Source organism: Pinus tabuliformis, chromosome X (genome assembly GCF_031772625.1).
Source record: "Pinus tabuliformis cultivar Carrire ecotype Pingquan chromosome X, CPIR1, whole genome shotgun sequence".
Classification (NCBI taxonomy): Eukaryota; Viridiplantae; Streptophyta; class Pinopsida; order Pinales; family Pinaceae; genus Pinus; species Pinus tabuliformis.
The window spans coordinates 163,871,356-163,943,444 of record NC_142308.1 but is presented as its reverse complement, the minus strand read 5'-3'; the positions used below and the strand labels follow the sequence as shown (position 1 = coordinate 163,943,444).

The window sequence follows — 72,089 nt, the reverse complement described above, 5'->3', positions numbered from 1 at the left end:
AGCAAAGGGATTTCCTTCCAAGAGGAGAATCCAACATGAAATACCATTGCAACAAAAGTGTCTTCTTTCAAACATTGACATGCACAGGATGTTAAGAATGGAAAGTGCACAACTAACAAAACAAATCCAAGGATTGTTGAATAAAAGGATTATTTGACCTTCTCCTTTACCATGTGGTGCACCTCCTGTTTTGATGCCCAAGAAGAATGGTAAGTATTTCATTGAATGGGATTCAAGAACTGGTTTTCATCAAAGTAGAGTTGTTGAAGGAGACATATGGAAGACGACATTCAAAACCAATCAAGGTTTGTTTAAATCGTTTGTTATGCTTTTTGGTCTTTGCCATGCTCCTACTACTTTCATGCATATGAAGTGAGATGTATCGCAACCATTTCTAGACATGATAGTCTACTTGGATGACATTTTCATTTTCAGGAAATTTCATTATGAACATGTCGTGTATGAGAAAGAAATACTTGATGTCTGATGTCAAGAACATTTGTTATTTAAGATGTCAAAGTATATGTTGAATAAAACTTCTTTGATGTACTTGGGCCATGATATTGGAGAAGATGAGCCGAAGTTAGACCTCACCAAAATTGATGCCATTATGTATTGGTTAATGCTCTAGATAGTCATTTGGATAAGAGGTTTTTTGGGAGTAGCCCAATGTTGGAGGAGAGATTTTGTTAATTTTTCTTCTATTGTAGCTCATTTGCATTCTTTGGCAGTTGTGCAAAAGGTCTTTCAAGGGGGAGGCAAACAACAAGAGGCATTTGATGCTTTGAGACAAAAGATCAGTTCAACCTTTATACTTGTTCTTTTAAACTTGAAAAATTCATTTGAGGTTTAGGTTGATGAATGCAATTATGCCATGGGTGCAATCTTTATGCAATGTTGTAAGCCCATTTCTTTTCATTCATAAATTTTCAATGGTGAAGTGTTTAAGTTGCAGCGACAAAGGCACTTCCATTAGATGGGTTTTCTTCTACTATTCCACTCGGTCAAAAGGTATAAGAAAGGTATAAGCGACAAGTTTGTTGACATACTTTCTAGGCCTATAGTTTGTATAACTACTTTCCTCAAGCATCATGTTGTTTTACATGAAAGTTATGTTAAGAAAAATACCTACTTTCAAGATGTATATTCAAGCTTGAGTCGAAGGAATCAAGTAGAGGAATTTGTTTACCATTTGAATCATCATGTATTGTATCATCTTGGTAAGAAGGATGTTGCTACTGATAGTAACATGGACAAAGCCAAAGAGTTCATTGAACGACTCCAAATGGTACATCAAACAGTGCAAGATCAACTTGAAAAGGGCAAAGGCAAGTACAAAGCAAGGCACAACAAGCATCGTGTAGATCACAAGTTCCAAGTCAGTGATAAATGGATCGAGATTGGAAAGGTGACGAAACTATACCCTCACCTGCTGGACAATTGAAAGTGATCTTTTGGGGTCCAAAAGGCTTCTAGTGGGGAGGAGTGATCAGGTGCTCAAAATTATGCTCAAAAATCAAAGTTGTCAGAATGGTGTGGAACCTGAATGAACGCATAGTGCTCGTCATCCTACATCTGACACAACTTGTTTCACACGAAATGAACATCGTATGGCTTCAGAAACGCGTTTTGTTCACTTTGGAAAACAGGTAAATTTTTGGAAAAAAAAAGGGGGACAACCCAGTCAGCAGTACCAGTCCATACTGCTGACTAGGCTACCTAATTGGCACTAACTATGCAGCTGAGGTGGCACCATAATATCATCAACGAATGGTTGAGTTCCATGTGGCACGTTCATACAAGGATGAGTTGGCAGGATGCCATTGGTTGAAGGCTATACAGGTGGACCAATGAGAGGGTGACACGTGGCAAACCCAGAGCCTGCCACGTGCCCTCTCAAAGGTCGAATAAAATTTTATGTGGGGAGGTCGGGGTCGAACACGCAACCTCACCCACAACAACACCAAGCTTTACCACCACGCTCGTAGGTTGGTTCTTAACTAACATATCGCAAGCAGGTCGTCGTTAAAGAATCATCCCCAGAACAGGCCAAGGTACGATGCGATGAATCGGCCCCCAGCATACCTGGGTTGCGATGCAATAATCGCACATCGTAGAAGTGCAGAGTCTCGTATGGCTTTTACCCCCCTGACACCATTGATTGCGAATTGTGATGGATCGCAGATGCAATAATATTATGGGTTCCAGTTTATAGTTCTATCAGGTTTGTCGTATCACAATCGCACATCGCCTCGCTGCGTTCATAGACCATAAGATCATCGGTTATCCACCGATTGCGATTTGTGATGGAGTTGCTAGAATTGTCACCTTAACCATCAGACCTAACCACCTTGCATGAAACCACTCGGACTTAACCACAAGATAGGCAGGGAAGTTGGCGAGACTGCCAATTTCGCCAAAACTGCTAGAATTAACTCCAGATAATGAATTTAACTGGTAGTTAGCCAAATTTGGAGGAGGAAATTATGGAAAGACTAGTAGAAGTCATAACTAAGGCATTGTTCGACCAAATGAGGAGAAAAAAGAGGCTAGGGTACCATTTTTGAGTATTATGGACTCATTGGAGCAGGTTTCAGAAGAATTTTAGCATTGTAAACACATCTTTTTACACTTTTGAGCATAATAGAGAGGCCCAAGTTATTGGAAGTTGGACCAAGCAGACATAGCCCAGGAGGGGTGAACTCCTTTATCATGTTCCTCTTGTAATGTGTTTTTGATGATGCTCTGTACATGTTTATACTGTTGTTCAGTCTCTTATTTATGTTGAATTTCTCATAAAATTAACATAAAAACTCATCATTTCACTTGCAAAAATTCATGAATCCTTAAGCATAGTGAAAGAATTTTGTTTCTAATATGAGGAGGATCTTAGCACAACAATCTAATAGTCTAAATCATATCAACATCATTGATGAGAAAGGTGTACTTGTGGACCTAGCCAAGATACAAGTTATTCGGGATCTTCAAGTTTGTGTTGGGTTTCTCTCATATTACTTGGCCTTTGAGTTAAGTCACCAAGGGCAAAGCAAAGGAAAAGTTATTTTGGTCTGAATCCCAACAAAAGGCATTTGATAAGTTGAAGCATTACCTTTACTCTGCACCAATTCTCACATTATCATTCTTGCAACAACCATTTGAGATTGAGATAGATGCCTCTGACTATGTTATTGGTGTAATTTTTACTCGGCAGGGGCATCTGGTGGCATATCATAGTGAGACACTTTCAGACATAGTCTGAAAGTATCCCACCTATGACATAGAGATGTATTCCAGTGTGCACGTATGTCGATAATGGAATCATTACATTATGGAGAAGGAAATAATCATCCACACAAACCACTGACCCCTACAGTTCATACAAACATAAGGAAAGTTGCAGAACGATCGCCATTAAAATTGGTCCACATACTTGCAATTGTTCCATTTTAACATTAAGTATAAGAAAGGCAACATCAATAATGTTGCAGATTGCCTCAGTCGACTGTTGGTCATGGCGATAACCACTCTGCTCAACTCTTATGGACACGAGACTTCAGAATGGCCACATCTTTACAAGAGTGATCCATAATTTAGCACCACATACCAGATGCTCCTAGAAGGTAAGCCAGTTCCAAACTTTCACCTCCAGGACACACTATTATGCCACTTGAGACATATTTGTGTTCCCTCAAGCGAGTGTGCCAAGATAATTTGGGAGGCGCACTATAATCATGTCATTGGACATTTTGGGGTAGAGAAGATAGTGGTAGTGTTGCAAAAGTATTTTTATTGGCCGAACCTTCGACGGGATGTTGGGAAGTACATCAGATCCTACATTTCCTATGTCATTGCCAAAGCTACAATCAAGAAGCAAGGATTATATACTCCTTTGCCTACTCCTAGTCGACCCTGGGAATCCATCTCCATGGATTACATGTCGGGCCTTCCTTCTACTAAGCATGGCAACGACCGTGTTTTCATGATTGTCGACAGATTCTCTAAGATGGTCATTATGGCGGCTTGCAAGAAGAGTATCACATCAAAAGCCACTGCCAAACTCTTATTTGAACGAATATGAGTACACTTTGGGATCCCATAGTCCATTATCTCAGATCGAGACAACCAGTTCCTAAGTACGTTTTGGTCAAGCCTTTGGTCGTTGTTGGATACCAAGCTCATTAAGTCCACGACCTTTCACCCCCAAACTGATGGCCAAACAAAGGTCGTTAACAAGATGGTCATGCACATCCTGCGCATGTACAATTCAAATCACCCACGCAGCTACAAAATGGCTCTCCACAACTCAATTGGACACAACCCCTTTCAAGTGGGACTGGGATTCCAACCACTATGCCCCATTGATGTTGCCATACCATTGGCAACTACTGTTGGGTATGGAGCTTGATTATCTTTTGTATTCAAAGGTATCGCCGCATTGGACCCCAGTTCGCATTGTCGCCCATAAAATATTTGCTGTAGGGGGGGCGACACCTTTGGGAGCCCCCCCCCTGGCGGGGGGATTGGGGGCAGCGCCCCGAAGTTAAGAATAGATGCAAAATTGCCTTGTAAAATGTTGTAATTTCGTAGTCAATCTGGGTCGTTCATTAGGCAGAGATCTGACGATAGAAGTTATGTTTAATTTAGGGTTTTTTGCCCTAGAAGCCAACCCCTCGCTATATATGAGGGAATTGCATTGCGTCTATGCATATCTGTATTCTGAGTGAGGAAGAGAGAAGAGATTGAGAGCGAAGAGGGAATTACAGCGAATCTGTTGTAGGTTGTATCTCTTCAATTTGTTGGATAATATAAAAGGAAGGACTAGTTGTTTCTCCATGGACGTAGCCCAAACTGGGTGAACCACGTATATTTGTGTCTCTCTTGTTTTATGCATTTTCTGTGTTTATTATTTATGCAATATTTTATTTGTTCCATTGCTTTGTAATATATAATTCTCTAACAGCTACTTAAGCATATTCATCTCATGTCTAGTCCGAAGTTGACAAGGCTAACAACTTCATTGAGCGCACTCAGTACATCTGCCAATAGATCCATGACATATTAGACATAGAAAATTCTAAGTACAAGTAGCGTCATGATCAACATCAGGTAACACACCAGTTCTAGGTGGGTGACAAATTTTGGTTACATTTGCAGAAGGAGCGCCTCTTTGGGCCCCAGTGCAAGCTTCGCCTGCTCCGATATGGGCCTTACACCCAAAGTTACATTGTTCCTTGGGCTGCACCCAGTATTCAATGTAGACCCACTGCGGCCATACTTCCCCACATTGTTGGACACATCCAACATTGTTGAGCAACTGAAACCAACCAAGCTTAACCCAAGTTGTGTCGAACGTGCCACCACTGATAGGATCATGGACACACAGATCAAGAACATTCATGAGCAGAGGATCCAACTATATCGAGTTGTCAAAGTAGGCCAACTCCTTCACGAGTGCAAGTGGCTCACTAGGGACCAAGTTCAACAAAAAATCCCTCACCTCATGGAGGCTCTGCACGTAATGGGGACCATTGTTTCCTAAGGGGGGAGGACAAATATAGGTGGATATTGGTGGCCACCCACCTATTCCACCTAGACCTCCATTCAATTTCATCAGTTTCCTTGGTTATAGTAGCACTCACTACTTTTAGCAATTTTTTGGGTCCTGAACTTTTGGAATTGTTTTGACCTCCTAAATGATGTTTTTTTACGTTCGTAGTAGGTCTATAGCTCTGGGGCTGTTGCAAATCCTATAGCACTTAGAGAGATGTTTCTAACAAGGTATCGCACATGCCAAATAAAAATCATATGACCAAGTTACGACCGTGAAAATTTCACTGCCCAACTAACCCCAACAGGGTCCATAAACTCTTGGCGTTCCATCTCTTAGGGTTAGGGTTTTGGTTGTTTAGGGTTTCCCCTTGTTGTTTAGTAATAAAAAATCCCTTAAGCCTCATTGTAACACAGTTCAAAGGCATGTAGCCACCGCATCTCTTCTCAAATATAAGCTACCATCGCCAGAGCTAGTCTATTTCCATTTTGTATGTAAGCATATTTTAGTTCTTTGATATTAATGAAATGAAGTTTAATTTCTGCTGCATCTCTGTGTTCATGTTTATATCTATATTCTGTTACGTTCTAGCATAAGCCCGGATCAATTATCCCCATCCCGCCTGACCCTCCGGTTATGAGTGCGTATTTCATATATCTATCCTCTTCGTTCTTCAAACCATACAACATTATTCCCAATCCGACTCACCCTTAAGTCGTGATTACGTAATAAATCTCTCTCTAGATATAACCCCAATCCTTGCAATAATTAGTTGATGTAAGCCTAATGTGGCCATCCCAGGCTTCCCTCTCCATGCAAGCATGTTAGTTATTACTTCCCTGCGATGAAACATCCCATGAGCCATCTCGGGTACCAAATTTTATGGTTTCTCCTCCTCATATCGCTTCATATTGATTCCACTAAGAAGGCATACGTAATGCATTAATTTTGAGAAGATGGCCTAACTGCAATCTCAATGGAGCAAGAAGAATAAATTGAGTTATGGACACCCTAGATCAATTGCAATTTTCGAGTGGCACCAATCTGTTTCTAAGTGGTCTCAGTGGAATTGGGTGTGGGTTTCCCCTATCAGCAGGGTCGTGTGTTGTCGTTGGCATATTTGGAAGCTCAACAATGAGCTTCGTGCCTAGTTTAAGGCTCTTCTTGGCCAGACAATTTTGGTGGGAGCTCCACATCATTGCAGCTGGGTTTGGTGGCGCTTTGGCCTTTCGAGTTCTAACATAAGCCTCTTCCTTTATCTTTGGTGGATAATTCTCAGGGAAAGTAATTATGGGCTTTTTACTATCAACCTTTCCCTCGTTTTGGTGGTTCCTTGAGTTGTTGGTTGCATAGATTATGTGTACTTCAATTATAATCCTCTTGTCAAACGTCTTTGGGTAGAATTGGGCGAGGTATCCTCTTGTAGTGTGCGCCTCCTGGAAAGGCCTAAGAAGACTCTCCTTTGCAATTTTGATTTGGTAATCCTCTATGTTTGGTGTGAAAATTCTTCTATCTTAGTAATGGATTTTGAATCCTATGAATCCCTCTCATCGGCTTCCACTATATGTGATCATTGCCAGAAGGGGCACAAAGAAATCAATGTGGAAATTTATGATTTGAACGTGAGGATGTATCAACAATAAAAAGATGAGTGTGAAAGGGTGGACAAAATCATGGCACTTCAACAAGCAATGTCCAGGCTCTAGGATAAAATAAATGCACACAGAAGCATCATAATGGACCTCCAGTTACAGGTGTCTCCTTTGGTGAGAGCTTCTTTAGAGACAACCCATGAAATCGACGTCAACAAGCCCTTTGACCAGGAAGATTGAGTTGCATGGTGTCATTGCTATAGTGGTTTTAGATGTAAATGTTTTTTATATAAATTTTGTTGAATTTACACATCTCAGCAAATAAGAGTATCAGTAGGATGGAGTTTTTTGCAGATATCTGAAATTGGGTTATGAGAAGAAACTTGGAAATCGAGATACTTTTGGAAAATTTAAGAATGTAATTCTCCTAGGTATTTATTGTGACATGGCACATATTTAATGAAATCCAGTACTCATTATTGTTAAAAAAATAATAATAAAAAATCATACACATGATGATTCATATTTGTCTTATATATATATATATATATATATATATATATATATATATATATATATATCTTAACTCATGAAGTAGATGCTTTGCAACTATAATTCTTATGATTCAATAAAAAAAACTAAAAATAAACACCCAACCATAATAGTTCATACTTTTATATACAATGAATATAGACTTATATCCAAAACCATATACATTGGTAAATGAATATAGACCTATCCCATAAACATACAATGACTTAATATATTATCATATTTAATTATTCCATATTAAAGATAAATGAAAAATTAAATAAAAATAAGAATACTTGCAATTGCACCGAGAGGTGCAAAGGAACGCTGAAGGGAGGAGTCGGGGAATTTGGAAGTTCATAACATACCTCGTAAATGGATGAATCATGCCTCTGAGGACCAGGGTTTTTGAATTCTCTACCTAGAATGCATTCTTGAATGTCGTCATTTCCAGTGTTGACTCTCCGAGCTAAGCGAAGTTCGTAGATCTATGTGTCCTCATGTTCCCACATGATTCCTAGTAATAAATGGTTTTAACGTCGGGCAAGTCCCACAAAACCTCGTAGATGTTGAGCACTCCGAAGAGAGTTTCACTTGACTTTTTGCTCACGACCACAGATTCCCCAAAGGCCAGAAGCTTCATTGCAGGCCCCTTCATGACCTTGGTGAAACAAGAGTCCCAAATGTTATTAAGCCCTGAAAAAAATCTCATCACGTAGCCATTTCTCTCTGGCGACTAAAATCCTCACTGCAATTCTCACAGAGCATATCCAATTCTTGATCTTGAAGTCGAGATTCCCACTCCATCTTCTGCACCTCACTCATACTAAGTCGTTCGACACTGATTCTGTTGAGACAACCTTTGATTACAAACTTTCTGGTCTTCTCGTAGATTTGAACACACTCACTCTCATACCCATTGGAAACCATGCGTTTCGCTACGTTGCGAAGGTCCAACACAACGTCCAACGACATCATGTCGATTTCACAAATCTCATTAGTGTTTGAACTCTGACCCCAACGGTGCCCGTTGATGCTCCCATCTCCATCCATTAACAACTCATCCAATGAGTTGTGGCTCGAGTTGTCATCATCTGGTGCCATGGTTTTTTTGAAATTAGCTGACAGAATTTGGTGAAACTCCTCCAGACAGGCCATCAAGGGCCATCAACATCTCGTGGAGGCACTATACCCACAACAACTTGATGACATTGTTGTGCGTGATGAGCAAATTTTCCATGCGTTGACGGAGGTCGTCCATGTGATAGTGTTTAACTCGACAAAGTCAGACGAGAGGGATGTCAATGTGCGAACTTTTAACTCAACAAAGAGATGAAAATAGAGAGTGGGGATTGGGTGGGGTGAACAGTGTTTTCCCACCCAACCCCGCAGAGAAAGCGCCTTTCGGCATTAAAACAAATAAAAAAATTATCATCTTTTTTTTATAATAAAAAATGTACATTATATAAAAAAAAATTACATTATGTTTGATTAAGGTATGTGAAATAGAAATTAAACCCTAGTGAAATGTTTAAACATTCAGTTTAATGTTGTTAAAAAAAGGTTAAAGATAAATTTTAATAACTTTATTTGCCCTATAGAAAAGTTTAACAAAATATTTACATTAAAGCCATAAATTATTGATATACTCAATAATAACATAAGATAGAGAATTGTGAGTCAAGAAGGCATTTGAGAGGGATCACTTTGAGGAGAGGCAATCTGCTCCTCTTTGCTAGACTATTGTTGCAATGGTTCATCTTTAACAATGATGAGATTGGGGTTGTTGCCTTTGGAGGTGGAGGTGCTCAAAAGCTCCATTGCCTTTTTTTTTTTAGAACTCTCTCCATGCACCATGAAGTTGAGACCAAATACTACCAAATAGAGAAATGTAATTTTTGTTTTAAGTCTTCAGAGCCTATGTATTAATTATGGCTCATAAACCTTTTATTTCTCCGGGACAATAACCACCATTGTTTTAGCGAGCTAGTAGGTTTCCATTGTCTTGAATACTTTGGTGGCCCCAAATTTAGAATGCCCATTAGCATGCACTCGATCTTGAAATTATGAATTGATTTGCTCATTTGAAGTATGTTGGGGTCACCACTTCATCGAATTGACCAAGTTTTTAACCTCTTTCTGTGTGTCCAAGGGGATGCTTCACTGTGAGGCCATCTTGGCAGCCTGCTTAGCACTAGTGCTTTGGTGCCACGATGATCCCTATCTTTGAGATCGCCACCAACCACCATGCTATTTTCTAACTCCCATTTGGTTTGACTCAGGAGCCTCAGTTCTTTTCATAGTCACAAAGTAGTTAAAGGTGAAGATTAATGAATAGAGATACCAAAAAATAAGGCCACTATAACTTGATTCACCTCAAATAGCTTGCAACATTAACAAGACAATAGGCTAGATAAAACACAATCAATAAACAATTGCAAAGAATCAACTAACAATCCATAACCAGTAGCCAAAACCATCCTAGCATTTGTCGTGGTCGCCAGATCTAAGGATGGAAAAAAAAAAACCACATGTAGACCCACAAAAAGATAACCATAAGACAAACTAGAGGACTTGATATACAATTAAAATGAGACAATTGAGAGTTAACCATAAGGGCAAGGCCAAAATGAACATGAAACCTACAAATGCCTAACCTTTAATGAAGCCTTCTCATTCAACCATAGGATGTCAAATGTCCTTGGCCATGGCTAACACAAATGGCCTTATGGACTAGAACGAGCTAAGACCATGATAGTTCACAAAAGGTAACTTGTCATTATCGTCTTGCATTCACAACCAAATCTTGATCTTGATTGAGCACTTCATTGCACTTGGGGCAATGAATGAACATGTATTGCCAATTTGTCTTTCCCCAATATCCATTACATTCAAGTAAATCTCACCATTGCATGTTGTGTACCCAAGTTAGGCTTGCATGTTTATGTTATCACTTGATGTAGGTAAATACAAATTATAAGATTTATAAGTAGTCTCTTAGAAAAATAAATAAAAGTACATCCATGACTTGTAAGACTAGTCCATGGTTTAAGAAACTATGACCTAGGGGAATCTAAGCCATCAAAATCATCTGGGGATCATACCCTTAAGACACACCAACCCTTAACATGACTGATTTTTTTCCCTTTTTTGGGTGTTTCCTTCGTACTAACATGTGTTTTGAACCTTAACCACCTTATAAAAAGAAATCCTCAATATCTATTCTTGAGGACAAGATAAATCGTCATAAAATTTATACGATTAAACTGCTAAATTCTATGAACATATAAATGCTCTACCCCACTAACTTCAAACCTATAATCCACAAGGCTTAAGATAGCCTATGGGATATATTGCTTTGCCATCTAATTCCTGTATTCAACCCTTTTTCCTCACAATAAATGCTCCTGGCTTCTCGACAAATCCCTCGCTGAATAAATTATCCCAAGACCTAGTTGTCGAAATATTCGCATAACTTCCCTGCTGTCTTTGAAGGTCTTACATTCTTTCGAGAAGAGAAAAAAATACATAATCTTGCTTCCCACCCTTTTTTTTGCCTTTTGTAGCACCCTGTTTCATAATGGAGTTGATGAGAATTAGTCCTTAACTAAGCAATACGAATTTTGGCTATCTAACCAATATTGGCCCCTATGTACATTTTTTGTTGATGATTATGAGTGAGATTAAACTTTTTAATATACTACTTTTTCTTTCTCACTAACTCCTTATAGTACATACTCTTCACCATTACATCTATTTATAACCACATAGTAAAGGAGCGTTCATAAACTGGAGAGTCTGGCCCAATTCGTTCGACAGATCGTTTGGGGTAGTTTAAATATCTGGATTCAAAATTGTTTGATCGAGTAAAGGTAACTTCATAGGATTCATCATTGGCTTTATGTCATTTTGTACTTCCCTCCCCCACTCGGAAATTAAGGACCATTCCAATGTTCCTCTTCGCCACGCATGGACTGAACCAACGATGAAAATAAGCACGAGAATTGAAGCTCCTATAAATGCAGATATACCCTGTATACTAGAACTCATAGCCCATAGAGAAAGGGAGACTGTTCCAACATCAAGAACAACAAGAACTGGAGCGATATTCATATTCTGATTTTTAGCAAGGGCTTCGCTAGTGGGAGCGCAAGCTTGTTGGACTCTCGGCCTTGCTAAGCCTCTTCTTTCTTGCTGTTATGAACTCAAAACTACGAGTAACCTTTCACACACTCTGAGACCTTCACAACGACACCCCTGGCCTTCCACGGTCTTTGGCGTCCCTTCGGCTAGTTGATGTAGTGACGAAATTTTATGCAAGAATTACTATCTCAGCAGCACAACTTAAAGCACACAGTACTCAGAAGCGGCAAATGAAATAACACTCTTTATTGATCTCAATATGGATTACAATAGTAACAAATCTGTTCAAACCAGAGTTTGACTGTGTTCGCATTTACCAGACTTGAGCTATCCAATATTGAATGAGCTTTACTGGAGGCTATGTGGCAAATACATAGGCTCTGTTTGTGAACAAAGACTCAACACACATATACTCTGACACTCTAATGTTCTGGCCACTTTAGGTTCTCACCAGTGGGTTACACTGATGCATATGCTTCTCAGAACACCTAAAGACTTTGAGTTCTTTACGTGATGCAAGCAGATCAGACAGATCGTCTGCAGTTGCAGAGCAGGAAAAGAGCTCAGACTCCAAAACATAAGACTTACAAACTCACAATGACTAACAACCGATGCCCGAATGAGCCTAGACTCCTTGCATATATAGCAAAAGGAGGGGACAACCATTTGACAGTCGGACCGACAAACTGAAGTACGAAGGAATCTGTCAGTATGAGATGTGGTTCAATATCCACCAAAAGTCGGAGAAGTGCTCCGAGTCTCGTGACTAAGGAATCAATCGTATAGACTTTTTACAAAGTGGAGGTGACAACTCATCCCACGCAAAGCATATTTATCTCAAATGTACACTGTGGATGCCTTTTAACCAGTGAAGGCCCATGAGAAAACTGGTCATGAATAGTCCTCATGACTGGACCATTGTACAATGTGGAGCTTTATGGCATAAGCCCACGGGAACCAGAAGTATTGGGGCCACCAAGGGCCATTATTCCTGAAAAACTCTGGGATGTAATATACCATCCCAGGCTTTGGTAAAGATCCTTCTTACAATCATAGGTTTATTAAGCACAAATTGGTGTTTTATCTTTGTCATTACCAACCATTCATCATGACGACACATGAATTGTTGTAAGATATGATGGTTTGGGTAATTATACATGTGTCTTACATCTCTAAATGGTTCATGAATACATTCCATGTTATTTTTGTGAAAACATTTATCACAATTTAAGCGGAAATAGGCCTCATAACAGATTGGATCAATGGCTGTATGGTTAACACCATAGTCATCCCACCAATCCTCTAGCCATTTTGACTGTTGTGATCTTTGTCTAGTTCAGATAGATCCAAACTTAAGCTTAGTGTAGTGTGTCTCATTTTTGCCATCTACATTAAGCAGATCCCACCATAGTTGCTTCTAACCTGCAAAATCAAACACTGTGTCAGGGAAAATAAGTTTAGGATCATTATGGGGCCATAAGGCTAGATTAGTAATTGGCCATTATGTATTCTAGGCTCTATTTATAGTGAAGTATCTATGATATATTTTTCTCCTGTCACTTCCTTCATTCCATATCATTGATATATATTTAAAGACATTTTGTAGTACTTCTTTTGTCCTATGTGCTTTGACCATACTATCTGAGTAAATCATGTCATGTATCCATTTATTACCTTTTGGGAAGACTCTTATTTCTGGCACAAGATGAAGAAGATCTGTGTGTGGCTGTAGTTTAGCATCCAAAATTTTGTGCTTCAAAGCTGCTATGTGGGCTTCCAAATTTTTCTGTATTCAGTCCAACTTTGATCTTCATTTATTGTTCTGAGGACTTCTTGGTTTTGAGTTGGATCCCATTCAGTTACTATAACCATAATATGATCTTGCTCTTGATGCTGGATGTTTTGAAGGTGTTCCCTACTTAAAAAGTAAAGGAGACAATTTTCATTACCCTTTATATGTTCCAGCTGAAAATCAAAATTTGCAAACAATGCTTGCCATCTTGTGAATTTAGCTTCCCGGCTTTTTGATATTTTTTGTCAAAACTTTCTTTAATGCTGATGCATCAGTCCTAAGGAGGAATATTTTGTTGATAAGATGAATTTCAAATTTATCAATGCAAATCCATGCGGCTTTAACTTCTTTTTCAACGGTGGAATAGTTCTTCTCAGTAGGGTTCCATGTTCCTGAAGCAAATTGAATAATTTGCTCTTCTGACCCTTTTCTTTGTTTCAAAATACCTCCCCAGGCAATATTGATGGCGTCTTATTCCACGATTTTGAATGCAACATCATCTGATATGTATAAGATGGGGAAAGTTTTTACCTTCGACTTGATATTTTGTACAACTCTGGTATGAGTTGGAGTCCAGGGTTCAGAATTCTTGTGTAGACGTTGGTTCAATAGACTTCTGTCCTTTGCACAATCTTGGTAGAAGTTACTGACATAATTGAGGCAGCCAAGAAAACGCTGTAGCTGAGTCCTATCAGTTATTATATCTAGAAACTTGCTAAAAAATTCAAGAGCATGATTCTGCAGGGAAATTTGGCCACTAACAATATTATGGCCTAAAAACTTGATGAAGGTTTGGAAAACCTCAATCTTCTTCTTACTTAGGACTAAACCATTTCTTTTGATGGTATTTACAAGGATCTGGATATGCCTGAAATGATCTTGCAAGTTCTTGGAAAAAATCAAAATGTCATCTATATACACGATTTAGAAATCAAAAATGGCTTAAAACTGTTATCCATCACCTTCTGAAATTGTGACGAAGCATGCTTGAGGCCAAATGGCATAACATTCCATTCATAGTGCCCTGCTGGGATACTGAAGGCGGTCTTAAATTTATCTTTCTTTGAAATGGCGACTTGCCAAAAACCTGATTTCAGGTCAAATTTTGAAAATACTTTGGCTCCTGCAATTCTACTGATCAAATCACCCTTGTGGGGGATTGGATATGTATCATCTGATAGTACTGCATTCAGGGGCTTGTAATTTATGACCAGTCTTGGGATTCCTCTGATTTGTTCTGATCTTTTATTGACATAAAACCCATAGCAGTTCCATGGACTGGTTGATTCTCTGATCAGTTTTTTATCTAGCAGGTTTTGGACCTCTTTCTAGCAGAGTTCTCTATATTCTTTATTCATTGGGATTGCCTTGCTTTTACAAGGTCTGCCTGTGTATTCTGCTTTGTATGGGAGCTCAACTGAATGTTGCTTTCTATGCCAAAATGCATTTGGTTCTTCAGTGCAACATTCATTTTCAATCTGTACTTTTAGCTCTAAAATCTTTTTTCTGTACTGCTGGAGAAGTTAACTGCTTTGAGATGCTGAGAGTGGATTTCAAATCTTTTAAATCTGATAACTTGGCTTCTGCTTTTTTCAGTTCTTTCATAGTTTGGACCATTGTCGAGACTCTTGGAGTCGATACATATGGCAATTCTATTCTTCTGGATTGGCCACTAGAAGTAGGCAGAGTGATAAAATATCCACCTCTGTTGTTCTTCGTCCTGTATGAACCATGAGGTTCTACAACAGCTAGAAAAATGTTTCCTAGGATGCAATCAACTGGGATGTCAGCAACAACAAATTTCAATTTTATACAATGTCTGTCAAAACATATAGAAGCTTTGGGCACTTCATAATTCAACGTCTTATTGCCCAGACCAATAAATTCTCTTTTAGCTGCCATCCAAAATTTTGTTGGGATAACTTTATTGTTGAGTATATTCACATCTGCTCCAGAATTAATAAGAGCAGTCAAATTAAAAATTTCATTTTGTATACAAATTTGTACCTGTACGTGGTGTTGTTGATACTCGACTGTGAGTATTCGCATTTCTTGAAAACCAAAGTCATTATTTTTTATTCCTTCATAGATCTGTACATTTGATTTATAGTAATCTTCTGGATCAGATTCTTCTTCTGGTTTTGTTTCTTTATGCATTTTTCCTTTTTTCTAATCTCTGAACCTGAATTTTTAGCTGAGAAATTTCATATTTGAGATTGTGTATTTCATGGCTTACTTCCCCCAAGGTAAGTGGGCGGACCTTGTCCTGTTGTCGTTGCCTTTGAAAAGATTTTTCATTTCTTGCATATGAGGCATCAATAAAAAGTGGCTTCTTACCAGAATGTTTGTTGCTATTTGAAATCTTCAGCTGATCCATGAAGGCTTCAGTGAGGCGATTCTTCATTTCTCCATCCTCCATTGCACGGATCTGAGATAAGATTTTTATTTCATCTTCCTCTGTTTGAGCCATAAGAACTTTTTCTTTGAGTTTCTTAGACTGTGGCTCTTCTTTTGAAGATGATTATGTAGAATCATATTCACTATCAGTAAAAATGCATTTACAATTTTCCAAATCTGAACAATAATAGGCATTAACATGAAGATTTATTTCTTCAAATTCTTTAGATGAATAGATAGGACTATTATTTGAATCTAAGAATTCATCAGATGAGTACAACAATTCTTGTCGTTGAATTTGGGGCGATCACCAATTGTAATATTAGGACAATGTTCTGTCCTATGAGATTTGGACCCACATTTCATGCAAAAGTATTGGGTCTCAGCCTTGACTTGTTTTAATTGTTGATTTTGTGGCTGAGATTTCTTGCCACGATTCTTTTTCGACTCTTCTCCTACAGGACAGTTATTTGCAGTGTGTCCTGTTTGGCCATAGAGGCAACAAGTCAGTTTGTTCCACTTTTCTTGTTTATGACTGTGTAAGTGGATATCAGATGGCTTATAATAGTGTGTTTTTGGGATATACTTGTAATTTCTTTTCTGCTGTGCATGGGGCCTGAATGGAGGTCTTTTCTTGCTGAATCTATTATACGTTTTTTGGGTTGTGTGCAACTTTTCTTTCTTAGCTCTTCTTTTGAGCTTCCTTTTCTTAACTAGTGGATCTTCTAAAGATAGGCCATATTTGCTGTAAAAAGATTTGCTGTCTGGAAATCTCGACAACTTTTCTAATGAATTATTTACCTTTTCACTAGTACAAAGGCCAACCAATGTCTTGGTAATCAAACTGTAAATCTGTCCCCATGTTTAGGACTTAAATGGCATCTGGAAGACTTCTTGTAATCGAAGATAGTCTACAAACCTTCATGGAAGTGCTGCCAAGTAAACCTGTTTCCACAACAGATTTTTGGAGTCCTTTATCTCATATATCCTCTGCATCTAGTCTCTATGGAAGTCTTCATATTGGGAGATCCTGTAACATTTGAGGTTCATTAGAACGACTTCATTTTTATCAGCTATATTAGCTTCTGAACCACACCAATGTTCAACGATCATGGAGGTTAGAGCTCTAGCCATATTGTTTTGGATTGTCCCATCTGGGTTGTGGATTATGTTACCTTGCTCATCTTCGAGCAATTGATTGTCCATTTGCTTAATCAAAGCAGGTGAAGATTCTGTTTCCCACCATCTCAGGAGTGTGCCTGTAAAGCACTGGATAATGGTCTTACAAGCATCTACCTCAGGCTTTCCTCTGAGACACATGAGTTTATACTCTGTGTACATCATATCTATTAATTCTCTTATTTGTCCTACACCAAGGTTGTCTATAGACCAATCTCTATGAGAATCAACAAAGAATGTGTGAGTTTCTGGAATTTTACCCTTGCCACGGATATCAGGCGCAACATACCTGGTGTATTGACTTTCTAATGGCTCATATATAGGTAAAACTTCTGTTTTCTCTTCTTCTTTAAATAAAGCTGAGAATGTGATATGCTCATCTTTTGGTGTTTCTGCAATCTTAGAAGATTCTCCTTTGTCTGTTTCCTTTTTTATTTCTTGGGATGCAGACTCCTTGGGGAGTAAGAATGGAAACCTATCGATGGGTTTGACAGGGTCTTGTATTCGCACAGATCCTTTGTGCATAAATGTTGTGGGAATTGGTTTCTCTGTTTTGCCAATAGATAATCTGTCTACTTTATTTACCAATTATGTTAATTGACTTGATGTAGAGTCAATGTGCTCTACCACTTTGTCTTCTACGTTCTCTAATTTGTCTAGAGATTCTCTCATATAACTCTTGACGACTGAATTATCAAATCGTACTTTATCTAGAGCATTATTTACAGTATTCAAGGAAACTTGTATAGTGTCAAACTGGTCTTTGACTATGGAAGCTTTGGCAATATTCATTTCAAGGCCTTTTAGAGCAGTGTTCGTCCAGTTCAACTGCTCTGCTATTTTCTGAATTCTGCCTTCAGTGCCTATTGCATTATCATCCTTTAACACTAAAGGAACTGCTTTGGCAGAACTTTGTCCTTCTCCAAGCACGATTCCCTTATAAGGTGGAAATGTGGTTGGAGTCTCAACCTTAAGGCCATCTAGAGCTTGCCAGAGATGTTGGGATGGAGAAGATGCTGATGAGTCAGTCATTAAAACATTAGCAGTCTGTCTTCTTTCTAACTAGGTATAAAAAGAAATCCAAGTATCAGTGGATTCCATGTGTTTTTTCCATTCTACAGATAGTGCTATTTTCTGAGGAATAGTATGACTGCTTCCAAATTCTTTAGCTTTGGGGTTTGTGAAAATATCCCAATTCAACATTGCTTTCATCCATTTTTCTGGGATTTTGGTTTTTGGACAACCATCCATAAGCGTAAAGAACTTATGCATCTTTGTTGTACTAGGCTTTTTACAATCTTCTGGAACTCGGCCAAATCTGCAGTTGGGAATCAATCCTTTTGATTGTTCAAGATAACCAAGACCATATCTTGGTTTTGCTGGTTTCATATATGAAAATAATTTTGTAAGCCTTGGATCTTCTTCTTCTAAGGTAGGAACTGTATGTATCATGAGAACATGCTCAGATTCATGCAGGAATGGAATTTCAGAGCATTTAGGATTTGGACAGGGAGTAACAGAAGTAGAAGGAGGTGCTTCACCTGTTCTTGGATTATGGTTCTCATGTAGGACCAAATTTGCAAGTTGGCTTAAATTGATAATATTTTGACACTCAGGACATTTGACTTCTAAAGAATTAAAATTCACACGCTGGGCTAACTCAAAAAGAGAAATATGTTTACAAGAATTTATAGAGGAACTGGAGCAAGCAGTATCAGCCAGTTCTGGAGAAACATAAAAACGAGACATTCTGCAGTCTTCATCAATTCTTCTTCTATCAATTGTGGATCTATGGGGAAAAGAGAGAATGGCTTTGGATGATTCTTCATGAATATTTGCAGAGGTTATTTTCTTGACAGAAGGAGGCCTGGGATTCGAGACAAGCCGGTGTTCGGGGAAAGTTAGATCTTCCCATTTGATTGTTTGGTGCTCAATCTTCTGGTTTCTTGCATCTGTGAGTACAACAAAATTGGCTTTTGAATCCTTGCTTAGGGCATGCAGAACTGCTGAATATAACGTATTAGTGTGTCTAAAACACCCTCGACTCTGGATTGCTATGTTATGTCGTTTTCTGTTCATGTCAAATCTAGTGGTCTGGATTTGTAATTGAAGGATGTCTTTTATGGTTTCATCAAAGACATAAACAAAGAAATATGGGTAGCAATCAAAATATACTGGTCCGTTGGATAGAGGTGCGACTATCCCACCTATTGAGGAATCAATGTATTTATTATGGGTGAGGTCATGGACGGTAGTTAATACAAATGTATTTAGACCTTGATGAGTAAGTGCATGTATCCCTATTCTTATACAACCCAGATGAAGATATTGAGTTTTTAGCCGTTTGGCCTCGGCTTGTAATGTTTTGGGATCGAGGAGGGATATACTTTGTACGCGGTCAGAATTTTCCTGTATCTGACTTATTGACTCCTTTATACTAATACGGGTAGCAGCAACTAAATGAAATGCTGACAGATCTGCATAGACTTGTGAAGCATTAATGATAGCTAACTGCCATCTAGCAGTGGGTTGACTTTCCTCATATTCAAGTTCGGCAGAATTAAGAACCCGACTGGAGGCAATGACGAACATATCTTGCAAGGGATTTTCTTGAGTGGATTTTTCATGCTCTTTAATATCTCGGAATGAAATAGATTTGCAGAAGGGATCCATTACAAACTGAAAGATGAAAAGAGTGATATTTATTGAGTACTTACCAGGTGAACCAGACGTTACTAGCTCTGATACCAATTTTTAGCAAGGGCTTCGCTAGTGAGAGCGCAAGCTCGCTGGACTCTTGGCCTCGCTAAGCTTCTGTTTTCTTGCTGTTATGAACTCAAAACTACTAGTGACCTTTCACGCACTCTGAGACCTTCACTGAATATTGTTTCTGAATACTAAAATTTCACAAAAAATTAAATCATCTTAAAATCAATCAAATTCTCTATAAACAAAAACAAAGTCATAGAGATGGAGCTGCCATTTTCCACATTGCTGCTACCAAATTTAAAAACCAACTTCAATAAGACAATAAGGCATAAATATCCTTATCCCAAGCTTTTTGAAAAGTGAAATAATAAAAGAAAATTAAAGTCACAGCAGTACACCAATGGCTTATTTACAAGACAACAACGGCAAAAGACTTTCTTCATTCGATAAATACGACACTGGCAGAAGGATTTCTTCATTCTATAAATGCGACGTAATATGTAGAGCTCAGCCCGAGTTCTGCTCGGCACTGGAGAATTGAGGTTCCAAGGGTTTCGCTAAATAGACAAGGGGCTTTTAGCGAGGGTTTTTATTTGTTTTGGCCGGGGGCTTTTCAGCGATGTCGTCTGCCAGGAGGTGGTGGTGCCATCAGTGCAACATGGCAATCAGGCAGCCCCGCAGCGCAAGCAGGCCGGTCTGCCCTCACTGCCACGGTGGCTTTGTGGAAGAAGTCGAGAACGTAAATCATGGCGCGGAAGAGGAAGACGAAGCCATGGCCCAGGTGATGCAATCCCTTGCCAGGTTTGCTTCGCGGCGGCCTTTCAGCCCTTTCTTCTTCCCTCCCCACGGCCATGTGCACGACGATGAATTCCTCCCCGTGGCCCTGAGGAGAATGATGAGAGGGAATACGGGGGAGTTTTTACTCGGCCCCGGGCTAGAGCAGTTGTTGCAGGAATTGGTGGAGAGCGGCCCCGGCAGAAGGGGCCCACCACCGGCGTCGAGGGCATCGGTGGACGCTCTGGAGGAGGTGAAGGTCAGCGGCAAGGATGCGGCGGCGCAGTGCGCGGTGTGTAAGGATGAGTTCGAACTAGGGAAATATGCAAAGCGGATGCCCTGTAGTCATATGTATCACGCCGATTGCATTCTTCCATGGCTTGCGCAGCATAATTCTTGCCCGGTATGTCGATATGAGATGCCGACAGACAATCCGGAATATGATCGGATGCACTCCCGTGGTCGAAATGAAACGTCTTCTTCAGGTACGATGGGGATTTTGCTCCACGGCGCTAATTCTAAACGGAGATAATCTCTGTTTCCGAGTTGTCTCTGTGCTTTGTGGTTCTTCTCCGTCATATGCCAATGTTGCTTTCTTAATTGCACGTGGCACATCCTCAGGACTTCGATCCACAATTAAATTTGATTCTTCGAGCTTTCTGTGCATTTGTGGTCACTCTGGGATACGTCTCATTGACCATTGATGGTTCATTACTCCTTCACTCCCTTCCTTGTTCCTCCCTACCTGTTCCCGTTACTCACTGTCCCATCCCCTTCACCCGTCCGTGTTGTCTGGTGCTCCCCACCTTTGGTGACTGCCTTCCACCCCGTACGCTCTAATGTCCCAGGTGGATTTTGCCCTTAGGGTTTTAACCTTTACAAGGGTATCCAGTAAATCAACAGCAGTAACATATTCCTTCATTCGTACAACAGTAGATATCCTTCTATGAACTGCACCAATAATATAGAAGATTTCCAACATCAATATGATCAAACCACAATAAGATAGGGCTGACCCCCAGTGAATAGCAGATTCATTCAACCAATAATTCACCAATATTGTACTTCGATATCCAATAGATCAACTTTCTAGCTGTAACCCGCACTAGCACTATTCAATTCTGTGGTTACTATACTAATTAATAACTCCACAGAGGGGTCCTCCGTAGCCTTATCTTTCCTCAATGCAATAAAGCTGGGCTCGGATATATAATGAAGAACCACACTGAGAGATAGAGACACACTACCCAGACTCTTGTTCATGGCTAAATATATAGAAACGGCTTTTTTGACTATTTAAAGGGCTTCGTTAGCCTTTGTTTGGCTTCGGTGCCTCAGAGAGGACCTTTGCAGTCTCACTTGTCTTATCCAACAGTACCGGTTCGGGTGCACTGTAGCCAAAGAAGACCTCACTGCCCAGAAAGCTTGTGATGGTCAGATTGCTCACAGAATACTACTGTTGCTCTTAGACCAGTAAGATGGTCACCGGAATTCTCTTCCTTGCAAAACAGAACAGACCTGCATTGCTCCCAAAGAATACGCTGTAACAAATGGAGAAAAAGAAGGTGACTAGCTAGGGTGGGGTCACCTCCCACCGAAACTAGACAAAAGGAAAGGGGTCTTAAAATCCTCAAAGCCTCAACTCAAGAAAAATTAGATATTCCCATCCAAATTGATGATGATGAAATGATTCTATCCCTCCTCTATGTATAGATTCCTCATGGGGGTCTTTCTTCCTTAATCTAATGCGAGGGGTTACAAAGTGCAACCCCCAATTTGGGCTTTTTGCCCCAGCTACCACAAGTTGCCCCAAAACATTTGATAATGGGTTTCCCCCTTTGTCAATGACTATAGCCTAAGGGGATGGATAGTCTATTTCGTCCTCCCTTGGGCAATTAATCAATAGGGGACATTACGTACGCACTCCCTTGCTTCTCCTCACTCCCCCTCTTGCCTCTTGCCCTCACCCATTGATGCTTCACTAGTTGCTTAGCCCCTTTTATTGCATAGTTGCTCACTTCCTTCTTGTAGTGGTCTTACATTCACTCTCTCATTTAAGTAAGCATTGTACAATAATGATAACTTAGTTTTTTTTCTTACTTGATTGTTGGTTGGCTTGGTGATTGGTTGTTTGGATTGTCGGTTGACTCGGTAATTGGTTGTTTGGATTGTTGGTCGACTTGGTCACTGGTGGCCTTGATTGCCCTCTTGGCTGTTTGCTTGTTGTCTTGGTCACTTGATTGATCGTACGCTGGCTTGATCACAAGATCACTAGCTGGTTGGCTTGGTCACTGGTGGGTTTGATTGCCCACTTGGTTGTTTGCTTGTTTGTTTACTACTTGACTCAGTCACTTGCATGGTTGTTAGCTTGCTTGATTGCTTGTTGTTTTGGTCACTCGATTGATTGTACGTTGGCTTGGTGACATGATCACAAGTTGGTTGGCTTGGTCTCTAGATTGCTCCTTGCATTAGAATTTTCTCCAATATCTCGTTATCACTTGTTCCTTTACATATTAATTATCCCTTATTCATTGCAATGAGAGAAGTGAGGCACACTTATCTCTCAAGTGGAAGAGATGTCTCACATAATGTGTGCATAATTGGTTTTCTGAATTGTTGGTCGACTTGGTCATTGGTGGCCTTGATTGCCCTCTTGGCTGTTTGCTTGTTGTCTTGGTCACTTGATTGATCGTATGCTGGCTTGATCACAAGATCACTAGCTGGTTGGCTTGGTCGCTGGTGGGTTTGATTGCGCACTTGGTTGTTTGCTTGTTTGTTTACTACTTGACTCAATCACTTGCATGGTTGTTAGCTTGTTTGATTGCTTGTTGTTTTGGTCACTCGATTGATTGTATGTTGGCTTGGTGACATGATCACAAGTTGGTTGGCTTGGTCTCTAGATTGCTCCTTGCATTAGAATTTTCTCCAGTATCTCGTTAGCACTTGTTCCTTTGCATATTAATTATCCTTTATTCATTGCAATGAGAGAAGTGAGGCACACTTATCTCTCAAGTGGAAGAGATGTCTCACATAATGTGTGCAATTTAAACTAAAATGGAAAAAGGATTGCTGCCGAATGACCATTGGGAAAAAGGACAATTAAACATTCAAAAAATAAATGAAAAATAAACTAGCATAGATCCATCTTAAGTCTAGATTTTTAAAGCAGTGAGAAGTTTGCATTTGTGTTTTTTGATCTCTCTTGGTGCTTGATAGATATTGGGTTATAAGATGGATAAATGAAAAATAAACTAGCATATATCCATCTTAAGCCTAGATTTTTAAAGCAGTGAGAAGTTTGCATGCATGTTTTTTGATCTCTCTTGGTGTTTGATAGATATTGGGTTATAAGATGGATTTATATTAGTAGGTAGCAAACAAAGTTTATCTCTTCCTATCAAGGGGAGGGTACCAAAGAGGTCTACCCTAGCTAGCCCAACATTTTATTTGCTATTTTTATTGCTAATGACCATAAAAGTAGTACTTTAAGTCCACAGACAATCACAAAGTTCAAGACCACCTTCTCTTGGGTTGTCATCCTTTTTTACTATTGAGATGTTTGTCATTATCCACTAATGAGTTGTCAGTCAGATATAGATATATAGGTGGTCAAATACATGTATTATAAATTGATATCATGAGATGGATACAGTTGTAGAGAATCGCTTAAAGCCTTTTCAACCAAGTTCTTGTCTGTTCTATTTCTCAACATGGTATCAGAGTTCTTATGGTCTTTAAGGGCATGATAGCACAATGGTACGTGTGCATGGAAGGTGAGGTGTGTTGGAGAAGATGTAACTAGTTTTGGTCTTCATATATGTAATTTTGATATTTGTACTTATTTAAGAAAAGAGAATTTATTTTGATATTATTTATCAATGAGTTTCTTGCTCATTGAAAATAGGTCAAGCACATTTTGAAGTGCTTCTAGGGAGTCAAAGTCAAAATGTAATTATAATGAAACCCTTTGAGGGCATGATACATCATGTATGATGTCATACAAGGTCATGGGAACACGTCCAAGGCAAATCAAATCCTCTCCTAGCAACAACAAAGTCTACAGGCAACAAAAACGATGAATAAATGATGAAAAACATTGTAGTTGTCAAGTCGGCCTAGAAGACTGTCATGTTGGCTTGAAGGAGGAGGGACAAACCTCTGTTTATAGAGGTTGTCCACTCCTCATTTGGAGACACTCAACAAGCTCTGAAATTCGCAAGAAAGGAGTTGACAAAAGGGAAGAAGGACAATCGAGTAAGGGTGGATAAGAAGTCTGTTAGGGCAGCGAAGGAACAAGGGAAGACAACGAAGGTCTAGAGCTATTCTCTAGGGCATATCAACAACCACACTTGCAAGGGAGAATGGAGGTCTGCCTGCGGCTACAACAACAGTAAGGAGCAGGTCACTACATCTAACGTTTTGGGTGCAATCTAGTCCAAAAAGGTCTCTCTCTCTAGCGAAGAAAGGAGGAGAAAACAACAAGGGATAAAGGACTGTTCTTAGGGTCACACACAACCACACGTGCGAGAATCTGAAGCTGTTCCTGCGGCTAGGGCAGCAATAAACTACAATCATACATCCACCCATGGTTGAGGCTGAAACTAGGCCTACAAGGCCTACTACTCTAGCGTGGAAGAAAGATCTTCAAGTGAAGAAGAAGGGCACTCTAACGAAGAAGAAAAGAGGCTAGAACAGTCACATGTGCGAGGAGTAGGAAGGGCTTGACAACAATTTAGGGCAGCAACATAAGAGACCTAATTCGGATGAGCAGTTGGGTCTACAAGGTCTCCTTAAAGACAACAAAGAAGGATCTCTTTATAGCGAAGAAGAGAAGCCCTAATTCTCTAGGGTTTCCTATCTTAGAAGACAAAGTGCTGGAAGACGAAATGTTGGAAAATGTGCCAGAAGTGACAGTGTAGAAAGAGGAAGGATTTGACTCATGCTAGGAGGATATCCTAATCAAGGGTCTAGGGTTTGGCAACCGTTCAAATAAGAAGCTTCAATAAGAGAAATTTTACAAAGGGTTTCCCTCTCAAGAGTGGAGAGGGTTTGTCCCTGGCAGAGAGCCAAATTCTGTGTTCATGTTATTTTGTTTTGGTAGCAGTTTGATGAAGCACACAGATATGCACTAATAATAATAAGAAGAAGTATAAGCTAACTAAGAAAAGGTAAAAAGACTTCACAAATTGTTATCAAGTCTCAGAGAATCATCACAACATTACTTTGCAATAGATTCTCTAACAATGTGGTGACTCTTTCATAATAGTTATCTCTAAGAGATATAATCAATAGTGCGAGATGATTGTGTTGAAATGATGGTGCTTGTATGAGCATTAAGTAAATGAAAAAGCTACTCTACACCCTTTTGAAGTCATAGTGGCAAAACAAATGTTACATATTTTCTTAATTTCTTGTTGGTTTAAGATGCAAATGCTTTTTAATATATTTTGGAGAATTTGTCATTGTATGTTGAATGTGTGTATATGGTGCAAAGGAAGTTGAGGATTTCTTTGTTGAGTTTTGCACAATGGTTGTTTTTTAATGAGGAAAGAAAAGCAATGCTTCAGATCAAGGGCTTTTGAAATTAATTATTGTGTTTCATGTAGATCTAGATTTAGATCTCATATTTAAATGTATTTTCTTTTGAATTGATGCAATAATAACATTCTATTAAATGATATGGCTTTGTGACACACTTTTGTGCTTGTACTTGGTTATGTGATCAAATCTGAGAATGAGAAGAGAAAATCGCAAATTTAATTCTCTTCACCTTTTTGCAACAATGCAAAAGCACTTGTTGCTGGTGTGAGTTGAGACTTTATAAAATGCCGTTTGTTTATGAACCTTTTAGCTATAAATAGTACACCCAAATACATGTCTTTCTTTCCACGACCGTTTGTTGTTTGTCTTGCATTTATGCAACCAATTGTCTGCAACATATTGCCTTCCTAAGTTGCATTGTTAAGTAGTTGAACCTCATATTTAACTTGTTGCATAAACTCTTCCTTGTCACTTTCTTCGTGTTGATTAGGATGATCTTTCAAAACCTATGCTATTTTTTTCCTTTTTCCTTTTGGACAACTTTCATCTTCTCATGTAGTTTCCCAATATCTATTTGTTCAATGTTCACCTTTAGTAAACATATAGAACGAAATCATTGAAGCCATTGGGAGCTAGCTGATATGGTCTTCAATCAACTCGCTTTCAAACAACATAGGAAAGACTATTGTTGGGTATCATTGTTTTCGTTGATACACCTACTTTTTCATGTGCATCATATGAAGCCCATTGTGCCAACAGTCAAATCATTGATAATTCGTGGTCAAGAGAATTACTCCTAGCACATCATCTTAATTAGTTTCCTTCACCATTTTTGTGCAAGTTTTCAGCAAATTCTAGAACTTCAATAGAATCAACTGCAAAATTAATGCCCTTAGTGAGGTTTGCTTGGTTGGAAAATCAACAATTGCTGAAATTGGGTTGGTTGAAGGCTCCCAACCAAGGAATCACAGTGATGGGCAATGAAATCGCTCAATTCTTGAATATTGAGAAAAAAAACAATTATGGCAACAAAGATGACTACACAACGTGAGGAAGGACCTGGAAAAATCAAGAAGTGTTTTGGTTTAAATTATTGTGTGAGAATCCTATGAGATCCTTTCAGGTCAAAGGCTTTCCTCATGCAACCTCACAAAAATCTCAAACATCTAAATTAGAGCGTTTGTAGATTGTGGCCCACACAAACTTGGCTTGAGCGCTTCCTCACATAGATCCATAGTTGGAGAATTTGTTGTATAGTCTGAAATTGAAGGTAACAAAAGTAAGCTAATAGAAGCTAATAACCCACATGTAGCTGTCAATCATAAAGAGAAAAGGGGGGTTACCATAGTCAAAGTAATAAGTTATAATAGTTGTTGCTTTACATGTGTTGAGAAAATAAAGCCAATGTGAATTGCTAAATGAATGGTGTCCTCAACTATGTACTTCCTTCAATTATGTGTGGCTCATATGATTTTTGTATGGCCTATTTTTGCTCCCTTCTAGGTGCCAATGTGAGCACATGACCCCCCATGTGCAACAAGCTTGCATGTGGGTTTAACAAATAATTGGGGGGACAACGTATAATGGAGGAATAAACTCAACTTCCTAGCCACAACAACCATAAGATTGAAAAAAATTAACCAGATTTATAGATTGGCTAGATTTTTTTATGACGACTCAATAATGATAGCCATTGATCTCAGACTTCAAAGAGAATTGGGTGGTGGCCATTATAGAGTTGTTGGCATCCATACTCTGCTAATGAAATTTGTTTTTTGAGTGAATTTAAGAGAATTACAAAATGGGACTCTTTATCAACCATGAGGGAAACCAACAACAAAAACACACCATAAATGGTAGAAATAATCTCATCCAAAACACTCTACATGACATTAAAACACAGAGGTAAAGTTTGTCACATGTGAACACAATAGTTACTTTGGAAAGTTAAATGGGGAAAGTAAGTCTGTCACACGTGAACACAATAGTTACTCTGGAAAGTTAAATGGGGAAAGTAACTCTGTCACATGTGAACACAGTAGTTATTCTGGAAAGTTAAATGGGGAAAGTAGCTTCAAATGGTTGCTTAGTCTATATTGACAATGTCTTGTTATAATGCAATTCATGGCTCTATGGCCATTCAACAATTCATATCGGTCCTCTTCATTCTCTTCTCTTGGCCCAAAAATACCATTCAACGGTGAATGTACAAGATGAAATAGGGAGGGTTGGGGTAATGGGAAGGCCAATAGGCTTGCCCTTTCATTTCCCATTCCTTGGTTGTCCTAGACCACCTCTTATAGCTAGTACCATAGGTTAATGAGGACTCATCTTGTAGATCTTTCTCCTGGACTGCGTCTTCATTCTTTGGAGTTGGCCTTATAGGGTTTTAGATTAGAATGCTCTTTCACTTCTTGATTTTTTGTCTTATATAGAAATCACTTTAGTACTTTTGCTTTATATCAACATCATTGTACCTAACATAGTCATGTTGACCTACTTTTGTGGTCATCGGTTGGACATTAATACATTTATTATCTTTATTTGTCTTTTAATTCATTCATGTTTTCTTCGCCTTTGCCTTATTCTACGTTACTTTTGCATTGGCTTTTACATAGTCACTAAACTTCATTAATCACCGAATTATGCTTGCAGGTACTGAGTCTTACAATCATTCGCTTGTTTAGATCCATTTTGGATCAATCCACCTCTCCCAAGCTTCACCATTTGGGTACTTGGATGATATAAAGATGTTTTCCAAATTTTCCTTAACAAAATTACAAGGATTGATTCCATCTTTATCATTGCAAAATTTTGGTAATGCCATTAGTTCTTGCCTCAAGTGCTTAGCTTCTTGTCGGAACCCTTGAATTCCAATATAGAAAATTCACAATGTTTATTCCCCAAAATTATCGTGATATTCTCCTATATCTGCTCTTTACAACATCTTTTAAATAATCTGTTTGGACTATCCAATAAGAATTTATGATAGTTTTAAGTTAACATGCCTTTTAAGCCTTTATATGGAAATTGCTTAGCAAGTTGACCTTGTACTTCTTATAAATTCAAAATGTTTGCTCCAAGGACTTTGAAATTTCGACCTATAACAATATTAGATGTTTGCGTTGCAATTCCATTAGTCTTACTCAATGTGTTTTTCTTTTTAATGGAAAATTATTGGCACATCTTCAGAACCTTGCAAATTTTTCCCTTTTGTAGATAGCAATCTTGGAGTTGTTTTAACTTTTTCCTTGTTACGTCTTCTTTTTTATGCCATCATTCTCACTACAATTGGAGCTCACAATTTTTAGATATGTTCAATTTAGTGAGCCTTAATGTTAGCAAGGCTTTGGGAATGAACAAAGTCACTATCTTGCATGGATTGTATCTTATAAATTCTTGTGCCTTTGATGTGTATTCTTTTTAGATATAGTTTAGCGTGTTTTCTTTACAACCCTTCAAGTCTTATTGAACTTGGACTGTGCAAAGTATGAATCAAACCATGCAAGGTGTTGTTTGAAGGTGTTTAAATCAAAATTTTGGTGGCTTTGATATGAAATTTTATGACCCTCCTAGGGGAATACATTGGGTAAAATGTACATAATGAGAATATATATATATATATATATATATATCTATATCTATATATATATATATATATATATAGAGAGAGAGAGAGAGAGAGAGAGAGAGTCAATAGTGAATTGTGATTTGGATATATGGATGTGCTTGGGTTATTGGTAGATCTTCTCCTATTGTATATGTATTGTGTAACTCATTGTTATTATCACTTTGGGTACCTGTATTCGTTATACATTGTTTAGAGAGAGAGATAGAGAGAGAGAGGGGTCAATAGTGAATTGTGATATGGATATATGGATGTACTTGGGTTATTGGTAGATCTTCTCCTATTGTATAACTCATTGTTATTATCACTTTGGGTACCTGTATTCGTTATACATTGTTTATATGTAGGTCTATCATGCTATTTTTAGTATTGGGGTTTATAACAACTTAGGACTTGCACTATGCTTGTTGCACAAGCAACCCACAAGAAGTAAACATGTCACTAGGGAGGCTTGAACCTTGGCAAGGGCATTAACAACACCCTGCTTTCGTTGACTAGGCAAACCCTTATTGAAAATATGACTTTATTTACTCTAACAAATTGTTGTTATTCCCTCATGATTGTTGTCTTTTTGCTGCCTTCTTAACAGGGTTACTAAAAATCAAAGTTGGATATTTCCTATCTAGGGTTATGTTCTATGTTAGTACGACATTATTATTATTATTGCTTTTGAAATTCTTGAGGCACCGACACTACAAAGAGCCAACCGTTGTTAACTTAGTGTAGGTGCTATGTTTGAAGGGTATCTATTTGATCAAAACCATCCATGATTTGCATCGACTTCATTCATGCCTTATAGATGGTGTAGATCATGACAAGAATGGAACTTCCATTAACAACATAGCACTATAAACATAACTAGTGAGTCAATGCATAGTTAATCTTCACCTACCAATTGAAAAGATTCATCAAATACATTTTGCTTTCACATTCTTTATACAAAATTGGTAACATGTTGATTCTCCTAGATCTCATCTTCAAGTAAAAGTCACTTGTGAGCTATTTTCACATAAATTGGATTTGGACAACTACCTGAAAATCTAAAAATTATAGGTTTTATTAGAATTTAATTTGACTTATCGTGATAGAATTGTTTGAGTTAACAAAAAGCATCAAATGAATCCGATAAACTTGACTTAAATTTAGCAGTCAATGGGAATTGTTTTTGATCCTAACTATTTTTAGTGATTGTAGACATTCGTGAAAATAAAAGTGAAAATGAAGGAATAGAACACAACAAAAATTAAATTACATGCATGGAAATGAAAGGTAAAAATATTATTTATTTTTCTATTGATATACACTTAAAAATACCTCTTTTGATGACAATCATGGGATTTGACTAGTTACATGGACTTTTAATTGATTAAATCAAGCCTGCAACTGTAAAAAAGAACGAGAGGGCAAAATTGGGTTTGAGAAGAAATAGATTTTAAACATGAATTAGAGCTGACTTAAATATATTGTTTAGTCTTTTAAATTGATTTTCAAAGTATAGAGCACACTCAAATGGATGATATTTTTAACAATTGATTGTAGAAAAAGTTGAAATCAATAGGAGAGATGTTTGCTTACTTGAAGAGATAGTCACATTGCCTTTAAGTAGAGAGTAATTAAGTTAATTAGGAATATTACTAATGGTTGATATCTTTTAGTCTTCAAGAGAGTTTTTTTCTTCATCGTATAGATTTTTGCAATGCCTTTAACAAGACGACATCAAATAGTCAATTTGGAAAAAAACTACTTGCCAACCTCTGTTAAATAGATTTGAATTGAAAGGAAACAACCTTGATCAATATCTTAAAATGTTTGCAATCCAAACATGTGTCTAATTCAAACTCAAACCTTATCAATATAATTTACTTTTAAATTTTTTCTCAAAATAAAGAAGGGCCCTACTGTATCTTATCTCTTAAAATTGTTGTGGTAATGTGTGGCTTATGCTCTTTATTTTGTGGTTAGCTTGAGCATATCCTTTTTCAATTCTTGTACTTCCATTCTTGTTTTATGTAATGTCCCCAAGGGATTAATTGGCCCAAGGGACAAACTAGCGTATCGATCTCGGTAGGCTATAGTCGTGGATAAAAGGGAAAACCCCAAAATTCCCAATGTTTAGGCAACAAGGGGCGAGTTTTGTGGCAAAAAAGCCTAAAGTTGGGGTTTACCATGAGCCCCTCTTAAATAATTAAGGAGAAAAACCCCCTTAAGAAAATCTATAAATACAAGAGGATTAGAATCACTTGAGGCATCATTGGATTGGATCATTTTGGCCCATTTCTCCTTTGACTAGTTTCAGTGGAGGTGATCCCACCCTACCTAGTCACCTATCTCTTGTTTTGGCACAAAACAACAATTGAAGCATTTCTGGCTTTGTTTGGAGCATGGTCTGGTCATTAATCTGTCTAAGAAGAATCTAATCTAAGCATAAGCAATTTTCGGTTTGAAACCAGTTTGGGGAACAACAAACTCTATTGGAACATCCATATCTGCCTAGCCAAGAAGATCGAGTTTCCTGTGAGTACTCGTGGGGGTCAACCTGTTTTGTTTCAAATTGTAGACATATTCCCTGCGGTGTTTGTGGATAGTGTTGAAAAATCATGTAGCTATGGTCGACATTTTTCATTATTTAAAGGAGAAATCTGCTTATTTTTTGTCACCTACAAGCGGGTTCCTTTAGATCCTCATGTCGGCCTCATTAGGGCTAATTAGCCCACATGTGATATATCTCTATCTATCTATCTATCTATCTATATATATATATATATATATATATATATATATATATCATTCATTTTAATCACCAATTCAACCAATTCGATTTGCAATTACAAGAAGAGATTTCTCACGTGTGAAGGAGAGGAGAAGTTTCTTTTGATTTGGTTTATCTTGTCTATTGGAGTTGTCTTGACCGCATGGTTTTGTGGGCATCCCAATACTTTTATTTAGCTTTTGTTTTACATCATTTTGAAGATTGAAAACTTCTATCTTTGCTGACTGTAATTTGTGTAACATTAAATGAAGGTTTTGACAATGATCTTGGGCTGAGCTTCTGTGGACAACTTTGATTAGTATTTCATTAAAGATTGACCTGGATTTATTGGATCATTTTGATATACTTTTGATGGACAAAATCTCTCTCTCATAAGGGAAGAACTTTTGGTTTTCCCCTTGTGGGTTTTGCCCTGGCTGTGAGCCTAATCTTGGTGTCTCTTGTCTCTTATTGTTTATTGTCTACTGTGATCTCTATTTATTGCTCTTGTTGAAGATTAGAATGGTTGAAGTTTTTCATGTATAGCTACTTGTTGATTTAAGTATAAAGAAGGAACTGCTTGCATCAATTGAAGTAGTTATCAATTGTGAAAAACTATTCTAGTCATTATTACACTAGAAATTCAACATGGCATCAAAGCTAGTTTGGGTAAGGAGGCTTAAAGATCAATTATGTTGGCAAAGATCCGCATTCTTAGAAGTTCGTTGATCCTCTGTAATGATTTCTGAGAAAAATTAAGACGAGTTTTTGCAAGAAACTTCTGCTCAATAATTCAAAGCTTATAAATGATGGTTCTCTACATGGCTCAGTTCAATGGCCCAAGTTCGTATTATCTCTGTAACAATTCATATGGTTTCATATGTGGATGTACAAAACGAATACCTTTGTTTTGCTACAACTCGATCTCTATGATACGTGTATTGGCACGCTCATCTCTATGTCAAGGCTTACATAAAACATCTCGCATAAACTCATGTTCTTTGTATTAAGGCTTGTATGATCTCCGTTGATGTAAAAAGACCTTGATCACTATGGAGTGAAGTAGACTCCATTCCCTGTGATCGAAGTTCTGGAACTTGCTATTCCCTATGGCATCACTCTACACTGGAGCATGCTCATTACAGTGGCATCGCTATACTCCGGAGCATAGTCACTATAGTGGCATCACTTTGTTTCTGATATATATATATATATATATATATTTCAGTGGTTCGATGTCTCTCATAACTCAGTGACTTGGTGACTCACATATTCCCAACGTTCCACCAAGTTCTGGGACGTGGGGACGGGGGAGCGGGGATACACAGGTGTGGCCCATGCAAAAGCTCCCCACCAATTTTTAGGAAATGTGGGGGGATGTTGGCGTCTTTAACACAAGGACCTCGACAAAAATAGTAAAATAAAAATACTAAAAACTTATAAATATATCATTGAAATTTTATAATTTAACTATCTTTATCATTATATAACACTTACATCATGAAGGATAAATCGATGAATCATATAATTGAAACAAATTTAAAACGAAAAGCATGATACAATCATACATGTAACTGTAACAATGTAAAATGAAAATAAAAGTTTAAACCATATTGAAGTTCCAACTGTGAATACTGAATATTGAAATAAAAGTCAAGTCTAATACATCAAGATTCAAATTTCTATAGTTAAAAAGTTAACATAATGTTAGTTTTAGCTTATTAAAATTAGTGTCAGTAAATGTTGCATAAATGAGAACTTTTTATAGTTTTTTGTGTTTCTTAAAATTCAAAAATATCACTGTGATGTGTTAGCATGTTCAACAAAACTGACTGCATAGAAATTTAGAAAATTGTTGGGTTTACATAAATTATGTCCCATGAAACGACATGTATCACGGCTCGCAACCATGAGAATGGGAAAGTCAAAACAAAATCAATATTATCATTCACGTCATCAAGTCAATATCGACGAAGTTGGGACACAACATCACTGTTGCACTAATATATGGTCCTTTCCTATCCATGATCTAAGAAAATTAACTGTCTATCACCTTTAACAACTTAGATTAAGTCCACGCACATATATGTTTTCATAAATACCAGCATGTTTGAGCCGTTAGTAGAAGCATCAATGGTGTATTGAGAGCTAGCAGGCTGGAAGATCCAAGGAGGAGGCAGAGATTGATTTGGGGTATTTCCATCTAGCACAACCCATGCCATTTTCAATCCCCAGCTCGTGTGAACCTCCAAGTGACAATGCATGAACCAAACGCCTGCAAAAGTTATCGAATAGAATTTGAACAATAGAATTTGTTGTCTTAGATCATTGCGACTAGGATTGTAAGAGGGGAATAGATTGGATAAATGTAAATAATATTACGTGGGTTGTCAGCTCAGAATCAACCACTTTTTTGCTTGGAAATGACCCTTTTTTTAGGAAACGACCCCCTTTGGAGTTTCCGTGTGTAACCTATTTTTGGGAGTGTTGGGAAATGAACCCCAGACGACCCCAAGTCCCTGGAGCACAAGGGAGTGAGGAATCATGATTCCCAGGTGGGGGGACGCGTCCCCGTGGAAAACTGCATATTCCTTGTCGCACAGTGGTTTTGTATCTTACAATGATTATGAGATTTGGAGCTCATCTATTTTCTTGTGGTTCGCGTCTATTGTCCTTAACACGCATATGTTTTGGTTGCTAAGAGTAGCAACATTACAATGTAACAATGATATACTTTTGGTAGTGGCCTTGACTTTTCAAGAAAATAATACTTACAGTGACATTATATCTGCCGCGAGGTTCGATACATTATTCAAAGGACATTACAGTAGTTTCTATAATGTCGCCCAACAATGGTTATGGGGTAGCGCATTACCGTGATTTGTCTACATTGCATTACTTGCATTAGATTGGCATTGTTCATATTGCTTTTTGACTCGGATCATATTACATCTTTGTATTATTGTGGCTTGTGTTATTATGAATTTTTGCCATATTGAAATGGCATGCTTACACAATGGATCACACTCTATATTACTAGTGAAGAGGCTCGTATCTCCGGATCATGAAGCATCACATCGGTTAAGGTTCGTAATGGATCAATTTTGTTTTATGAGTAAGGCTCAGATCCTTCTATCCATGACTCGTATATGCATTCCGTGACGCGATATGCTCACATCATATTTCGATGGTTCAATATCTTATTTATGGCTTGTATAAATCCTCGTGACTCATATGCTCAATATGGCTCCCCTATTCTCTGTATGGTACAATAACTTCTCTCAGTGACATCGCTTAGTACGTGACAATGTTGTGAACATCGGCAAGGGTTTGCAAAATGAAAAAATCATAAAATTCTGGAAAAAATCGGTACAAATTTGGCAAACATCGGCAAAATTAAGATACCATAAAAATATCTTTAAAAATCGAAAAACATCGACCAGGCCAAAAAATCGTGATTTCGAGATAAAATCAGGATGTTATCGAGATGTTCGCAACACTGCATGACAATGAATATAAAAGTGATATGGCACAATAACTCAGTTGTAACCTATACGACATAACCTTGTCATACATTGGAAGTCTTTATATGACAGTGAAATCATCCGAAGTTATCAACCCTAATCTGTGATCTCTGTAGTAAGGAATTCAATGGAAGTGTCAATCTACAATGACTTGATCATGACATAGAGGAATGAAGTTGACTCTACATGACAATGAACCTTGGTATATCAATGACATTAACAACAATAACTTGACAATAATATTCATACAAATAACAATTGTGGAAAGTCGACCAAATTAAGTTTGAATCATTTCAAATTAGTATGATGAACTTAGTAGTTTGAATCATCTCATACCCATAGAAGCTTTGCATGGTAGATATTAATGACTAAAAGAGAATCTAGGGTAAATGATAAAACCCTAGTAAGGGTTGATTTGGATAAAGCCTAGGGCTTGTGGACTCAAAGATTGTTGTTGCTATTGAAACAAGTAACCCTAGATAAAATTGGTAGCATGATGGAAGAAGGCAATGACATTTACATATGTTGAGAAACTGAGGGTTTGTAAACCTGAAAAGATATTAGGGTTTGATGCTATAATGCTAGCTGTTCGAACTGCAAAACCCTTGCCAATAACTGTTAACCCTATCTTGATATAAATGATTGAGAAAATGTTGGACTTAGGAATTGATCGCTAAGAGATTTGACATCTTGATGTTGAGGCCGATTTGCAGGTTGGATTCTAAAAGGACTCAAGACCAGGAGGGTGTTGTCTTGATTTCCAAAGATAAGTATCTTGTGTTTCTTTTTTTTGTTCCAATTAATATTGACATTGGACTGTCTATGATTTGTAAAACCCTAGGCTGGGTTTGGAGAAGAAAATCTAAGACTAATGAACTTAACCCTAATTCCTTGTTGATGATATGGACTCATTAATAATGATGTGGATTTGTTGATGATGCAGACTCATGATGTGGACTTGTTATTGGGATGCACTGCTTGATGATGTGGATGTGAACTCTTTATTGATGTTGATGTGGATGATGGACTGCTTGATGATGTGAACTCTTTGATGATGATATGGACTCATTGAGGATGTTGATGTGCACTGCTTAATGATAAATGGTGTGTACCCTATGATGTTGACAACATGTACTCCTTGTGTAAAAATTTCTGTTTTCCCACCCCGGTTTTCAGTTTCTCCTTATTTCTCCCATGTAGTTAAATGCCCATTCCCATAACCATACATTTAACAGACTGGAAAAAATAAATATTGCTGAAAACACAAATTCTGGAAATTTTTCAGAATGCTGGAAATTGCAGAATTAAAAATCAGCAATTAAAAACAGCCATTAAAACACATTAAAACACTGATATTTTTGGTCAACTTGACCCTGGAAAAACCCCCTACAACTCTTGGGGAAAACCAGTTTGAGAGCTCTTCTTTATTTCTGAAAGTTGTCTTTTTACAGTGAGAATTATTCAGCAAAAAATCAGCAAGCAAATTTACAACTTATCTCCTTTCCTGTGCCTCACAGCAATCTGGAAATTACAGCAAACAGGACAGCAATAAATGCTGTACGACATCCGTTTTGTGTGCAGAAAAATCAGCAAACTGCTCCTCGATTTTTGTGCAAAAATTTGCCTTTCACTATGTGCTGAATCAGCTGTACAAATCTGCTCAACTGCTGCCTTGGAATGTGTGCCAAGCTGCTGTCTCCTTCTCCTTCCTGCTCAGAAATCTCTCTTGCTCTCTTGCTCTCCTTCTCCCAATCTGCTCATGAAAGAATGAATGACCTTTTCCTCCTTTAATATAACTCCAAGTGACTTTTGGGTGATCCAAGTGACTTTTGGGTGATTTCTAAATCCAATTGCTGAAATAGATTTAGATCAATGGTTGAGATTAAATGCTCATTTAAATCTCACTTTCTATTTTTTAATTCACCCCACTTTAATAAAGACCCACTTAGTGATTTATTTCCAAAGTCACTTTTCCTTTCTAATTTTTCATTGACTTTATAAAAGTCACTTTAAAATTAGACTTAATAACTTTATCACTTAAAGTCACTTTTAAATTAGATTTAACTTTATAAAATTATAAAGTCACTTTAGGAGAAAAATTAAATTCTTTTGGACACTTTTCCCTAGGCCAAAGATCAAAGCCTAAGGGAACCACCTGTCCTCCGGTACCAAATTTCAACACTCCCTCTTACCGAGGAAGGTGTTCCTCACCACACCCATCTTGTCTCTGAAGTAGACATGCTTTCTCTGAAGTAGACATGCTTGCCCCGTGGTAAGGCTTTGGTAAGGATATCTGCAACCTGCTCATCAGTGGAAATATACTCAAGCTTCACAGCTCCCTTCTGAACATAGTCTCTGATGAAATGATATCTGATCCCGATATGCTTTGACCTGTCATGAAATACTGGATTCTCCGTGAGTTTAATGCAACTCTGATTATCACAGTAAATCACTGAAGGTCTCAACGGCTGACCAAATAAGCCAAACAACATCTTGCGAAGCCAGATGGCCTCACAACTAGCTAGACTGGCTGCCATATACTCTGCTTCCGCTGAACTCAGTGCTACTGACTGCTGCTTCCGGCTGAACCATGACACTACTGCTGAACCCAACCCAAAACAACACCCTGAAGTGCTCTTCCTATCAGAAGCACAACCTGCCCAATCAGAATCAGTGTATCCTGCCAATCTCACTCCATCTCCCTGCCTGTAGTCCAGACCATAATCCACTGTCCCCTGCAAGTACTGCAAAATGTGTTTTGCAGCCACCCAGTGAACCTTCCTAGGCTCACACATAAACTGACTCATCGTGTTGACTGCAAAACAGATATCTGGTCTAGTGTTGACCAAATACATCAAGGAACCAATCAGCTGCCTGTACAATGTGGGATCCACCAACTCGGAATCCGAAGCATGAAGCTTCTTCTAGTTGGTGATCATCGGTGTCGACATGGGTCTACAATCCTCCATGTGGAATCTGCTAAGGATGTCCACAATATACTTCCCCTGCCCCAGGAAGAAATGCCCCTCCTCCTGCCACACCTCCAAACCCAAAAAGTAATGCATCAAGCCGATGTCCTTCATCTCAAACTCCGCCGCAAGATCTCTCTTGCAGTGCTCTATGAGTCTCTCTGCACCTGTAATGATCAAGTCATCCACATACAGCACCAGAATGAGAGGCTCCTCATCAATCACAATAAAGTAAAGGTTCGGATCTGCCTCACTCTTTGTGAAACCCATCCCCTGCAAGTATGCATCTATCCTGGAGTACCAAGCTCTGGGAGCTTGCTTCAGGCCATAAAGGGCCTTCTTCAATCTGCACACATGGGACTCCTTCCCATGCACCTCAAAGCCCTGTGGCTGCTCAATGTACACCTCCTCCTGTATGAAGCCATTGAGAAATGCGGTCTTCACATCCATCTGGTGGATCTTCCAACCCATCTCTGCTGCTATCGATATAATGGAGCGGATCGAAGTATATCGAGCCACGGGAGCGAAGGTCTCCTCATAATCAACTCCCTCTACCTGGGAGAACCCTCTAGCCACAAACCTCGCTTTGAATTTCTCAATGCTGCCATCTGCAGCATGCTTTACCTTGTAAAGCCATTTGGAAGTAACCACGGATTTGCCCTCAGGCCTCGGCACCACCTCCCAAACATCATTCTTCATGATAGAAGAATACTCCTCCTGCATGGCCTCTCTCCAGACCTGCTGGCTAGCTGCCTCCTCATAGCTAGAAGGCTTAGAGTCAAGGATGCTGGTAACCATCGCCATATAACTACAAAACCTCTCAGGTGGTCTACTCTCTCTGACCGGCCTCTTCGGCTCAGCAACAGATGTGGCATCTCTCAAGGTGTCCTGAAGCCACTTGGGCTTCCTCTTCCCTGAGCGCACTTCTTCCACCGGAGAATGAAACCCCTCCTCCTCATCATCATCAGTAGCCTGAACTCCTGACTGTCTGTCTGCTGTCCTCCTGCCTGCACCTGAACCTGTAGAAGCTGAGGTACCGTGTGAACTGTCCATCAGTGGACTCCCTAGTGAACTGCTCTGTGAACTGCTCTGCATGCTGCCCGGAGCACCACCCCTCTGGCTCGATGAGCCACTGCTCACTGACGGACCTGCCATCCTCATAGATGTACCTCCGGATCCTCCTGATCCCTGCCCACTGGATCCCTGCGACTGACTCAACTGCTGCTGAGGGTCTGGCTGATCCAGATACTCTAACTCCCGTGACCTCCTAAAGGCCCTGTCCTCCTCGAACTTCACATCCCGTCTGACAACAACTCTCCTCTGTGCAGGAATGTAAATCCGAAAGGCCTTTGAGGTCTCACTGTAGCCCACAAAGATACCCTTCTCTGCGGTGGGCTCTAGTTTGGTCCTCTTCTCCTTGGGTATATAGGAGTATGTAATGCATCCAAAGATATGAATATGACCAAGATCAGGCTTCTTCCCAGAGAAAGCCTCCTCCGGAGTCATGTGCCCCAAGGCATGATGCGGACTCCTGTTCTGCAAGTAAACAGCTGTGTTGCAGGCCTCTGCCCACAAGAACAATGGCAACCCCTGATCATGTAACATAGCTTTGACAGCCTCTATGATGGATTTGTTCTTCCTCTCCGCAACCCCGTTCTGCTGGGGGTTGTAAGGAACAGTGAACTCCCTCCTAATGCCTGCCTCCGCACAATAGTCAACAAACTCTCCAAGGGTGTACTCTCCTCCATTGTCCGACCTCAAGGACTTGATCTTTCGGCCTGCCTGTGTCTCCACAAGAGCTCTGAACTCCTGAAACCGCTTGAAGACCTCACTCTTGGTCTTCAAGAAATAAATCCAGGTCCTCCTGGAGTGATCATCAATGAATAAAACATAGTACTCATACCCACTCAAGGAAACATGAGACATCCGACCGCTCACATCGGAATGAATCAAATCAAGTATCCCCGTCGCTCTGCTGTCACTGCTGGGAAAAGGGGATTTGGCAAATTTGCCCATCGCACAACCTCTGCAAGTATCAAAGTGATCAGTACTGAAATCTGGCACACTTGTAGTGATCTCCCGCAATGTCCTCAAGGCTCCATGATACATATGTCCCATCCTGCGGTGCCAAATCTCACACAGCTCAGAACTGCTAGCTCTGCTGTCGGTACTACTGCTCAATGCCAAAAGGGGCTGAAATGCAAACTTGTACACCTTTGCATGGCGTACACCTATCACTCTAGCTGAATCAGCTGGAGTGTCCCTGGGATACATCAACACCTGTCCTCCCCTGAACAGTACGTCATATCCTCTGTCCTCCAAAGCTGAGACGGATATGAGGTTCTTCCTCATCCCTGGCACATAAAGAACCTCTGACACCTTCAAGGGAGGTTTGGACTCCCTCTGAAATGTCACTGTCCCCACCCCGACTGCTCTAACAACTCTGTCATCACCGAGTACTACCTCAATATCAGTGCCACTCTCTGAAAGCTCTGAGAAGTACTCACGGACTCCTGTCATGTGACGTGAAGCCCCACTGTCCACATACCAAATACCTGTAGATGCTCCGCTAATCGAGAAAAACATGCTCCCTCTGAACCTGTGTGGCAGGTGATCCTGCACTAGAGGACTCACATGTAGTGAACGCAAACTCCCGGTCAAAACGACCTGCAAAGTCCTCAATCTCAGCTGAAGCTGCCACGTCCTGGTTCTTTCCCTTCTTCTTCTTCTTCTCCGAACACACAACTGCATAGTGTCCCATCTTTTGACAATTCCAACACTTCACCTTGGAATAGTCCTTCTGTGTGTTCCCCGGTTTACCTTTACCTTTGCCTTTGCCCCCACCACTGCTTGTGGAAGCCTGCTTCTTCCCTTTGCCTTTCTTGCCTCCTGCCACCAGTGCTACATCCTCATCCTGCTCAACTGGTTTGGCTGCCCCAAGCTGTCCTTTCCTGATCTCTGTCTGAATGCAATCATCCCAAAACCTCTCCCATGTGGGAAGGGTCTCACGTGCACAAACCCCATCAGCAAAGTTCAACCATGAACGGGGGAGGCCATTCACTGCAATACGCACCAACTCAGTGGATGGAATGGCCTCTCCAATCGCTGCCAACTCATCTCTCACATTGGTAATCTTTGTGAGATATCTAGCTGCACTATCATTACCCATCTTAATGTTCTTCAGCTTCTCCTTCAGGACCATCTTCCGGTTTTCATTGGTACTCTGGTAGAGATTGGACAATGCTGTCCACATCTCATGGGCATTGCTCTTTCCTCTCACATGAGGAATGCAATGGTCTTTGATTCCGTCTAGAATCAGCCTCTTACCCTTATTGTTCTTCTTTTTATACTCAGCCAACTGAGTAACATCAGTGGGCACAACAACAGGGTTCTGTGCGGTATGCACCATGATATCCCAGACTTCTGCCTCCTCAAAGATACTTTGCATTCTCTCCTTCCAAACGCTGTAATTTATATGCCCATCCAGCCTATCCTCCACCCTCAATCCCAATGACATCCTGCTGTCCTAAAACTGAAAAATAGCACTGCTGTAGTAAAGATAAAACTGCTGTTTATGAAAAAATCAGCTTGCTGGAATTTTCTGAGTGAAAAATCAGCAACTGTAATTTTTCCTTTTGCTGTCCCAAACTGCCCTTCAGCACTCAAGCTCTGATACCATGTAAAAATTTCTGTTTTCCCACCCCGGTTTTCAGTTTCTCCTTATTTCTCCCATGTAGTTAAATGCCCATTCCCATAACCATACATTTAACAGACTGAAAAAAATAAATATTGCTGAAAACACAAATTCTGGAAATTTTTCAGAATGCTGGAAATTGCAGAATTAAAAATCAGCAATTAAAAACAGCCATTAAAACACATTAAAACACTGATATTTTTGGTCAACTTGACCCTGGAAAAACCCCCTACAACTCTTGGGGAAAATCAGTTTGAGAGCTCTTTTTTATTTCTGAAAGTTGTCTTTTTACAGTGAGAATTATTCAGCAAAAAATCAGCAAGCAAATTTACAACTTATCTCCTTTCCCGTGCCTCACAGCAATCTGGAAATTACAGCAAACAGGACAGCAATAAATGCTGTACGACCTCCGTTTTGTGTGCAGAAAAATCAGCAAACTGCTCCTCGATTTTTGTGCAAAAATCTGCCTTTCACTATGTGCTGAATCAGCTGTACAAATCTGCTCAACTGCTGCCTTGGAATGTGTGCCAAGTTGCTGTCTCCTTCTCCTTCCTGCTCAGAAATCTCTCTTGCTCTCTTGCTTCTCCCAATCTGCTCATGAAAGAATGAATGACCTTTTCCTCTTTTTCCTCCTTTAATATAACTCCAAGTGACTTTTGGGTGATCCAAGTGACTTTTGGGTGATCTCTAAATCCAATGGCTGAAATAGATTTAGATCAATGGTTGAGATTAAATGCTCATTTAAATCTCACTTTCTATTTTTTAATTCACCCCACTTTAATAAAGACCCACTTAGTCATTTATTTCCAAAGTCACTTTTCCTTTCTAATTTTTCATTGACTTTATAAAAGTCACTTTAAAATTAGACTTAATAACTTTATCACTTAAAGTCACTTTTAAATTAGATTTAACTTTATAAAATTATAAAGTCACTTTAGGAGAAAAATTAAATTCTTTTGGACACTTTTCCCTAGGCCAAAGATCAAAGCCTAAGGGAACCACCTGTCCTCCGGTACCAAATTTCAACACCTTGTTGATGATGATAAGCACTCCTTGCTAAACAGTGATGTATGACTCATTGATGACGTGAATGATGTGATTGGACTCCTTGATGGTAGTTTGAACTCCTTGATGCTCACTCTTTGATGATGCTGATGATGATAATGTGGACTTGTTGATGACATGGATTCGATGATAATGACTTTGACTTGATGATGATATGGATTCCTTAACAATGTAGACTACTTGATGATTTTGAAGATATGGACTTGATGATAATTTAGAATCTTTGATGACGATGATTTGTTGATGATGTAGATTCCTTGCTGTTGATGATGATGATGATGATATGGACTCCTTGATGACTTGGACTACGTGAACTCTCTATTGATAATGAGAACCCCTTAATAATGACTTTGACTTGATGATGTATGGGTTCCTTAACAATGTAGATTACTTGATGATTTTGAAGATATGGACTTGATAATAATGTAGAATCTTTGATGACGATGATGATTCGTTGATGATGTAGATTCCTTGATGATGATGATGATGATAGGAACTCCTTGATGATGTAATGAGATTGACTTGATTTGAGAAGACTGAGATCAAGAGAGAGTTGACACACTCTCTAAAAGATAAGTATTATATTGATTGTTTCATTATGAGTCTCTTGGCTTGCTTGGTTGTTCTTGTTTTTCCATAGCATCCTTGTGAGGATTGTAGGTACATAATGAAGACTGCCAAGGTGAGGCAAATCGTTGGAAATATTGGAAGAACAATGTGACAAAAAGATCAGTGACAGGCTTTGTACTCAGAGGGAGCAGACAAGGTTAGCCTCATTGAAGCACGTTTCAATGAAGATGATTAGAAGTTTTGAAGATCAATGTTGATCTAGATATGCTAAAGATGAGGCCGTGAATTTTCTGCTATATAGAGGACTTTTGTGTAAGAGGGAGATGCTTTTGAGGCATGAACTTGGTGATATCTCTGGCACAATGGACTGCAGGTCCATCTACATCTTCCTGATGAATGATTTAAAGAAGCTGCAAGACTCTCATATTGACTGGTTCATTGACCTATTTGATGGTGTTTCTGCTAAAGTCATTTATTACTTGGATTCGATTATTGTTTGTTGGATTCTACTATGGTTGTTGATGCTTGCTTATATGAGAAACCACTTGTAATCCATCAGATTCAACTATGGATATTGATATTCGCTTCTGTGAGAAGCCACTTATTATTCAGCTCTACTATGGTTGCCGATGATTGCTTTTGAGAAAAGCCGATGTCGATGTCTATTATTGACAACTGATAGTTGATGAGAGAAGCTTCGACAAAATCAAAATGAATAATTGAATGTCATTGTTTGCTGAATGATTTTTAAAGTATTGAGATCCACCATGGCTACATTTCCGATGTTGAATTGATTGTTAATATGAAGAAACTGGAATGACTGAAAATCCCCTTGAAGAGGGAGCGTTACATAGCATCATATTGTGGACCATCTCTTGTAGTTCGTGTGCCGTGAGAGTTTGTTGTCCGGGAGATGTATCGGTGATTCCTCTTGTAGGCTGCGTGCCGTGAGACTTTGTGGTGTGGGAAATGTATTGTTGATTCCTCCTATAGGCTGTGTGCTGTGAGACATTGTGGTTGGGGAGATGTATTATTGATTCCTCTTGTAGGTTGTGTACCGTGAGACGTTGTTGTCTGAGAGTTGTATTATTGATTCCTCCTGCAGGCTGTGCCGTGAGACGTCGTTGTCTGGGAGATGTATTGTTGATTTCTCCTTTAGGCTGTGTGCTATGAGACCTTGTGGTTCTGGAGATGTATTATTGATTCCTCTGGTAGGTTGTGTGTCGTGAGACGTTGTTGCCCGAGAGATGTATTGTTGATTCCTTTTGTAGGCTGTGTGCTGTGAGACGTTGTTGTCTCAGAGATGTATTGTTGATTCCTCTTGTAGGCTGCGTGCTGTGAGACATTGTTGTCTAGGAGATGTATTGTTGATTCCTCCTGTAGGTTATGTGCCATGAGATGTCGTTGTCTGGGAGATGTATTGTTGATTCCTCCTGTAGGCTGTATGCTGTGAGACCTTGTGGTCCGGGAGATGCTTTCTTGGTTCCTTCCTTAGGCTGTGCGTTGTGAGACCTCTTGGTTAGGGAGATGCTTTGAGATGGATGCTATGTATCTTTCCTTATGATGTGTTTGAGAGAGAGAAACTTGGATTGTGTTCTCTTCCTTAGGTCGTGGGCCATGAGACTTACGAATTGGTCGAGAAGATTGATCTTGAGAGAGAACGAAAAGCTACCTCCGTAGTGTTGAAAAATCATGTAGCTATGGGCAACATTTTTCATTATTTATAGAAGAAATCTACTTATTTTTGTCACCTACAAGTCGGCTTCTAGAGATCCTCATGTTGGCCTCATTAGGGCTAATTAGCCCACATGTGATGCATATATATATATATATATATATATATATATATATATATATATGAGCTTGTTGGCATTCATTTTAATCAACAATTCAACCAATTTGATCTGCAATGACAAGAAGAGATTTCACACGTGCGAAGAAGAGGAGAAGTTTCTTTTGATTTGGTTTATCTTGTCTATTGGAGCTGTCTTGATTGCATGGTTTTTTGGGCATCATAATACTTCTGTTTAGCTTATGTTCTACATCATTTTGAAGGCAAGAAACTTCAATCTCCACTGGCTGTAATATGTATAATGTTAAACAAAGGTTTTGACAGTGATTCTAGGTTGAGCTTTTGTGGACAACTTTGATTGGTATTTCATTGAAGATCGATTTGGATTTATTGGAACATTTTGATGTACTTTTGATGGACATAAACGCTCTCTCATAAGGAAAGAACTTTGGGTTTTCCCCTTGTGGGTTTTGTCATGGCTGTGAGCCTAATCTTGGTGTCACTTGTCTCTTATTGTTTATTGTCTACTGTGATCTCTATTTAGTGCTTTTGTTGAAGATTTGAATGGTTGAAGTTTTTCATGTATAACTACTCGTTGATTAAATTATAAAGAAGGAATTGATTGCATCAATAGAAGTAGTTATCAATTGTGAAAGACTATTCTAGTCATTATTACACAAAAAATTCAATAGATAGCTACGATTTCTCACTAGGGCAATAAAAGGGTATTCAGTGACAGCATGGACGTAGACCTGAGGACTCTCAAACAAGACAACAAAATACACTTCGTAGGGAAATAAAAGGGTATTCAGTGATAGCATGGACGTAGACCTGAGGACTCTCAAACAAGACAACAAAATACACTTCGTTTAAGTGCGTAAAGCTTTGTGTTCGCGTAACTTGTTCGAAGACTCTCGGACGAAACAATGGCACACATTAGTTGGGTGCGTAAGTTTTGTGGCAGCGTAATTTGTCTTGAAGACACAAAGGAAACAGTGGCACAAGCCTAGTGGTTGTGTAATGCTCTATGGCCGATTAACGAAGATCCGAGAGTTACAATTTCAGAGCATAGACTATTGTATAAGTTGGATAAAAACCAATTGCATCCAAGACGAGTTGTGGTAGCCTAACAAAGACATTTTTAGTTGAGAAAGGGTGTATCCACGCGGTGTTTGTGAATAGCTGCAATTCCTCACTAGGCAATAAAAGAGTATTCGGTGACAACATGTTAACATTAGGCAGTTGAAACCTTTCCAGATTCTATATAGCGCGGATGTAGACTTGAGGACTCTCAAACAAGACAACGAAATACCCTTTGTTTAGGTGCGTAAAGCTTTGTGGCCACGTAACTTGTCCGAAGACTCTCGAATGAAATGGTGGCACACAAACTTGGGTGCGTAAGTTTTGTGGCCACGTAATTTGTCCCAAAGACTCGAACAAAATAGTGGCAAACGCCTAGTAGGCACTTAGCGCTATGGCCGATTAATGAAGATCCTTGAGTTACAATTTCGGAGCATAGACTATTGTAGAAGTTGGATTAAAACCAATTGCATCCAATATGGGTTGTGGTAGCCTAACAAAGACGTTTTTGGCTGAGAAACAGTGTATCCTGCATCACACCTTCATACAGCCAATTAAGAACGACAAAGTAGTCTTGAACGCCCCTTGTGGTAGAGGATCGACTTTCTTGAGACCTTGTGAGAGAATCTTCCTATGACGGATCAGTCCTCTTCTTCTGAAAGCACTCTGAAAATTCTAGAAATCATTCCTGTAGGAGTTGTATCTTTCTAAGGTCTGTTTGGGAGGATTGGCTAGGTTTGTGGCAGATTGGAACCTCTTGAAGATAAGACAGGTCCTGAGGTTCGGGCTAATGATATCCCCATCGAGCCTTTTGGTTAGAATTCACAAGGGAATATGGGATGCGTACTACATTAGTTTGCAGACAGATCAGATAGGTGCATAATTGTTCAGTGGTTATATGTTGTTGAATCTGGATCTAGTTGTTGATTGATTGAACAATGAAATCCAATACAGTTGGATGGACTATGACCAGTGGCATTATTGTTGAATGAATAGTGATTTTGTTGTTATTAAATGAGTAGTGATATTATTATATTGTACTACTGGATGAGTTGTTTTGTTTCACCCTTGAATGAGCAAAATAATTTTTTTGGTAAAATCCCTAGTTTTGTGAAACCCTAGGTCAAATTTTTTCCTAGAATACTACATTCTATTTAAATGAAATTGTCAGATTAGGCAGTAACTCCTCAACCAAAAATTGATTCGTGTTTATTCCTTCAGGTAGGTCTTCATTATATACGCGAGGGAGAGACTGTTCACTTCAACTCCTGATGACTGTTCATATTACTTATTTATCTATTTACATTATATTCACCCAATCATGAGGATTAGGTGTCAACATTCCCCCCCAATCTGAAGGGATGTTGGTGAGTCCAGGCATCATTCTGAATCGTTCAAGCTTTTCTCTTCCAAGCGCTTTGGTGAAGATGTCTGCAATTTGCTCATTAGTGGAACAATGACGGATGTGGATTGTTTTGGCCTCAACATGATATCGAATCAGATGATATTTAGTATTGATGTGCTTCATTCGATCATGGAACTTTGGGTTCTTGGCCAACTTTATTGCAGAGGTATTGTCAATCATGAGTGGAGTTGATTGTACTTGTTTTACCTGCAAATCTTCAAGAATTTTCCTGAGCCACACAATTTCTTTTGTTGCTTCAGCTGCTGCCATGTATTATGCTTCTGTTGTGGAATCTGCTGGAACTGATTGTTTGTGTGATCTCCAGGAGACAACACCTGATCCAAGACTCATAGCATATCCTGAAGTCGATACCCCAGTTTCTTTGTCTCCATCGAAGTCTGAATCAGAGTATCCAATTAAGCTGAAGTCGTCCACCTGTGTATACTTGATTCCAAAGTCTTGAGTTCCCTTCAAGTACCTTAGAACTCTTTTTGCAGCAGACCAATGTCCCTCACAAGGCTTTTGCATAAACCTGGAGAGGATTCCAACAACAAACGAAATGTCTGGTTTGGTAGTAGTTAGGTAGTTGAGACTTCCTGCAAGCTGTCTATACTTTGTTGCATCCTCAAATTCTTTTCCTTCAACAGATGTGAGTTTTAAGTTTTGTTCCATTGGAGTAGTAAGAGGATTGCATTCTGTCATGCCAAACCTGTTCAACATATCTCCAAAGTATTTCTTTTGAGAAAGAAATATGGACTTTGGATGTTGGGTTACTTCAATGCCAAGATAGTAATGAACATAGCCCAAATCAGTGATTTCAAAACTTTTCCCGAATTCCTTCTTTATGGATGCAATGTAGCTTTCATTGTTCCCTGTCATCAAAAGATCATCTACATATACCACAAGATATACAACTATTTTGCCAACTTTCTTGACAAATAAAGTTGCATCATCAAGATCATAATGTTTGAAATTGAGTTTCAGAAGATGAGCTAGTTTTTCATATCAGGCTCGCGGTGCTTGTTTGAGGCCATACAAGGACTTCACAAGTTTGCATACTTTATGTTCATGTCCTTTCACAGCAAATCCTTCAGGCTGAGACATAAAAACATTCTCTTTTAGATCTCCATTTAAGAAAGCAGTTTTTACATCCATTTGATGGACTTTCCAACTGTTCTGAGCTGCTAGTGCAAAGAGTGTTCGGATGGTAGCCCATTTTGCTGTGGGGGCAAAAGTCTCCTCATAATTGACCCCTTCCTTCTGTGCAAAACCTTTTGCCACAAGCCTAGCTTTGTGCTTGTCAAGTGAGCCATCAACTTTATACTTGTTCTTGTAGACCCACTTGCAGCCTATTGGTTTGGTTCCTAATGGAGGATCAACCAGTTTCCAAGTGCCGTTCTTTATGAGGGCATCATACTCCTTTTGCATCGCTTCTTTCCATTCATCATGAGAAGCAGCTTCTTTGAAGGAAGTTGGTTCAAAATTTGTAGACAAGTTCAATTCACAATCATAAGAAACATCCATATCAACAGGTGAATTAGAGTCATCCACATCACCTCCATTTTGCCGGTTTGTATTTCTAGTTCTTGTCTTTCCAACCTCATCAGGATGAACACTTTCAAGTGTCTTTGTCAGCCACGTTGGGGGACCTTTCTCAGATGGTCCAGGCTGCTCCGTTGATTGAGTTGGGACTGAATCAAGATTGAGTCTCCCAATTCTATCAATCACATCACTTAAAGCATTATCTGGTGTTGGAGTTTCATGCGGGGGAGTGTTCTTCAGAAGAAGATTCCACATGTTTATCTAGTATAGGAATCCCCCCTTAAAGATGTGGAATTTGATTATCAAATTCTTGAAATGATTATGCTTTTGCGAATCTATCCAAGCGATCAAGTTGTCACTCAACAACATTGTCAGTTTTGGATGATTCAAGAAAAATTACATCTGTAGATACAACAAACTTTTTATTTACTTCATCATAGAGACAATATGCTTTGGAGGTGTTTGAATACCCCAGGAAGATACACTTACGACTTCTAGCACCAAGTTTGCTTCTATGTTCCTTTGGTATCAAGGCATAACAGGTGGAACCAAAGACCCTGAGATGCTTTACCAAAGGAACATGTCCATACCACATTTCATAAGGAGTCTTGTTTCTAATAGCATTAGATGGACATCTATTCTTTATATATGCAACACATAGAACAGCATCAGCCCAAAACATTATATTTACATTTTTGAAGAAGAGCATGGATCATACCATATTTAAGATTGTCCTATTCATTCTTTCAGCTACACCATTCTGTTGGGGATTATAAGGTACAATTATAAGTACAATTGTTTGATGTTTGATCCCATGTTGGCGAAGATAGTTTTCAAATTCATTTGATGTGTATTTTTTCCATTATCAGTGCGAATAGACCCAATATGAGATTGTGCATCATTTTCAATCCATTTATGAAAATTCTTGAATGTTTGAAAAGCATCAGATTTGTTCTTCAATAAGTAAACCCAACACATTCTGGTGTAGTCATCAATAAATGTCATCATATATTTATTTCCATTTGCAGAAGTAACAGGCATTGGACCACATAAATCTGAATGAATGAGTTCAAGTTTTCTATGTGCTCTTGAATGTGAATCATGAAAAGACTGTTTGCTATGCTTTCCTAGAATGCAAGCATCACATTGCTTAAGTTTCCTAGGAATTGTAGGCAAACTAACAACACCATTTTTCTTCAACAAGCAGAGACTGTCATAGTTCAAATGTCCAAATCTAGCATGCCATAATAAACTTGATGGAAGTGTACCTTCTTGATGATGAGAATTGTATGAGAAATGTTATGCACGAGCAGAGGTTCCTTGTAGCTTGAGAAGTCTTTCTTCTATTCCCCTCATGACAAGTTAGTGGTCATATGCTTTTCTTACCTCAAGCTTGCCATCAAACATATGAATGGAGTGACCTTGCTGGCGGATGTGGACCAATGACAGCAAGTTTCTCTTGAGCTGTGGGAGATATAGAACATGATGTTGAAGAAAGTCTGGAAGACCAGGCAGTTTAAGCCTGATTGTGACAAGCCCTGATGGCATGATTTTTGATTGGTCTGCAAAGTATACAGCTCCATCAACATTGTTGGTAAATTCTTCAAAAAAATATTTTCTATGAGTCATGTGGCAGGTTGCTCTTGAATCAAGCAACCAATCATTTTTCCAAGAAGCAAGTGAAGCATTAAATAAATCTTCATTTACTCCAATATTACATTGTGCCACAACATAGTGAGCGGATTCAGGTGCTTTACCTTTGTCTGTATCATCAGTTTTACCTTTCTGTTGGTTTCTTTTCTGCTCAATTTTGTCCCATGGTAGCTTGCATGTAGAGGCATCATGTGATCCATTTCATTTGCAGCGAATGCAGTGCAAATCTGCCTTTTCTCCTTGAGAATGTCTGCCCCCCCGGCCTCTAAAATATCTTCCTCTTCCTCTTCGACCACCTCTTCCTCTTGAAGAATCTTGAGCAAGATGCTTTTCTTTATGAGCAAGGCACACAGCCTCTTCAGAAGATTCAGGGGCTTTCTTCTTTCCAAAAGCTTTCTCTCTTTCAACAAACTTTTTCACAAGAGAGTCAAAGGTGATATCTTTGAGATTCCCATTTGCTTGCAATGACTCAAGATAATTGGAGTAAGTAGGATAAAGTGCCTTATAAGAGGAATATCCAATAATCAATTCAACCTTAGTGGATTTGATATCATGCATTATAGACTTTACTTCAGATGCAAGAGCAAGAGGATCATTATTTTGCAGTTCAAGAGTGAAGAGTTTAATCATGAGTTGAACAACTTCAAGTGTAGAATGTGAGTCATAGAGTTCTTTCAGCTTTTGTAAGGCTTCAAAGGCAGTTGAAAATGACGAAATATGGCAACTCACCTCTTCATTTACAAATGCTGCGATTAATGCATAAGCTTTGTTGTTCTTGTTTTCCCAAATGACGAGCTCTTTCTCTGAGGTACGCTGTATTGGTTCATTGTCTTCGTCTCCAACACACACTCCTTTCCACAACTCATTGAAAATGAGGGTGTCTTTTATCATCCGGGATCATTCAGGATAGTTCTCCTTGCCAGTGAGAACTATTCCCACCATGGATATGATTGAATGCATTGTAAAATCTGTGTATAGTGGAAAAAAATCGCTCTTCTAGTGATAAAACAATTTGCACTTGCTGTGTAAAAGGGAAAAAAATGCACTGTAGTTTTCAAAACACTTTACTATGGTGGAGTCTTCAAAACACTTTAAATGAAAATTGATTTATAAAACATTTCCCAAAGAAACATTTAGATCGGCGATGCACTGACAAAAACTCTCTTCCAAATCAGCGCCAGAACGGTAGAGACTAGCAGCATTATCTGCATTAGCATCTTCGACAGCTTTTGCCCTTGCCAATGCCCTCACAGTGCGCGCAACAGCTCGCAGGGACTTGCATTAAATCTGCGTGCCACCTCTGACTCGGTTCATGAGGTAGAGTGTGGATCCATTTTGGATATTGTAGTCAGCGAGAATGCGTCCGTCTCTCAACGTCTGGGCAGCGAAGACGAGATGCTGCAGGTCGGGAGCTATTCCCCACCTCTCCTCGATCTCCGCCTGAACTCGAACGACAATAGAGATGGTTACTGTTGCTTCCCCTGCCCTTGCCAATCCATGTCGGCACCGAACCAACCTTCTTCGGTGGAATTAGGATTGAAAACCTTAGTAGACGGTGCGTAAATCGATCTCCGATGCTTCTGTCCAATCTGCTCGTGCTTTGCAAATCAGGAGGCACACAACAGCGTATATATGAGCAACGTATACATTCAACAACGTATATATGGAGCAGCGTATACATTCAACAGCGTATATATGGAGCAGCGTATATATAATATATATGAAACAGCGTTTATATCAGCGTTTACCAAGAATTTCATACAAGGATTGAACCTGAAGCGCTATAATACCAGCGTGGAGGGAGGCCGGCTAGAATAAACTACTTCTCTGTCCGTCGGCCTGCTGTCTCTAGGAAGCAGTACCATACACCGCAGCACCTACAGCTTCAGTGCGTTTGATGCAACAACCAGCTCCAATGCAACGAATCGACTCCTTCAAGAGGTAACGCACTTCAACGAATACATTAAACAATGAATGAGATTTCGCAAGGATTTGACAGAGATGTCAGCCTGCAGAACATGGGCAGAATATAAGCAGAATATGCAGGAGGGAGTTACAAAGCAGAGGGAAACTAAAAAAATGGTGCTGGCTCTGATACCATGTCAGACCAGGCAGTAACTCCTCAACCAAAAATTGATTCGTGTTTATTCCTTCAGGTAGGTATTCATTATATACATGAGGGAGAGACTGTTCACTTCATTTCTCGATGACTGTTCATATTACTTCTTTATCTATTTACATTATATTCACCCAATCATGAGGATTAGGTGTCAACAGAAATGAGGAAAGAGTAAAATGGAATATTACTTTAACTTATACTGTTATTTTTAGGTAGAACAAGGACCATAAAATATGATCAAAAACAAGAAAAATAGAACTACCCCAGCATTAAGTGGAAATTTGAAAAATAAGAAGTTAAACATTTTAGACAATTGGATGCTCTTTGGAAGCTTCTATCTTCCCTTCATAGAAAAGGGAAGAAAATTCAGAGAACCCTTTCCTTCAAAGAATGGAAGGGGGAAGAAACCTTCCCTTTGAAGAAAGTAAGAGGAATTCAAATGATTCTAGGAAAACTGAGGGAACTTTATTTTGGGGTTTCCAATAACAGTGAGCCATTTTTGTTTGCCACTCTTTCCATAGCAGCGTTTCTATCCTTATTTTGTAGAGCTTTATTTATATCACATGAAATAGAAATTTCGACTCTGTTCAAGGGGATTTTGCCTTTTTTTGTAACGACTCCCTTTTCCTTGTGATTTTGGTTCCTAGTCTCTTCAACTTTCTGGGCATTAGACTATTGATCATATTTTTTCTCAGTAACATCACCGAAGAGGTAAGTCACTGCTCTTTGAAACTCTTCAGCTGCTCTGTAGACTTTCAGAAAGCTTTTAACTCCATCTTGAGGGAGGCCCTTCTTCAGCATGTTTGAGATGTTGGCATATTAGACACTGTCATCATTTCCATCACGTGCCTCTATGAGTTTGTCCTTTGCTGCATCTTTATAGCTCACATTTTATTGGATTTTTATTTGGAGCACCTAGGGGTTAAGTAGGGGTGTCATCTTTCTGCCACCTTATTTGGGATTTATGTTGATGAGCTATAGTCCTTCCTACAGGAAAATTTTTAAATTAGGATGGTTGCCTTCTTCTTTGGGCCTTGATCTCCATCCTCCTTTTCGTAGATAACATGATCATCTTGGTCTATACCTTGGAGGGTTTATGGAGACAACTTGATGTGCTATCTTGATGTTGTGATCATTGACAGTATGTGGTCAACCTGAGTGAAACCAAGGTGATGATCTTAGGGGGAGGAGGTTGAGAATACCACATCTTATACCTGCTTTGGAGTCCAGTTTTCAGTTCCTAGATTTGGGATTAGGTAGGCTCTCCAACCTCGAATCAGTAAAGAATATGGGTCCTTCGCTCTTCTTGAGCGGTAGTGTTTATAGAACCTCTTTCAGGACATTGAATTTTAATTTTATTGTTATTGTTATTATTATTTATTATAAGTTAAATATAGGTACCATATTTTTGAAATTTATATATGAATATAACATAAGTTATTTATTTAGAATTATATATTTTTTGAATTTTTATATATGTTTTGTTTTATTAATTTATAAAAATCAAATTGGCTAGTTGATAGTTTTCCTTCAACACAAGGAAACAAGTTAACAGCCCAAGACCCGGGGGCATCTGGCAGGAGTAGAAGTCTGTCCCTTTCCGTACCACCAGCAGGTTATTTCAAGTAGTCAATTTTTGTCTGCAGATAATGGTGTAGCTGCACATTGGGGTATTGAGATTGTATCAGCAGAGGCTAGGTCGATAGTCCTGCATATTGTGGACTTTATCCTGCCTTGGAAAAAGAATAAAAAATATATATATGTATGTTGCTTGTGCTTGCTGTTTCCCCACTGTGTCCAGATCCTGGCTTTTCAAAAATCTGATGGATCCGTATTCAAATCCTGATAACTTAGTTTAACAGTTACAGGGCCCAATGCCAGCCCTTGTATGATAGCGGTTGGCGATGTTTTTCATTTTATTTTTATATTTTGTGGATATGGCTTGGAATTTGTAGTGACTATGTCTGTTATGTATCTTGAGCGTATTTGGGGCATATCTGGTACTGATATGTATCCAGATTCCAAACCATATCATGCCTATATAAAAGCTGTAACAGGCTCATATGCATACAGGATAGGGTATTTGGCATAACCAGGCAGTCCTCTGGATGCATTTGGTAACTTAGTCTTCCAGCTTTTTCTATAATACCGTCCTATACTAAAATAGGGGTTGGGGATGTTTTTCATTTTTTTTTGGTTTAAATTATATTTTGTGGATATGGCTTGGGATTTGTATTGAGTCTACTGACTCTGTCTGTTATGTATCTTGAGTGTATTTGTGGTATATCTGGAACCGATACGTATCCAAACCATATCATGCCTATATAAAAGCTGTAACAGGCTCATATACATACAGGATAGGGTATTTGGCATAACAAGGTAGGCCTCTGGATGCATTTGATAACTTAGTCTTCCAGCTTTTTCTATAATACTGTCCTATACTTAAATACATTTTATTACTCTATAGCTTTTCTTGCATGGGCATGGTATGCTTTATTTTCGTGGGATGTAAAGAACTTTATTTGCTTCCATTTTTAATTTTTTAGACCCATTTCTTCAAAAATTGATATTGAATATTCTAACAATCATCTTTATCCTTTCGCTTTTGAAATAATTTTGTTAAGGATCTTGTGAAACACTGATTTTAAAAAGTAATCAATGGGTTGTCAGTGGGTCACTGGTCAGCATGCTCTACTTTTATCAACTAATTCCAGATAATTTCATCTGTTTGACATTTAATGGGATAGGAGGGGTTGTTCAGTATAATAAAGCATATCTTATTCTATCTAATACCCTAGGGATTGATTTAGCTTCCAACCTCGCTGATGTAATTGTAGTGTGCACTAGCCTAGGGTCTTCAACTTTGTAGGTACCAAAATGTGAGAAATTTGGTGGTTTCGGGGATTCCAAACTGGTAGGTAATATGGTGAAGTTCAAACACATTGAAATGGTAATTGAAGTGTCTTTTGCATGGAGGTTTTAGAATGTAGATTCAGCTAAGGCTGTTACTGGCAGCAGCTCCAACCACATTAGGAGTGATTTGAATAAGTTGTTTGATAAGATGGCTACTTGGCAAGTGATGGGTTAAGTGTGGAACCTGCAAAATCTAAAATAAGGATACAATAGGATGGATCTGAAGATTCTGATTGGGATCTCACTTATCCAGTCACTGAAGATGATGAACAGTACAATTAATAAAAGAAGTGATAATCTCATCATTAACCAATTAATAAAAGAAGCGATAATCTTAACACTTCCGAAGGGCTTCCAAGTAAGGCAAAAGTTGCTCATGGTTCAGGGCTAGAAGCTTCAAAGTTTCATTTTTGTAATTTAGGTGGGGATTGTGTAAGAGAGGTGCGTTATGAAAATAGGGACGAGATTGAAGCTGTTCAAGTTGATTGGCTTTAATATCTGATAGGGTAGAAATAAAGGAGAAACAATTTAAGTGTTACTAGTTTGTTGATGTAGGCAGACTTGTGAGGAGGAAGCTTGGTAGAAAATGGCAGTGAAAGACTGAGGGAAGAATTACACCAGGGAGAAGTGGAAAAAACGATTGGAGAAGCTGTGAATTGGGCTTGAGGAAGATGACGCTTCGAAGATGGAGGTGGGCAGAATTCCTGGTCAGAAAATAGTGAAAATCAATGGCCCAACGCTTAAGGAAGACTGTGGAAGACCTAAGACACTCTATAGTGAGGCACATAATTTTTAAGTGGCCAAGAAAATGCATGAGGCAAGGGGAATTCTTGTTGGTATTGGGTGAGAATTTCATTATTTGTATGGCAAAGTAGTGATCTGCTCAAGAACACAATGTTGTTAAATTTCTAATACCAGCCAGATTTATTTTCTCACGACAATTTAATTTATCCCCAGTATATTATTTATTTGGGTTTATTTACCCAAATAATAACTGAATCACCGAAAAATAAAATTGGTATCTTTAACTTCTAGATTTAAAAAGATGCAGCGGAAATAAACCAAAGAGATCAATCACACAATTAATTAACCCACAAACAATTCTTCCTCATTTCATTATCTAGAAAATCTGGGTTTTTCAACCCACCGAGAGATGCAAGGAAAAATACAATATGGAACTTGCATCTCGGTTTCCTTGCATCTTGGTTCCCTCATAATGAATTCAGCCTAGGTAAATTGACCTCAAGGAAATCTGTGTTCAGATGAAATCGCTCTAAAGAAATAAGCCTCTAGCAATCAGATTTGTGCCCTCCGGTAACTCAGCGTCCTCTAGACAAACATGATCTCCTTCTGGCAACTCATCCCTGCAATGTCCTCCAACTCAGCCCTCTTGGATGCGCTCAAACCCATTCACACTTCTTCCTTCTTTGCACACTGGTCACTGAGCCACTCGCACTGTAGAGAGAGTCACTCTCTCGTGATGACTAACTCACACACTTGTGCTCTTCGTTGTGTCTTCACCTCCATTGCTAGCCTCCATTTATAATCTTCATTGAGTCCAGACTCCAAATCTCTAACTCCAATCTCCCCTCTAGAAACATCTTGAAGATTCCACATGCTAAGACACCAAGCATGTAGAAGAACTTTCGATGCTACTCACATCAACACTCTCCCTCCTAGTAAGGAAGGGATTCTCCTCCATCCCCAACTTATCTTGGTATGTCACAAACTTTCCTCTCACTAGAGGCTTCGTGGGAACATCTGCTCCCTGTTCATTTGTAGAAATATATTGCAATCTTACAACACCCGTCTGGACTTTGTCTCTGATGAAGCGATATCTGATCTCGATATGCTTGGACTGATCATGAAACACAGGATTCTCAGAGATCTTAATGCAACTTTGATTATCACAATGTATCGCCGATGGTCCCATCTGCAGATCAAATAATACTGCTCTTGCGAAGCCAAACTGTCTCACAACTTGCCATACTCACTACCATGTACTTAGCCTCTTGCTGAAACGAGTGCCACTGACTGCTGCTTTCCGCTGAACCATGAGATCATGGTTGATCCCAAGCTGAAACAACATCTAGATGTGGACTCTTTGTCCATCACATTCCCTGACCAATTAGAATTGGTGTACCCTTGCAACACCACTTCTCCAACTCTGACATATCTTAATCTAAAGTCTACTATCGCACGTAGGTATCTCAACACATGCTTCGTTGCCACCCAATGAACCTGTCTCAGTTCTACAATGAATTAAATGAGTGTATTCACAACAAAACATATATCCGGTCTAGTGTTGACCAGACACATCGAGGAACCTATTAGTTGCCTAAGTAACTTGACATGGGGATTTGGGATTTGTAGGATACGGGGATTCGAGTGTCGGATTCGGACACATTGACCCCCCGGAACAGGACATGTAGGATTCGTTATATATTATTTTATTAAAATATATATATATATATATATATATATATATTAAAAATTAGATATTTCTTACACAAATTCTCATTAATTATACAAATTCATTGATTTCAAACATAGATCTTCATCTAGATGTTAGTTTTACTGTTTACAAAGTAAGTTAGTAACATTATAGCATGCATAGTACATACAAAATTCAAATACATGTCACTGTCACATAAATCGTAAATGATAAATCAATGAATCATAAATTCTAAATTCATAAATGATAAATGATAATACATATTCAATTCATCAATGATCCAATAAGAGAAAGACAAGATAGTAAGATAAAGACACTGACATCTATAGTTTTCTCATTAAGTCATCAAATCAAAATGTGTTACATAGGTAGTGCAAAGCCAATGGCAAATAGAAATAGAAAATATAAAACAACTACAGATATACAATCCTCCAGGCAGTTGGTAGCCCATGACTCATGAGTCATCAATCCTCACAGTCATCATTAGAATCAACATCAATGCCCTCATCATCATGTTTCCCATTGCTCTCCTCTGCATCCTCCTCCTCCCCTGTATCCTTAGTCGCCTCTGCATCTGTTGGTGTGGAGGATGACCCCTCTACAATATCACCGTCATCAAATCTAACAGGCTCTAGCACTGGATCATTGAGATCCATGTTGGCCAATGCCAAGTCAACACTGCTGTCTAGACCTATGTCATCAGGAAAGACATCCCACATCTTTGTCTTTCCCTTCAACCATTCTTCCCTTTGCCTGTAAAGAAGACGAAGGTCGGTGTGCACATACACCATTGTCTCTGCCCTGGATTGTTCAAGCTTGCTCTTCTTCACACTATACAAATTCCCATATGTGCTCCAATTCCTCTCGCAACAAGAGGATGAAGTTACCTGAGAGAGGAGCCTCATGGCTAACTGCTGAAGAGGAGGGCTTGTTGCCCCATGATTTGCCAACCAAGAATAGGGCTTCTTAGCCCCTCTGTCTCTAATCACATTATATTCTGCAAATCGACCAGTGCCAGTGGAAAACTCTGCAAAGGCATCCTCCACCTCATCAAGCAATACTCTATCCTGAAAAACCCGCCTGAATGCATCTTTCCTCCCCTGTGAGATTTCACAATCTATGTGAGGAGGGAATCTGCGGGAAGGTCCACCATTCAGCCATTCATGGCTGTAGTATTTTGGGTTCAATGAGTGAGCCAAACAATGTAAAGGTGTGCAATTGTTGTCTCATCTGCTCACAAGAATATCTTGTATAGTACCACATAAGGCCTCTAGTGATGTCTCATACTCGGGGCACTCACTCTGTGGAATAATGCTCCTCACAGACTCAATCATGGAATCCCATCCCTCATAAACCTCTCCTAGGATGGTTTTGTCTATATCTGCAAATCGAAGCAAAGAAATGATAGGGTCCATGATCTGAATAATTAGATCTACCCTCTCCCACCAAGCATCATCTAGCACTGTGTCCTTCACTCTTTTAGAAGCTACTTGATCCGTCTTTCGCCAAAAAGACCAAAACTCATAAATAACCATGGCCCCAAGTGCAGTCTTGACTTACCTCAACCTCTTCCACATGATGAATGAAGAGGCAAACCGTGTATCAACAATCATAGATTGATGTACTCCTTGTAGATAGTGAGGGCATTTGTATGATTTTGCACAAAGTTACGGATATGTTGTGCATCCTCAATAATGTTACCAATCCAAAGCACATCAGAAGCAATGGATTTCAGTGCTAAGTTCAATGAATGGACAATGCAAGGTGTCCAAAACACTTGTGGATATTTAGCTTCCACAATCATGCCAGCAGCCTTGCAAACAGGTGCATTATCTGTAATGATTTGCACGCAAGGATCAACACCTACATCTTCAATAACCTTAATAAATAACTCACACATAAATTGTGCATCCTTGTATTCTCCAAGTGTATCCACTACTTTCAAGAAAACTGGACCATTCAAGGAAGACACCATGAAGTTGATGAGTGGGTGTCGTGCTGGATCTGTCCATCCATAAAAAACAATGCTAACCCTAGATGTTGGCCATGATGCTTTAATAGGCTCAAGCTTTTTTTGCACCTCTTTTTTTACCTTCGTCAACAATGTGGTTCTAAGCTTATCTGAACTAGGAGGCACATACCATGATGGAGACCCGTGAGTTAGAGCTCGACACATCTCGATAAATAGAGGTGAGCGTACAACATTAAAGGATATGAAGTTTTGATAGAAAAAGAAGGCAATGGTGAGATCAAGCTCTTCCCGTTTCTTTTTTTGAAAAATCTTGACCATTGGACCAAGTGAAATTGCCTTTTTTTTTGCTGCTTGTCCCTCAATAGAACTCTCAAATGGAAATTTGGTGGTGCCTGTCCTAAAAAATGGAAGGGGGTCATCATTCTTTGTTTTTCTTGATTTTGCAGCCACATTTTCCATACCAACAATGAACTCTTTTTCCATTTTTTTCCTCTTTTGTAAAGGAACAACTTTACAAGCTCCAAATTCACAACCTGGTAAAGCCAAAAAATGGCCTTTCACACGGTAATATGTGCCTGTGAAAGTATTGTGGCAAAAGTTGCATCTCTAATGCACATTGCCTCCTCCCTTCCCCGGGGTGCTTGGCCCCTCATCTCTTGTGACATATTTCCATAAGGGATATTTCTTAATGTTGTCTTTAGGAGGAAGTCTTCCCTCAACATTACTTGCAGCAAACTCTGATGATATTGGGGGAGGAGGGGCATCTTCAATGGTGACATTCTTCCCCTTCCTTTGCCCCCTACTTGCTGCCCTTGATTGAGCCATGAATATTGTAAAAAAAAAAACAAAACATGCACGAATTTGTAAAAGAAATGCATATACAAACTGCTGTAATAGAAATGCAAAAAAATAAAGATGAAATGCACTTACCTAGTGCTTGAATCTTCTTGCCGAACGCTCCAAACCCTTGGCTCCTTGCTCCAAACTTCTAACATCAAACCTACAACTCATTGTTTGCAAAAGGAATGAGAGGAAATGGTATAAAAAAAAGAAATGCGCTGTTTTAAAGCCCAAGTGTTTCACTTTCACGGGATCTGAATCCCAAATTCGGGACACGACCGGGATTCGGTCATCTCCTGTTAGGACACGACTTGTCCTGTTTTTGGGCTTCAAATTCCCTTGAATCGTGTCTGATTCGTAGGATTCGAAGACTTCAGCAAAAATGGACGAATTCGGTTTCAGAGTCAGTTGCTTGTACAGTATGGGATCCACTAGTTCACCTTTAGAAGCACTCAACTTCTTCAGGTTAGTGATCATAGGTGTCGACATAGGCTTGCAATCCTCCATCTTGAATCTCCTTAAGATCTCCACTGCATACTTGCCCTGTGCAAGGAAAATCTCTCTCGGCTGCTGCCACATCTCCGATCTTGTCAAGAAAAGATCGTCCACATATAATACCAATATGAGTGGTTCACCCTCAATGAGTACAAAACAGGGTTGCGGGGGAGTGCGCCCACCCCCCCATGAACCCACTCCCAATTCGCGCTTTGCTCAGGAGCTAGTCGGGAGTGTGCTCCCTGGTTTTTAGGGAGTGATTAGGGGAGCTCCCTAATTTTTTTATTTTGTAGTAACATTCCAAATGCAATTTGTTTTGAAAGAACCAAATAATTTGAGTGGGGTAGCCTAATGATCAAGTATGGCCGTAGTATTGATATGCGATTTAGGGTAATGTTAAATTCTTAAAGTAAAACGATGAAAATTCTCTTACTTGAATTTTTAACATTACCATGAAATGACTCAGGATGTTTGAGAGTGGTTCCAATCTCATTGGATTTCATATGGAGAAAGTGGAATTTTAGATCTCATTCAAAATCTAGCAGACTTATTAGTTTTTTAGGATTTCAGGATTGGGGGGATTGCAATGCTTCCATTGGATTTTGTCATGCATTAGGGTATGGAACTCATATTTAATCAAGAGCACCAATCCCTCTATGTACCTTGATGTTAATGACATTGGTTGTCAAACTACTCTATCATGACCCTACTAAAACTGTACCTATCACTGAAACAAAATCTGGACTTGACATGCTATGCTTTTTCTATCTTATGTTAATGCTTAGAGGGTGATATTAATGACAAATATCCCTATACAGATCCAAAGGTAATAACAAAGATACCTTTGGATATTAATGCTTAGAGGGTGATATTAATGACGAAGATCCTGATTTTCCAACAAGACTAAAAAATTAGACATTTCTCGTGGCGGCAAGAGGCCCAAGCATTAGCAATAGATAATAGATTTACTTCTTTTCTAGTTTCTAGAAGTTGTTATAACGGTTCACTCTTTTATATTTATTATGATATTTTTTGTAAACAATATATGACAATTTAAGTTTGAAGTAGGCAATTATAACTCATTGGTAATGAATTATGAATATGATGCTTCGTGAAAGTTGAAAGTTGTTTCATTTCATTTCATGTTAGATATTATTTGTTGTAATGGTAACACTTAGCTTACAAGTACAACTTTGGTGATCAATGATGATTTCCACCGAAAGACATTGCTTAAATGATGATAAATGTTATATATTGAATTTTGAAAGCTTGAAACTTTAATATTGATGAATCATAAGACTCATTATGTTGTATGTTACTATGTTACTAACTTGTGGACGTGGTTGATGAAGATTGTAACTTCTAGATGATTGTTGTTATATGGTTCAATCTATTTTTTTCTGCTTTTTATATCTAATTCATCATTCTACATGCTTTTGTTGACATATATGCATCAAAATATAAAAATATATATTATATAAAAATTTGCTCCCCGAATCGCTTCCAAACCTGGAGCTTTTGAAAATGTCGCTTCCGCTCCCACTCCCACTCCCTGTTTTCACTCCTGCTCCCAAGTAACCTTGGTACAAAGTACAAGTTGGGATTCAAGATGTTTCTAGAGGGGAGATTGGGGTTAGAAATTGGATCAGTGTTGCAAAAATCGCAAGCTTTTTCCTGAAACGATTAAATCATTGATTTTTTTCCCAAAAATTCGGATTTTGTTATTATTTATTTATTGATTCTTTTGTTGTTGTTGTTGTTTCTTTGTTTGTTTAATTTATTTTATTTTAAATTTTGCCCTTTTTTTGTTTTGTTTTTTATTCGGACCCTTGCTGATTTAATCCGGATCGCGATTATGGCAACATTGATTTGGATTCAATGAAGATTATAAATGGAGGCTAGTGATGGAGGTGAAGACACAACGAAGAGCACAAGTGCGTGAGTGAGTCATCACGAGAGAGAGCAAACCTCTCCGTAGTGTGAGTGGTTTAGTGATCAGTGTGCAGAGAAGGAAGAAGTGCGAGTGGGTTTGAGTGAATCTAGGAGGGCCGAGTTGGAGGAGATTGCAGGGCTGAGTTGCTAAAAGGAGATCATGTTTGTTTGGAGGAGGCTGAGTTACTGGAGTGCTGGGGTTTTTCCAGTGCGCATTAGTGGCAGGGCACAGATCTGATTGTCGGAGGCTGATTTCTTCAGAGTGATTTCATCTGGAGGTAGATTTCTTCAGAGTGATTTCATCTGGAGGCAGATTTCCTTGAGGCCGATTTACCTGGGCTGAATTCATTCTGAGGGAGCTGAGTTGCAGGTTCCAGATTGTATTTTTTCCTTGTATCTTTGTGGGTTGAAAAACTAAGATTTTCCAGATAATGAAATGACAAAGAATTGTTTGTAGGTTAATTAATTTTGCAATGTGTGATTCATCTCTGTGGCTTATTTCCGCTGCATATTTTTAATTCTAGTTTATTTTTCGGTGATTCAGTTATTATTTGGGTAAATAAGTAATAAATGGGGGATAAATTAAATTGCCGTGAGAAAATAAATCTGGCTGGTATTAGAAATTTAACAGATGTCAGAGGTATACATGGCCAAGGAATAGCTTTTGGCAAGGCAAACTTGTTAAGCAGCAATTCCAGATTGAGGAAGGAAATGTCATATGTAGAAGGGTTTCTTGAAAGTTTGAGGAATCAGAAGGCAATAGCGGATACATCAAGGCAGGGCTTCTTGCATCTTGCCAAAGTCATGGTTGGAGATTGGGGACAGAAGACTTAACAATTGTCCAATGGAGACCCTAAAATTTCGCATGTAATTATTGTTGTAGTTTACAAGGTGGTTATTAGTTTGTTGACAGTTTTCTGGGCACGTATAGTATTGATTCTGTTCCTTCTTCAACTAAATTCCTTTTCTTTTCTGTGAAGAAACACAAGGATTTTATGGATCATGTTTTATGGTAATTCTAACCTTTATCTCCTCAAATCTCAAAAAAATTAACCAATCCAGAAATAAAGACCCATCTTTTTGTTGTAAATAAAAAATACTCTTCCCTTCATTGTTTGTAGAAATATTTTAAATATGAACACCACTGCATTTTCAAATTCATGGTTTTGACATGTCTAGTACTTATATGTTTAGAGATGATAAATGTGTACATAAAAAATGATTAAGCGGAAGACGGCCTTACCTGCTGAATGTTAGGGAAACAATTTTTTATTTTTTTCTGAAGTCTGCTATAAATTGTGACAAGTATATTGCAGTGGTATGGTTTTATAAAGGACAGTTCCATTGTATTATTTCAAGTTTGCAATCATAAAGGGATATTTAATAATATTTCTTCTATAAGATATTAATTTTGTAGTCTTTTTAACATACATGACATTTTTATGATTATTATGAAAGGTTTGCTTAATACCTTGTGTATGGCTAGGGCAGTTGTATATTTTTTTATGCCGATGATAGAGAGTTGTTTTTTTCCATGTCTAAAGTAAGATATAATTTCTTTGAAATACCTTTTGTTCAATAGGTAGAAGGTCACGCTTTTCTCATATCTGGCCCTTCAGAGCATCCATGACAACATCCCAGCAAGCTCAAGCTGAAACAAGCTCAGGTCCAGCCAGTAGCGGAGAGACTGTGTCTAGCTTCTTCCACGACACTCAGGGAAACAGTTCTGGGAGTTTAGATGATGATGGGGATGTAATTATGCAAGACACAATGGGGCAACTGTGAGGTGATCTATTCTCATATTATACTGTGCAGCAAATTTTCAAAGTCGCAGAAGGCAAGGTTGCTAAGCATATTTACACTGGTCTGGTAAAGGAAGCGGCAACTAGTTTGATATGTTCTTGCCCTCTTGACAGTCATTTTGACAGGTGTTCAGTGTTCTTTAGGCATTAACAATAAGGGTAGTGTATAACTGATGTGAATAGTGTGCAAAGAAAAATCTTGTACTATATGGTTGAGAGGAGTCTCTTTTAAATAATTAGCCATCCACTGCAAATTTGTAATATATGCAAAACAATTTCTATCACTTTTCTCTTTGGGAATTAGTTGTGACAAACTGGTATTCTTGTACATGAGGCGTAAATCAACACTCCATTGCTTGACTGACTAAAATAACGTGTACAACATGATCTACCTGTTTGAGTCATGTCAATTGAGTTCTGTCACTATCTGAGTTGGGAATAAACTTGAACCATATACAGGAAGGTGCATTTTGGACAACATTCTGCTTCTTTGTGTTGATACATAGAAAAATGGCTTTATTGTCACTAGCTTTAGCAAAAATTTTATAGGAACAAATAGAACTTTGTTCATATTAGTTGCATAACTGGCTTTTGTTTGATATATTTCAGAGTGTGATGCTATTTGTTACAAGTTTGAATTGATCCCAGCTTTTTCTAATTACTTCTTGGACGAACAGCATAACCGAGACATCAAACAAATCAATTATGCAAAGAAGCCTTTTTTCCATTATAATATCGACAGATGCAATCTGGCCTTTTCCAGTCAACTGTTTATTAACAGTGAAAGCCACCTGTTAGTTTGCAGCCCTTGTAAGGCATCCCTATCTTGCTAGGGAGGTCAATATTAAAATTGGCGATTAGCTCCAAAAAAACTTGAGAAATGGTTGAGTTTCATGTGCTTTTTAAGTGGGCATAAAGACTCAAGTTAAAAAATGTGGTTGTAACGAAGCTACCTGAGAAGGCAAAATATGGCATTTTTCTTGGGCATAAAGCTTTCAAATAAAAAATATGGTTGCAACCGAGTTACCTGAAAAATCAAAATATGGCATCTTTGTTAATTATGTCGGGGAATGAATTTGTAGCTATGCTATTTAAATATGGCATATTTTTTAATTGGGCAGTAAGTGTAGTTGTAACTAGGTTACCTGCAAAGATGAAATATGTCAGGTTTCTAAAATTGAAGTGGGTTCTGAAATTTTACCTTCCGGCGACTGAGAGCTCGAGAAGTGATAAATGGTCGGTTGGGCTAATCATAATGACTGAGAGCTTGAGAAGTGACAAATGGTCGGTTGGGCTAATCATAATGAAATTAAGAAACTCACGGCTACTATGGAAGCAGGATTAGATGAAGGGTCGAAAGTTTATAGTATTATTTTTTATTTTGTTCTTAATAATTAGTTCCGTCTGTATCTTAGTTTTTTGTGGCCCCTTGCCTGGTCTTTGAAGAAAATATTATGGGGAAAAGCTAAGATGGCTGTTCTTTTGCTTGAAGACAAAATTTTTCTTGTCATGAAATGGGCCCTGAGAGTGTGGTGCCTAGAATGAAAATATGTTTTGAGGGGTTTTGATTAACCTGAGGTGTCAACTATCCTGAACATGCGTTCGATATCATTATTTGGTTATTTTACCATGCATATGGCATGATCATATACTATGCGGAGAAATGCTGAATATATTTAACTAAAAATCCTTATGTTGTAATTGCATTTTGTTTTATTGCTTTGGCAAGCCCTCTTCAGTTCTAACTTCTCTCTTGAAGTGATGTTGAACTGGTTCATGATCTTGAATTGAAAAGTGTGGATGACAATCAACTTGTTGCAAGCTTAACACCTTGACATTGTATTCCAAATCCTACGCAAAAAGACAGGAATGTTATTGATGCCCCTAGGTGACCAAAAGCAGTCAGTCGGACAAGATATTGCATTAGCGACAATGTATCATGGGAGAATTTAGCAAGGGAATTGTGGCTGGAATGTTTCTGCTTTTTAAATAAATCAAATGGATGTATGGTGAGCTTGTTTTTCCCTGACATTGAGTGGAAAAGGTTTCTAGTGGCCTAACTTCATGCATCATCCCAGAAATTATTTTGACAGACTTCCTTAGGATCAGCTTCTGCAACATAGGATTAGACTTCTCTGACCAAATTGTTGTGCATAAGGGTCAGTACATGCAAAGCTATCTGTGGTCCTGTAAGAATGCTAAATCTAGAATAAGCAGAATAATTGGATATCTGCCACAACAGTGTGAACCGCGTAAAATCTTAATACAGAAAAACGAAGATGTTAGCAGAACCTTAGACAGAAGGTGCTTACCTTGTGAAGTTTTCTGTTCAGCCTCTAAACTATGTCAAGGCTGGTGTACTCTCCATATTGTGGTAAAGTATTTTAAGGCTAGTATACTCTCCATTTTGTGTTCTCTATATGCCCTTGAACCAACAGGCTTGGTGATGGCTCTGATACCAGGTTGAATTTATTAGTGCGTACATGCATGAGAGAAGGCCCGTGTTTTCATTGGGTTTGACATTGAACAATCATTGTTATTAATGCTGGTGTTGTATGGTCATTATTGTTGATGACCTGTTATTTGGTAGCTGAAAAAACTCATAATAAAAATAATTTTGCAATATGTTTTCATTGTGTTTAACGTGGAACAATCAATTTTATTTAGTAGCTGAAACTCCTCAATAATAATAAATTTGCGATAATTTACAATATTGTTTCATTGTCCTCAAATCAAATGCATATTGTTAATGGCTATTATTGAAGTGTAAAAGTTTAAACATTTATATGCCAAGTTGTGTTTGCTAGCTTTACCTTGCTGCCACTTCGAATATTTTTTGGGCGTCTTTGGACACACACTATGTACATGCTTCCTAGTACCAAGAACTTGGTGTAATATCGATATGTACATGCTTCCTAGTACCAAGAACTTGGTGTAATATAGATGATTAAAGATCAACATCGATCAATGTCTTTATAATAATTCATATCTCTCTGAAGAATATCTTTATAAAAAATTATACCTTTATAATTCATCTCTCTGAACAATATCTTTATAAAAAATTATATCTTTATAATTCATATCTCATCAATATCTTTACAATAATTCGTATCTTTATAATTCATATTTCATTAACCAGTTTAGTATTAAAGGAATTAGGGTCCATATTTTGTTTTTGATGTTTTTGTAAAAAATCTCTAGTTATTGATATCTCATTAACGAGTTTAGCACTGAAACAATTGATTCTTTGATGTTGATCTGATGATGTCTCATTAACGAGTTTAACACTGAAACAATGGAGTCTTTGATGTTGGTTTGAGTCTATTAAATTTGAGTCATTGATCCGAGTCTTTAATACGACCTCCATTAGAAAACAGAAAGGCAAATTTCATTATACATAATGCTATATCTAATTTAATGGTTTATCATAAGCATGTCAAATTTGGAGGCATTTATTAATTAGTTTAATACTAAAGCAATAAGCATGTCAAATTTGTAGGCATTCATTAATTAGTTTAACACTAAAGCAATGAGTCCTTGATATTGATTGCTTAATTGATCTCCATTGAAAAAATAGGAAAAAATGAATTTCATTATATATAATGTTTTTTCTATACGGAATTAGTGTTAAAATTGGCAGCGAGGGCCAAACTCCACATGGGTCATCTCATTTATGACAATTGATATTTTTTTTAAATACTAGGATTGATCTCAAGATCATCCGTTTCCGACATGTAAAAATGGAGATATGAATTTATTTGTATTATTGACAAATTGTCAAGGTCGACTAACAAGCAAAACAGGGATTTTAACCCCCAAATCATCCTGAACGTTGCATATAAAAAGATGAGACCTCAAATCATTTTATGATCATATCATCTCATGATCTCTCTCTCCACTTGTTTGGGTATGTCTTCTCCAAAGGAGGGTTTGGTGGAAAGAAGGATCTCAAGCTCTAGTCGCAACAAAAGGAGCCTTAAGACAGTGTGAAGGACCCTGGAAGGACAATGTGGGAATTTTTGTTTGCCGTAGGTGACAACGTGGTGAATGACGCTGTTTTAGGTTTGTTTGCAAGGCAAGGAAGCCACAGTTATAAGGAGAAGCTATGCATTGAAGAGGTTTGCCCTAAAAGGCTAAGGACAAATCAATGTAGGGCTGGATGTGTATGTGTTTGGTTGCTTGAAGGTGCACACAACTAGGTCGAGTTTTTGAAGGCTAACACGTTGCTGATTTGATGGTATTTGGGCACTATTTTGGGTACTGTTTGCTACAGGGGTTGGTATGTGCTAGACCACAAGCCATAGCACTACAAGGGCTGCGTAGGGCAGTCAAGGGTTGGCGTATGCCCTAAAGCAACGTCGTACCAAGGGAGGAGCTCCTCAAGGGTGTGCCACAACTTTCTAAGGCACTGTTTGGACACTGTCAAGGGAGTCTAGGGCTGCAGCAAGTGCCCTAACTAGAACAACAACCAACAACAGAATGCAAACATAATTATGAGCAATGTTTTGGGCCGATTGAGCTTGTTGTTGGAGGCCAAAGTTGAATGGGTTTGATTGAGCTACTTGAGAAAGAATTCTGCCTTTTTTGACCAACATTGTCTTCTTTGGTCAGGGCGTATCTGTTGTTGTCATAAACTATCAGATTTGTAAATTTGTACTATTTCTCTTTGTTGAACTATTGAAGAATATAACAAGAATTGATCAAGGGTTTCCCAAAAATGGGGTTTGTCCTTGGTTGATGCCAGATCTTGTGTTCTCTTGTCTTGGCTTGTCTTCTACTGTTTATGTTCTATTTGCATTTTACTTTCATGCCAATGTGATTGCTAAACTAGATATTGATATTGGTCTAATAAAGAAATTGAAGTAAATTGCTCTTTAAGCATAGAACATACCAAAAATTAACATGGTATCAGAGCTGAGGTGAAGACAAAGCCCAAGCAAGAGTGAAAGAGTAATCCCCGAAGACAGTTAGACAAGGACAAAAGGCTCAATGGGTTCCTCTTCCCACTTCTCGGCTGAAGGCAAGCTTCGTGAAAAGTCTGACTATCATGGATGGACAATCTCTCTTGATCTGACATTGGAAGAACAAGAAGTGTTGGATTATGTGAAGGGGAAAATCAATGAGCCTCCTTCAAATGCACCCATTGCTACGAAGAACAAGTACAATAAAGTTGAAGTCGAAGCGAAGAAGATTATCAACGATTCCATTGACAAGCGTCTGGTGGCCTACATCTCTGATTTGAACACCTCCAAGGAGATCTACGACAAGTTGGTTAGCATGTTCAAGGTTAGTGATGCAAATCAAATTTTATTTCTCAAAAAAATGTTGAAGGATATTAAGAAGGGCAAGGACGGGGATATTCAATCCTTCTTCTTAAGGATCACTGAGATCAAAAATGATCTTCTGTCGATTGGAGAGGTCATTCCTAATAGGGAATTTATCACTACCCTTGGAAGACTCCATTCCGAGTGATATATATTTAGAACTACTATTCTCAATAATGATTGAATTCTAGGGTTTGAAGAATTGATGTCGAGATGCATTCAAGAAGAGACAAGAATGGTGGAGCAAGAAATGCCTTCTAATAGAAGCAACCCCACTACTTCCGCTCATTCCAAAAGGAGAAATAATGCAGGGTCTAAAAGTCACTTCAACCGAAAGCCTGGATCAAAGAGTGGAAGGAA

The 72,089-nt window shown here is 38.7% G+C and overlaps 1 protein-coding gene across 1 annotated transcript; it reads left to right on the top strand.

Annotated features, from left to right (window-relative positions):
- The first annotated feature begins 20,335 nt into the window (after nt 1–20,335).
- On the top strand, nt 20,336–66,883 carry LOC149138964 (E3 ubiquitin-protein ligase RZF1-like). Its single transcript, XM_089446281.1, has 2 exons — nt 20,336–21,150; nt 66,186–66,883. The coding sequence occupies exons 1-2, from the start codon at nt 20,511–20,513 to the stop codon at nt 66,386–66,388; spliced, it is 843 nt and encodes a 280-aa protein (XP_089302407.1). The 5' UTR covers nt 20,336–20,510; the 3' UTR covers nt 66,389–66,883.
- The last annotated feature ends 5,206 nt before the right edge of the window (nt 66,884–72,089 follow it).

Excerpts from the sequence above, each read along its gene's own strand:
- LOC149138964 (XM_089446281.1), top strand. The coding sequence starts at position 20,511 with ATGTCGTCTGCCAGGAGGTGGTGGTGCCATCAGTGCAACATGGCAATC. Across the intron at positions 21,151-66,185 it reads AAATGAAACGTCTTCTTCAG|GTAGAAGGTCACGCTTTTCT; the intron begins GTACGATGGGGA and ends TTTGTTCAATAG.